General features: G+C 38.9%; 1 protein-coding gene and 1 pseudogene across 3 annotated transcripts; one reads left to right on the plus strand and one right to left on the minus strand.

Annotated features, from left to right (window-relative positions):
* Positions 1 to 6,535: 6,535 nt before the first annotated feature.
* On the plus strand, positions 6,536 to 28,714 carry LOC110287760 (vomeronasal type-2 receptor 1-like). Of its 3 annotated transcripts, none has more exons than XM_085835847.1 (6): positions 6,536 to 6,886; positions 8,697 to 8,988; positions 10,619 to 11,488; positions 19,009 to 19,152; positions 23,778 to 23,901; positions 25,248 to 28,713. In XM_085835847.1, the coding sequence occupies exons 1-6, from the start codon at positions 6,651 to 6,653 to the stop codon at positions 26,228 to 26,230; spliced, it is 2,649 nt and encodes an 882-aa protein (XP_085691973.1). In that variant the 5' UTR covers positions 6,536 to 6,650; the 3' UTR covers positions 26,231 to 28,713. The 3 variants fall into 3 exon arrangements, with proteins under 3 accessions (XP_085691973.1, XP_085691974.1, XP_021009959.2); XM_021154300.2 differs by having other exon boundaries at positions 6,537 to 6,886; positions 19,009 to 19,239; positions 25,248 to 28,711; XM_085835848.1 differs by lacking the exon at positions 19,009 to 19,152 and having other exon boundaries at positions 25,248 to 28,714.
* Positions 28,715 to 34,308: 5,594 nt separating this feature from the next.
* Positions 34,309 to 35,665, minus strand: LOC110287758 (vomeronasal type-2 receptor 1-like; annotated as a pseudogene).
* Positions 35,666 to 72,089: the final 36,424 nt, after the last annotated feature.

A 72,089-nucleotide genomic window follows, 5' to 3' on the forward strand; every position in this document is an offset into this window, starting at 1 on the left:
TCTGGAATATTTTTTAATGCCTTTTGGCTGAGCATGACACACATGTTAGAAGTCACATCTGGGACACAGACTAGACACCGGTTTCTCCTACATTGTGCTCTGAACAGCAAATATCCACAACCCTAAAGACAAATTGGATGGGAAATATTGTCCACTATCTCCACCTTCACATTAGAAATTCCCTCTGTGCCTTAGATTCTTATCAGCCAGCAATTTCTGGTCATGTTTTCACCTGAAATGCATCTAAGGACACACAAAACTATTACTATGTGAGAGATTCTATTATGATATATACAGTAGCTCAAGCCCTGCAAAAGTTTGAACAAGGAACGTATATATACAATCTTCAGGCATGTAAAAACACAAGAAAGTCATTGAAAAACTGTTGAAGGATCCATCCATCTTGGGTTATGTTCAGAGAATTTAGAAAGAAATCATTCCCCTTGAGTTCTTACAACACCCAATCCTTTCTGTGTGCAGATGTTTCATTACTTAGCTTCTTTTGTTGCCATTTCTAACATTGCTATAAAAATAATATATCCTTTGGGTCATTAAACATTCTATTAAAAATAGTTTTAAAGTATTTCCACATATACTTTACTGATGTGACAATAAGCTACATATTATTTTCATAATACCTTTTAAATAAAAGGTAAGTTACCTTTATTTCCAACACTCAGAAAGCAGAAGTGGGAGGATATTGGTGAATTTGTATACTGTAAAAGACAGAGTGAGACAGACAGCAGACAGACACACACACACATACACACACACAGCAGAGAGAGAGAGAGAGAGAGAGAGAGAGAGAGAGAGAGAGAGAGAGAGAGAGAGAAGGAGAGAGAGAGTTTTCAATGCCAGCCTGAGCCACAGAATGAGTTCCTGGACAGCCTAGGCTACACAGAGAAAACCTGTCTCAAAAGATCAAACCAAACCAAACCAAAGGAAAAGAAACAAAAAGGAAAGAAAATGTTAGAAGAGAGTTTGATCAGCAATCAATTCCTTCAGACATTTATACTTATTCCCTACTTTAGAATTTCTAGGTTTTTTTCAGGCCTATACTAGAATTTTAGTTCGATGCCATTCATCACGGTCTTACTGTTTGCCACTATAAAAACCTTTCTATTTACTTTCTTTCTACTTACTCTGAATTGGGTCTGAAAACCATTAGTGTAACGGCTCCACAGAGTTAAGGCCAAAGTGCTAGATAAGTTGTTTGATAGAGGCTTGAGGAGTCAATTTGTTGGTTTAACTTAGTGGCTGCATCAGCCACCACAAACCAGTGCTGTTCATTTAGGTTATCTGCTGTGAAGTAGCCCTCTCTGTGGCTCTCTATAAAGACACTTGTGAAGTTACAACTGTGCTTTCCAAAATGATCAAGTCATTCTTTTCCTGGTGTCTTCCATCTCCACTAGCTCCTACAATTTTTTGGCCTTATAGTTCACATACTTCCCATATCACAAAGGGGAGAGATTTTATGGAAACATCCCACTTAGGACTGAGTGTTCCAAAGTCTCTCACTTTCCAGACATTTTCCAGTTGTGGATCATTGTCTGATTTCCCTTGAACTTTCAGGAGGAAGATTCTCTTAGTCAGATATTGATCTATGGGTACAGTAGAGTCTAATTAGACACCATTTTACAACTACTTTCCTTTAACAGAATAGTTTGCCTTCCCCTATCTACTCTTAGGTTCTTGACCACACAAGCAGTGTCTGCATTGGTTCCACCCCATGGAATAGACCCTAACAACCATAGAGTGCTTGGTTACTCCCAAATGTTGGGGACACTGTTGCACTGGAATATCATGCAAGCAGGTCACCAATGTAGATAGAAGTTTTTGAAACTGGATTGGTGTTTCCCCGTTTTCCCCTGTTTAGTATGCAGAGTACATTATAATACCAGTAGGAGTAAAAGCTCTAGATAGGCACCAGCTTGACTTTTTCATACTCAATGATATATGTATGACTTACCTGACTTTCAGACTTGGAGTGGGTACTGAATTTCCAGGAAAAGAATGACTTAGGTATTGGCATTAAAACAAAGAGACAGAAATGGGCTATGAGAAGAGGCTGAGGGTGTCTGCTGAAAAGGAAGAAATATAGATCCACTGGAAAATTAGCCAAGGACTACATTCACTCCACCATACCCTGTTCTGTTGCAGTTTGGTTTTTATTGTAGTAGTAAACACTATGACAAAGGGCAAATGAAAAAAAAAAAAAAAGGTTTATTTGGCTTACATGTTACAGGTTGTCACTGAGATAAGCCAATGTAGCAATATTAAGATACAGAATAAATCAGAGACCACGAGGAATGCCCCTTACTGGTTTGTTATCCCTGAATTACTCAGCTACCAATTCAGTTGATCCACACCCACTTGTATATATATGACTGTCATCTTTCATGGTAGGCTGGGTTCTCCTATATCAATTAAATATCAAGATATTTAATTGACCAAAGACAATCTGATGGAGGTAATTTCTTGATTGTTATTCCCTCCTCCCAGGTGCAATAGTTTCTGTCAAGTTAGCAAAAAATTACCCAGAATACAGCCTGTCTATGATGGCCATCAGTCTTTTACTGAAAGTATTTCCCGTAATGAAGTTCCTCCCTTGCCTTCAAAGGAAGAGTCTCTTTCACTGTAAGTCCTCAACATGATGTCTCAAGTATGACATTCACCCTGTGTACTGTTATTTTCCCCTCAAGGCCTGTTTTGCTTCTAAATGATGCAAGACACACTGTCCCAAGGAAGTGAATTTCTAAAGAGTAAATTCATGTTACCTATATTTCCAAACACACCAATGGCATAACCTCTTCTCTTGCAATTTTGACCCAAGCACACAGTCATGTTCCACTATAAAATAAAAGTAAAGGCTGTCACTAAAAGGAAGTACCATGGGGCAAAACAAGGTCTGAAAAAATTGTTTTCCAGAATATGGAGTGACTTAGAGCATAAGGAAACCTGATCTCAACGTCTTTATAAATAAAAAGAGCACCTGGGAAACGTGAAACTAATTACGGTGTTGATTTACCTACTGATTCAGAGAGTCCTGCATAGAAAAAGATGATGATTACTGTGTCCATGCATATACTGTCATGGCAAACATTAACTGGGATTCAAACTGTTCAAAAGCCTAAATAAAGATGTTGGAAAATGTAATAGGTTTGTAACATCTGATAAGCTGTGTCGGCCCAAAGCCTGTGATCCCCTGTGTGTTCCCCATAGTGGATATGAATCTCTGTCTTCTCAGAATACCCAACAGAGAATGCAAGCAGTATACCTGTGTGTCATGTAGTTTCCCTAAAATGAAACAATCTTTCAATATTCTTTATCTGTGTTGAGGAGTGTACTGGCTGGTTTTGTGTGTGAACTTGACACAGGTTGGAGTTCTCACAGAGAAAGGAGCTTCAGTTGAGAAAATGCCTCTATGAGATCCAGCTGTAAGGCTTTTTCTCAACGATCAATACTGGAGGGCTCATTGTATGTGGTACGATCTTTGGGCTGGTAGTCTTGGGTTCTATACGAAATCAAGCTGAGCAAGCCAAGAGAAGGAAGCCAGTAAGTGACATCCCTCCATGACCTCTGCATCAGCTTCTTCTTCCTGACCTGCTTGAGTTCCAGTCCTGACATCCTTTGGTGATCAACAGCAATGTGGAAATGTAAGCTGAATCAACCCTTTCTTCCCCAACTTGCTTCTTGGTCATGATGTTTGTGCAGGAATACAAACCCTGACTAGGACAAGGAGAGTATGGTGGACTCAGGTGTTCTCCTTGCTTAAAGGCAAATACAAGTCTGGACAGAATCTGTCCCTATTCCTACAGGACAGCCTGACTATTACCAGTGTCCTTGGAGATCTACAAGGATGAAACACAGCAAGGGACAATAGAGGAACATACAGTCACATCTCAGACCCAGGAGACTGTTTGTGTCCACTTACAATTAAACACTGTGGTTACTTGTATCAACACCCATATGGCATCATTTGCCTGAGTCAGGGATTCTTAAACCTAAGTTCAAAATACTTTGAGAGAAACAATTTCACCTTGATAGGCAATCACACAAGTTTCCCACTGCTAACTCTGGCAACCTTCGTGTGGGTATGGTATTTAGTTTGACTCTGGAATATATGCACCCACAACCAGAGAATTTAAGGCACTCAGAGTAAAAAAAAAAGGGAGGGCAGGGCCCCAAAGAAAGGAAGAAAAAGCCAACTAGTGAAGAGACTAGTGCTAGAATGTAAGCTCCCAGATTTCATTCATGTCCTTTCTTTATATGGGATTAAAAAAGAACACAGGCTTTTGTGTCTGGATTCTCACTTGCAATTGCCCTGAGAACAGATGTCTACTCATTTATGAAAAGATAACCAAATCAGTCACCTGAGGTGGTGTGCTTGGAAATGAGGCATTGAGCTCCCATAGATGTGCATTTCACAAGACCCCTCCCAGTGAGAATACAGGGGAGGACTTTTGTGACCTTTACTTCATCTTTGTTGACCTCTATGGCATTTAGAAGATGAAATCACTTTTCCCCTGATAGCAATAGCTCAGTATTCTGAAGGGTCCCAAGCTGGATACCAAATGATGCTACACAAATCACAAGCCTCCTCAAACTTAGTATAACTTAGGTTGTGAGAAAGATTAAGTCATGAAGATACCATTTTAAAGTATAATAAACTGATTTTAAAATAACAATATAACTTAAATTAATATGTCTTAAAAATTTTATAGTCTCTACAATACCATTTCCTGTGAGGATTAGGACAAATCACTGTGGGTGATAAACATTTGCCAAGAGGTATCCTTGGCAACCAAATAGTAATTATCCTAAAACAGCTGCCATCTGGGAAGAAAGGGAGGCCAAGCTTGAGTGAAACATGATTACAAGGCACTCTGGATTGGTTGTGGACTAAGCTCAGAAGCTCAGTAGGGATTTTCCTATTATTAGCACTGAGGAGTGGTCCCTAACCAGGGAGACATTTTATTAGATGAAGCCAATCTCTGAAGTATATGTGTGGAGAGAGTCCCTGAGAATTAGAATGTTCACTGAGACTGGTCAGCAACACTTTGAAAATATAACAGATATTATATGAGGCATACACACTTTGGAAAATGAAAAGCCTGTAGAGACATTTTTATACCAATAGCACTTGTTCAGGGCAGGAGTTTCACTGTAGGGTGACTTAGGAATGTAGAGCCAGTTGTGGGGAAGTAAGCTTGGACTCCTAGTTCACTAGTGAGTTAGAAAATAGATCCTTTCTTTGGAATCAGTGGGAGATGGACAGTGCTTAACCAACAGCTTAGGAATCCTACAATGAGGTTGAGGTAAAGGTTGTCAATGTGCATCATAGTGAGGTGTAGCAGGGGTGACTGGTGATTCTAACCATATCATGTAAAAAAAAAATATGTACATTGGGAGTTACAGTTAAAAGAGTACTCGTGAAAGAATTTTTTTAATTGAGAGGGGATTTCTTTTAGTAGTATATATTTATTTATTAGAGAAATAGAAACCATGTTCTCATATTCAATTAGACAATATAGAGAAATATGAAAAAGTTAAAACTTACACAAGATAGAGCACTCTAGTGTGTTGTGAGAACATTACTTGTAACTGGAAATGAATACAGAAACACAGACAGGTGACAAGATTATAGCTGATTCCAAATTCCCTTAGCAGTGCTTCTACTATATTATAAATTTTAATGTTATAAGTAAAACTTATACAGCAATGCTGTTTTAGATATCTACGAGTTCCTTAAAATGTTCATGGAAGCAAAACCATGTTATCAAATGTTCTACACATTTTCCATGATCCAGAGACTTGTGCTGAATTTTATTCTGACTACATTTTATGAACTTTATTCTAAGGATGGGAAGGGGAATGTTTGATAATGAGCAATGGGGGATGACTGAGAGACTTGGAATCATGATAAATTAATTTGGAAACAAGAAATTTCTCTCTGAGGCCTAGCAAGCAAGGGAGCAGAAATGGCTGGAGATAGGCCTCGATAGTAAAGTACCTGTCTGGCATGCACAAAGTCCTGGGAATATACAAGAGTTTTCTATGGTAGTTAACCATTGAGAGATTAGTGTGGCACAGAAACTGTGTGACCATCTTACCAATATACTATTAAAAATGGCAGAACACAGATTTTAGGTGAAGTCTTCTGTTCCAGTTCCTACAGTTTCTCATTCAGTTGTTTCTGTGCCTGGAAGACAAAGCCTGGCCTGCGGTTGCTTCTTTTGATATTTTGGAGAAGCGTGATACCTTTACTCTTCCTTGAGTAAAGAAGACTGCAGAGTTGGCTGAAGTAACACTTGATAATCTTGACAATGACAAATAAGAGGGGACAGTCTCTACAACTTAAGGTAACTTTCAAACTGAATCCCATGTTTCGGTAATGAATAATGATTCATCACTGCAAAGTATACAGGATATCCAGGTGTCTCCTCTCAGAGGACTGTTCAGCTCCTATTCCAGATCCATAAATTGCAACTGATTGTGATATCTGTGTCTACAACATGAAATTATTTAGTCAGGAGTAGCAAACAGATCACTGTGTTAGACTCATACATACTCCAACACTCCATCAAGGTGCTTCCTTCAAACCTGTGTCACGTCAACACTTCCATTACCCTCAAGCTCACCACATAAACATGACTAGCAGAAACAAGTGCTTGATTCTGGGATTAACTGTATTTTTATGGGTTGGATTACATGCTCAAAGTTACATTGATACATGCAGGTTGCTGCGCAAGTTTAATTTGACTGGATATGTAGAAGCTGAAAACCATTCTATGATTATTGGAGGACTATTTCCTATTCACTCTAGAACCATCCCAATAAATACCTCTGACACGGAACTGGAATTCATATCAGCCATGTGTGAAGGGTAAGTCATGGAGAAATCATTTTTCTTCCTTCACATTACTCTGGGTGGCCTGAAAGGACTGGTTATCATGGGGCCTGTATTCCAGTTTAAGTTCTTCAAATCTGACTTTATCTGACTTTGTCAAAGTTTATAGAGGGAGAGGTTTTCTGTGGTTGGTTCTCAGAAAGTTACTCCTAAAAGGGTTCTCTGCTGATCACCAGCAGAAGAGTCTAAAAAGCTTGTTAGAAATAAAGAACCAGGGCTTGCATACCACATCTGCAGAAGAGAATCTACATGTTCAGAAGACCTCTGTTGGTGTGTGTGTGTGTGAGAACACTGAGGTTTTAGTAGCACAGGTGCTGCACCTTCACTGTTAATTTTTACAAGCTCAAGTTCAAATGTGCAGTCTGGGAACTCTGCTTTGTTTCTGAGAAAGTTTTCATAATAGGATTCTGACCTGCAGGAAAACTTCTTCCCCTACTGCTGGTTCCTACAAGATGTCATACCAAAAAAAAAAAAAAAAAAGGAATACCTAATACTCACATACAGCAGTTTTTTGTGAGAAAAACAAAATTGGGATAGAATAGATGTCCGTTAATATATGTATCTTATATATACAGAGAAAAATGTATGGGGAGTTTATATATGAATAGAATGCCAGAAATTAAAAGAAAACAAAACAATAGCCCATGAATTCCATTACCATCACCAAGCATTTTATTTTTATTTTATATCCAATTTTGGGTCATTTTGGAAAAAATTATGACTGTGTACATAGTATAGAATAGCAGAGACTGGAAGACAAGTAGGGCTTCCTGGCAGGCTGGATTAGCCAAGTCAAGTTCCAGGATCAATGAGGAACCCTGTCTCAGACAATAAGGTGGAGAGTGACTGAGGACTTGTCATTGGTATCTCTTCTCCACACATAACAGAATATGCACCCACACAGACAGGAAGGGAAATTCCAAATTGTGAATTAAGATCATTACATTTAGGTCTAGAATTTAAAGTACTTGTTAAACTGATGGTATAAAATTAAGTAGTCTAGCTAGATACAGAGGATATCAATAGAACAGTTACTTAAAAAACTGTTTTTCACAAGTTTTGTTAAAGTATGGTTAGAATTCAGGAGGAAAAGAGAACACAAAGAAGAGGTTTTGGTGTTTTTTTCACTTAGAAAGTCTTGAAAACAATATGGTGATGGACTACAGAGGAAATATGCCCATTTTTAATGAATACAGAAAAAATAAGAGGCTCACATTTATGTTTTATCATGAGAAGAGCAAGAAGAAAACCAGTTAAAGTTCTCTCAAAAGTAAGATGCATGGGGTAATTGAAACATAGGATACAAAAATTTACATGCTGACTTTAATAGCATCTGTCATAAGTATTTAATATATTAAAGTTCTTTTATTGTCATAATAAATATTCCATAGAAAATAAGCCAAGAATGAGAGAACAATCATGTCCCTAGGGACAAACAGTTAAGTGAGAAAGCCTGTTCTAAGGGATACTTAGGTGCATTTAGTGAAGATGAGTATGACTAGAAGAACAATTTTGAAAAGAAATAACCAGAAATTTCAAAACATTGTAGCATATAAGAGATATATAGATTATGAAAATGTAAACCAGACACATATAAAGACTGGATATGACTACTATTTGAATCTTTTATTGCACTATCATTTGTAAATTTGACACATACAGAAAACTGAGGTACCTTCAGCAAATGCTCTAATCACTCCCTTAACTGAAGCATCTTCCCTAAAAAGCTTACCATTTCCTAGCCCCCCTTAATGGCCACTGGCTCACAAATGCTTTTCCTTTCCAGGTTTAATTTCCGGGGTTTCCGCTGGATGAAAACCATGATCCACACCATCAAGGAGATTAATGAGAGGAAGGACATTTTGCCCAACCATACTCTGGGCTATCAGATCTTCGACACCTGTTTCTCCGTCTCCAAAGCAATGGAGACGGCTATGACACTTCTTACAGGACAGGAAGAAACGAAGCCCAATTATAGAAACAGCACGGGAAAATATCTCGTAGGAATTATTGGATCAGGAGGCTCATCCTTGTCAGTTACTGCTGCAAGAATTTTCGGGTTGTATTACATTCCTCAGGTAACTTGAAATAGTGTTCTATGTACTTAGAAAAATTTACAAATGCTGTGCCAGGAGGGGTGGCACAGGCCTTTAGTTACAGAACTTTGGAAGTAGAGGCAGGTGAATCTCTGTGGCTTCTAGGTCAGCCTGGTCTACAAAGTGAGTTCCAAGACAGTCAGGGCTATTACACACAGAAATCCTGTGTCAAAAAAAAAGAAAAAAGAAAAAAAGGAAAATAAAAAGGAAGGAAGAAGGAAGGAAGGAAGGAAGGAAGGAAGGAAGGAAGGAAGGAAGGAAGGAAGGAAGGAAGAAGGAAGGAAGGAAGGAAGGAGGAAGGAAGGAAGGAAGGAAGGAAGGAAGGAAGGAAGGAAGGAAGGAAGGAAGGAAGGAAGGAAGGAAGAGAAGAAAGTAGAGAAAAAATACAAACAGCATGTAGAAATTATTGCAAATAACAGTGTGGTCCAGAGAGGATGAATTAACCTACAGAGAAGTAGCAGCAGGTACCTAGAATTTCTAGATACATTTTTTCCATAGTTTTTAGTAAATCTGGAAAAATTCTTAAATCTTGTTTAATGCCTTTATATTAAAAACCAAAAAGTATAACTTATCATTATTTTAATTTTCTTGTGATGTAAAGAAAGACTCAGAAATTAAAAATAACAAGATTTTATTTGACAAATAGTTGGCCAAACCTCAGAAATCTGATATCATTTCTTCTTAAAGGAATACCTTCCATGATTCAGCTGTTTGTGTGATCAGAAAGGAGGATACAAATATTAGCCAGTGGAATAAGAACAGGAAAAGGGAGAGAGGAAAATATAACCCAGAAATAATGCAGTATTCATATAGAGGTAATAGCTAAAGAGTTATGGACCAAGACACTGGAAGTCAAGTCTTAGTGCATGAGATTGGATGGGAGAGAGAGTAACATGTTTTATGGGGAGGCAAGTTAGCAAATAGAGGATACACTACAGCAAAGATACAGAAAGAATGTCAGTAATACATGCTCACCTTATCTCCATGCCTAGGTTTCCCTAAATGCTAAGTACAAAACATTTCTACTGAGCAGGAGAGGAAGTCTTGCTTTTCTTCTATCTGCCTAAGTACTTTTCTGGTAACCTTGTAGGAGAATAATGTGTGGGCTTCTGGTTGTAGTAATCCATTCTATCTTCTTGCTCAAGTCAAGTTTTAGGACATACATACTCAGGAGTCCTGACAGCAGGAAACTAAGAGAAGAAAGAGCAGAATAGGAATAAGGGAGTAGAGGTGAGACCAGTAGAGCACATAAAAGACAAATTCATTCTACTGAGAAGATTGAGACTTGGACTAAGTCCATCATCTCTGCACATGAGATGCTAAAGCTGATGAAGAGACTGGATATCCTGACCCAGGGGAGTCAAAAATGTCCAGGATGGTGAAGGAAAATATCGGTTACTTTCCTGACAGTGTTATGGCCTCACCCATGAAAATTAATGATATTGAATGTCATCTTAACAGATGGCATCCCTGATCCAACAAGTAGAAACACCAGTAGAAAGTCATTGTCTACAGAAAGGACTGGTCACCTCCCTCCCTTTCAATATTCTAAAGATATAATTTAAAAGTTGGTTCCTGTTTCCTAATAACTATAAATATTTTTTGATTTTAGGTAGGCTATACTTCATCCAGTGCAATTCTTAGTGACAAATTCCAGTTTCCATCATTTTATCGCTCAATACCCAGTGATAAGATCCAGATTGAGGCCATGGTGACTCTTATCCTACACTTTGGTTGGGTCTGGGTAGGTGCTATTGCATCTGAGGATGATTATGGAAAATATGGAGTAAAATCCTTTAGGGAAAAAATGGAGACTGCCAACCTCTGTGTTGCTTTCTCTGAAACCATTCCAAAGGTCTACTCCAATGAGAAAATGCAAAAAGTTGTTAAGGCAATAAAGAGTTCCAGTGCCAAAGTCATTGTTCTATATACTTCTGACATTGACCTCAGCCCCTTTGTGCTGGAAGTGATTCATCACAACATAACTCACAGGACATGGATAGCCAGTGAAGCCTGGATTACCTCAGGTCTCATCGCAAAGCCTGAGTACTTTCCCTATTTTGGTGGAACTATTGGATTTGCAATCCCAAGAAGTGTTATACCAGGACTAAAAGAATTTCTTTATGATGTACACCCTAGCAAGGATCCAAATGATGTCTTGACCATTGAATTCTGGCAAACTGCTTTTAACTGTACCTGGCCCAACAGCAGTGTGCCTTACAATGTGGACCACAGAGTGAATATGACTGGTAAAGAAGACAGATTGTATGACATGTCTGATCAGCTCTGCACTGGAGAGGAGAAGCTGGAAGATCTGAAAAATACCTATCTGGATACATCACAGCTAAGAATCACAAACAATGTCAGACAAGCTGTGTATCTTATGGCTCATGCCCTGGATCGTTTAAGCACTTGTGACTTATTGGAAGAACAGAGGAATGATACAAAATGTTCACATATACCTGACTTTGAGCCCAAAGAGGTATGTTATTTGACCCTACGATAGAGCATGGGGTAAAACCAAAGTTTGCTGACAATTACATACCATTGAAATTGCTGATTTGCTTCCATATGATTTTAGAACATCAAAGTTTGTCTGGATGACTTGATTGTTCACTTTACATTCCCACTTTTTTTTTTTTTACCAAATTACTAGGTTTGTTGTCAATAATAAGAAATCTGTCTCACAAAAGAAAAAAAATGATGCCTTTTACAAAATATGCTTTTTCTTCACAGATATGAAACCTAAAAGTATCTAAGAGTTAAGCATGAGTAGTGACTCTAGTTACTTCCCGTGGTCTGTTTCCCATATCCAATATGCAACTTGTTATCTAAGTAACTATTTGGGTTTCATATACATCATGTTCGTGTTAGGAAAAGATTTGTATGTCCCTCCAGGTTAGGATAAGTCCTGGATATTATATATAATTTCCCTTAAACTCCAGAACTTTTTTTCATTTTTAAAAGTATCAATTTTTTTGATATTACATATATTACATATTTATCACATTTATATCCCATACTTGAAATTATACTTAAGCACTGTATTGGCATTATAAATAACCAAACATAAATCAGAGTTAAGTTTTGTCTTAACAATTGTTCATATTCATCTTGAAGAAACAACTAGAGGATGATTTCTTCATACAGTATAGTAGGAGGCACACAAAAGTATGGATGTCAAGGGAAAAAGATTATAGTGGTTATCCAGGATATTCACATCCACTGTACCTGTTGTTGATCTGCTGTCAAAGGATTCATGTTGTTGCCCAGTAGCCTGAGTGGTCTTTCCAAGAATATTCTCGTCCACAATTTCCTGATTGTTTCTGTTCATACCTCCCTCGTATAAGAAATATAAAACTTAAGCATCCCTGCCTTGGTCCTGCCAGCCACGTTCACTTAGCATCATTAATGTGGTACTTCTTCCCTGTGTATCATTATCTATTTACTCTTACATGACAACCTGTCATACCAGAGGCCACATTGGCTGGGAACCTTGCATTACCACTTAATCTTCTTTCTTTCTTTCTTTCTTTCTTTCTTTCTTTCTTTCTTTCTTTCTTTCTTTCTTTCTTTCTTTCTTTCTTTCTTTCTTTCTTTCTCTCTCTCTCTCTCTCTCTCTCTCTCTCTTTCTCTCTCTCTCTCTCTCTCTCTCCTTCCTTCCTTCCTTCCTCCCTCCCTCTCTCTCCCCTCTCTCTCTCTTTCTCTCTCTATCTCTCCTTCTGTCTCTTAAAAATTTTTTATTAGCTATTTTCTTCATTTACATTTCAAATGCTATCCAAAAGTCCCCTATACCCTCCCCCTGCCCTGCTCCCCTAGACACTCACTCCCACTTCTTGGCCCTGGTGTTCCCCTGTACTGGGGCATATAAAGTTTGCAAGACCAAGGTGTTGGCCCACACAACACTCAGTGCTGGCTCTTCTTAGTAACACAGGTAACATTCTTCATTCTGTTACCCCACCACCTTACCACACATTCTGACAACTCCTTTTATTTACTAATTTTGTTTTTTTTTTTTTTTTTTTTTGGTTTTTTCGAGACAGGGTTTTTCTGTATAGCCCTGGCTGTCCTGTAACTCACTTTGTAGACCTGGCTGGCCTCGAACTCAGAAATCCGCCTGCCTCTGCCTCCCGAGTGCTGGGATTTACTAATTTTTTAGTGTCTTCTTATCCTTGATATTTTTTTAAAGTTTTATTTTATTTTATCTTACTTAATATTTGTGAGTGATTCCTTTTGTGCATTTTTGTGCATCATAAGTATGAATATACCAACAGTGATCTAAAGAGGGAACTCAGATCCCCTGGAACTAGAGTTATAGATGGTTGGGAAGCACCACCTTGAGCATTTGGAATCAGACCTGAATTCTCTGCAAGAGCAGCAAATGCTCCTAATCAATGCTTCCTTCCTCCAGTATTTTTAGACTGATTTTTTATTTAGGTTTATCTATTTTTTATTATGACTAAGCTATGCATATACATTATTTGGTGATGATGTTGTATCTCTTTCTAGATGTATTTCTTTTATGCATAGAAATGTTTTGCCTAAAATTACTTATTTGGGCCACATGCATGCCTGACGCCAATGGAGATTGGAAAAGGGCATTAAATCCTCTGAAACTGTAGTTCTAGGCAATAATGAATTTCCTATCAGTCCTGGGTATCAAGTCTTTTCAACTACAAAATAAAAAAAAAATGCTATAAATATCTGAGCAATTTCTCCAACCTTAATTGTGTCCCTTTTAAATATTCCATATCAGGGGTTAAATGATATAATTACCTTTCATTATTATTGTTAAGTAATGCCACCATTTTTCTCACCAGAAAGTATTATATTTCCCTACAGAACTAATAGTTACCTTGTGGTAGTCACTCATGCCTCTACCCACTCTTTGCCACCACTCATGTGACTCATGACTTCTTCCTAGCTGAGACATTATTGCCAGGGATTCATAGCTAACTTCACTACATTGTGAGTTCCAGGCCCACCAGAGATACAGGGTAAAGCCTTCTCTATAAACTCAAATCAAAATGTAAACAGCAATTATCCTTCTAGACAATATTGTGCAGCTGTAACACTATCTTGCTTTCATTATCCTTTGCCCCTCCAATTTTAGTGACCATTGAAAATTAATCTTGTGCTAAATACATATGATACCTTTGCTGTTTGAAAAATGATTCTTTTGCCATTTTCTCATTCCAGTCACATGTTATCTGGACTTCTGCTTTTCCTCTACTAATTCTGGCTATCAAGATAGAATCCAGGACCGTTTTTCTTCTTCTATGAGTGTTAATCCATTATTTATTTATTTATTATTTATTTATTTATTTTGCTCCCCAAAACTTCCTAAGTGTTATAAGCCATTTTGAGTAGGGGCAAGGTCCTTTTTACTGAATTTCTCTCTGTTGTTTCTAAGGACTACCTATTTTGAAACATCTCAACAATACAGATTCATTCTGTACTTTCTCTGGTACAGATTTAAAGTCAACTATTTATGTAAAATATGTTGTTTCCAGTCACTAACATGGAACTTAGAAATGATGCAAAGTCTGAATGCTAAGGATGCTAATTAGAGTTTTATTAGCAACTTTATCCAACCTAGAATCACCTGAAAAGAGGAAATCTCAATTGAAGCATTTCTTAGATCAGATTGCCTTATGTCTGTAAGAGCTTGTCATTGATCATGATTGATGTGAGAGGGCTTAATCTGTTTGTGTACCACCTTCTCTAGGCAAATGTGACTGGACTTTATAAGAAAGATAGCTCATCATATTTATTTTGAGAGATTTATTGTGATAGATTAGTAAACAGAAATTCTCTGTGGTTATGTCTATTGATTCTTAGCCTGATTTCCATCAACGATGGTCTGTGACCTTGACGTGTAAACCAAACAACTCTTTCTTCCCCCAGATTGCTTTTTGTCAAGGTACTTATCACAGAAACAGAACAGAACTAGAACAGATATGTTCACTGGTACTAAGAAAGTTCTAATACCTACACAATGATAAATTAAACTTATTAGTTGTCAAAGATATACTTTTACTAGAAGTCCTTTGAATGTTTCTGTCATAATAAAGAACACTTTTGAATACTTAACAATGATCCTATAGCTAAACACTAAAATGGTCCTATAGATGAACACTAAAATGTTACATTTAAATTTTCAAAAAGAAGCAGTTATTGCATGTGCAAAAGTTTCAAAGATGGGGTAGGGACTACATATTATCAAGATTAAAGTTAGTCATTGTCCACATCAAGGGTAGTTGTTCTTCATATAGCACCTATGTCAACACTTTAAAAAAATTAACTCCTTACATTGAAGAATAGCATATAAACAGATAAGCCTGGTAAATTTATCAATGTAAAGCATTTGTTTAACAGAAATCAAAATAAATACACAGCCTTTACTTATGTTTCAAGCTTATCATACCGATAGACAGGCTAAAAATCTTTTCAAATTCTGTTACTTACTTGAGCATTTCTAAATTACCCTACTTTTTTTTCTTCTTTTTATATTGCTTTGCCTGTTTCTTCTCCTTCTTCTCCCACTGAGGCAAATTTACGATGTGTACCTTGTATCAATCTATGGGATTAGGGTCGTGCCCAATACTCACCTGGCATTTCTAAATTCTTGAGATGTTAGAAAAATGTGTCCTATCATCTAAAACTTTCAAGCAAGTGAAACTTTAGGAAGACTGATCTATGGAACAGACAAATTGTAGAAGTTTTGACCATTTATTTGCTTGACTATTAATAAGGAGTGGGGAGAACATTTCATGGACTTAGCACAAAATATAAGTTTTCATGATTTCTGACATACATTTCATTATAATAGAGAAGAATAGACAGGAAAATCATCAGAAGAAAAACAAGAGGCCAGGTTACACAAAGTATCCCCAGGGATAAATGATGACTAAAATACTATCTTAATATATTCACTTAGTAAATTCTTTTAAATGCATAGCCTTAATCCCTATGACAAATATTAGGAAGAACAATACAGTCTTGCTGATCTATAGAGTGATTGTGACCACACTAGGTCCTTTGGTTGAGATATCCAAGTGCAGCATGTACTGCAGATGAAGATCAAGGATGTGCCCTGTGTAATAGATTTCCTTTATGCTAAAGAAAGCATCCTTTTACCTATCTAAAGTTAATTAGGTGAGGAGTGAGTTAGATAAAGTTTGTTTTCTCATTGAGAATAAAGAATTCTTCTCAATGTCTCTGATCCTAGAGATTTAATTTCAATCCATGAACTATTATACCCCTGGGCTTGGCCATTTCTGCACAGTGGAAGCTTAGAATGCAGAGGCATACTCTCAAGGAAATCTCCTGGTAATGCTAAAAGTTGAGCTAAAGTGGACTGTCTCTGAGTGTGGTGGATTGTTTATTGTTGGGTCCACGAAGTAGAATTATTAGGTGGTGTGAACTTTTTGGATCAGGTGTGGCATTGTTGGAGAAATTGTCTTTCTGTAGGGGTGGTATATGAGAACCTCCTTCTAGTCAAGTGGGAGCCATGCTGTTCCTGATTTCCTTTGGATGAAGATGTAGAACTCTCAGCTCACCCAGCACCATGCCTGCATGGGCACAGCCATGCTTCCTACCTTGATTTTTAATGGACTGAACTTCAAAACCTGTAAACATTCCCAACTACACATTGTTCTTTATAAGGCTGCTTAAAAATGGTGTTTCTTCACCACAGTAAAATCCTAAATAAGATACTGTGAAATGAAGAATTTCCAGTTTCCTAAGTCAGTCACCCATTACCTCAACTATGCCCTTTTTAACATCTTTCTCCAATAACAACTGTGATGTGACAAACATTTTCCTGTGGAGATGCAACAGACACATCTACTTCACCCTAGATAGGGAGCCCTAAACATACCTCATTCAAACAGTATGAAAGACGAACTCAGTAAACCAATAATTGTATTGTGGTTACATAAAGGAATATGGGTGAGGGTTAGTTACAGAAGTAGAAACACCAGCAGGAGATGCAACACCAAGGACACTTAAGCTGGGTGAAATCTCCCAAAAACTGGGAACTTGGAACATGACCTTCAGGTAGCTCGAAGGAGAATCCTTCCTAAGTTGGTGTAAATAACTTCCAGGCAGCTCAGCTGATTTCTGTTTCCCCCCAGCAGACAGACTGGTCTCAAGAGACGTCTTTGCACCTTGTCTTGTCTGATTCTTCTTTGCACTTTTAACACATTCTGAGAAGCACTCTCAACTTTCCTTCCTTACTCTGGCAGGGCTTTATCTAGTAAATCTGCTCAGTTTCATGGACTTCCTAAAGCTAATTTGAAATACTTAAATTACTACTTAAAGATCTTCCCAGAAAAGATGAACTGTTTGAATATGGGAGGAAACTGTAACAGAGCAGCAACATAAACTTGTTGAATTTATGTTTTACCATCTGATTGTCCAGTCTCTCTACTATACTGAGGTCTTCACAAGAAGGAAATAATTGTCGACATTTCTATCCTTACACGGGGAAAGTGGGTGAGACAAATGAAAATATAAACATCTCCTGTTTCTTGATAAGGAGCTATTCTACTGATAAACCTTAGTATAAACTTATACTATGGTAAGAAAAACATACAATTCGAGTATATATCAAAAGTAAATTAATGTCCCAATTTTCCTGGATGTTTTATTTTAGAAACAGTTTAGCTTTAGCATTTTCTTTGACCAATGTATCAATATTTTTTATGGTATCTTCTACACCTGAGATTTTCCATTCCATCTTTTGTATTCTGTTGGCAATGCTCATGTCTACTTCCTTTTTTCATTCCTAGGTTTTCCATCTCCAGAATTGTTTCAGATTTTGTTTTCTTAGTTGCTTCTCTTTCTACTTTCAGGTCTTGAACAGTTTCATTTATTTCTTTCCCTTGTTTGATTGTATTCTCTGTATTTTTTATACTTAAAGAAGGAGGCCCCAAGAAGTCCATGGAGTTGACTTTACACTCCTAGAAGTGCAGGGAATATGGAACCCAGAGTTGCTACCTCCTATAGTCAGGCAGCACTCACAGTACAGGGATAAGCACAACAAGCTACCCACAAAACTTTTCACCTAAACTGTGTCCTGTCTACAAGAAGTGCAGGAAAAAGATGGAGCAGAGACTGAGGGAATAATCAACCAATAACTGGCTCAAATTGAAACCCATCCCATGCACAAGAACCAGTACCTGACACTATTAATACTCTGTTACAGTGTCAACTTTCCTCTGAAAGACTCCACCCAACAACTAATAGAAACAGACCCAGAGACGCACAGTCAAACAATAGATGGTGTTCAAGAATCTTGTAGAAATGTTGGGAGATAGACTGAGACTGAAAAGAGATAGAGACTCCATAGGAAGACCATGAGTCAACCAATCTAGTACCTTGGATATTCCCAGGGACTTAACCACCAACCAAAGAGCAAGCATGGACTGGATTTAGCCTCTCCCAATACCTGCACATATTTATCAGATGTACAGCTTAGTCTTCATGCTGGTACCCCAACAACTTGAATAAGGGCTGTCCCTGAATCTGTTTCCTGCCTGTGGATCCCATTCCCTTAACTGGGCTCCCTTGTCTGGCCTCAGTGAGAGAGGTTGCACAGTAAATTGATGTGCCAGGTATGATTTCCAAGGGGGTTGGAGACTCCCCCTTCTCAGAGAAAAAGGGGAGGGTGAGTCAGGGTGGAACAGTATTAAGAGAGAACTGGAAATAGACAGGAGCTGACATTGGGTTGTAAGTGAATGAATGAAGGAATGAATGAATGAATAAATAAATAAATAAATAAATAATAAATAGGGGAAAATGTAAATTGAGATTGTCCACTGCCAAAAGTTAAGGAAAATATGTAAACTTAGATTGCACTAATTATTTAATCCAGTATGTCCATAATGCTACTTACTGGGTTGCCATAATTTAGTATTTTCTCATGATATTAAAATAATAATGTGATTTTATTAATGAGATATCTTCGTTTAATTTTTTCTTCTGCTTCCTTATTAGCTACTGCCTTACTTTAAGAAACTGAAAATTACTACTCATGATGGAAAAGAAATAGAACTTAATGGCAATGGAGATGTAGACAGTGGATATTATGATATCCTCAATTGGCACATGGGTGATGCTGGAGAAATCACCTTTGTCAAGGTTGGAGAATACAAATTTAATTCTACAAAATATGAATTTGTTCTTCCAAAGAACTCATCGTTGTTTTGGAACACTGAATCTTCAAGGGTTAGTTGGTCTGACATATTTTGTTTATATGTAGACAGAAAAACACTATTTTTTCAGGCACTAAATAAATGCAAAACACCTAACATTTTTGCCATGTTCCAAATGAAATTCCTTAGTGTAGCATATGTTTTTCATGTTGTTCTTTGTTCTAGTTATAATTTAAAGAATCCATGCTTTACTAAAATATTTTACTGAAATTTTAATATATATATGGCCACTCCCATAATTTCTGTGTAACTATTAACCCAGCACATCTTGAAGGCAGGACAGATTTTGTAATAGAAATATTATGTGGCTGTGTTGGTACCTAATCCCTTCAATTGCCTGGTTAAAGGAAATAGCCATTTAAGGCTTCACATCCTCCACTGCTAGGAGCCTTAGCTAGAATCATTCTCTTAGATTCCTGGGAGTTTCCATTACACTGGGTTACTAGTTTGTCCAGTAGATGTTTTCCAATTCCAGTTAGCTGTCTCAGAATTCTCTCTCTCCATCCTCCCCCATTTGTTCCCTCCTGTTCCTATTTTTCCCACCATCCTACACCCAGGATGTCTATTTTATTTCTCCTTCACAGAGAGATCCATGCATCCTCCCTTGGGCTCTCCTTGTTACTTAGCCTCTCTGGGTATGTTGATAGTAATAGGGTTATCATTTACTTTACAGCTAATGTCCACTCATAAGTAAATACACATGATGTTTGACTTCTGGGTCAGGGTTACAACACTTGATTTTTTTTTTCTAGTTCCATCTATTTGCCTCTAATTTTCATAATATATTTGTTTTTGACAGCTGAGTAATACTCATATTATGTAAATGTGCCAATTTTCCCCTTTTTTATTGGGTATTTTTTTCATTTCCATTTCTAATGCTATCCCAAAAGTCCCACACACACTCCCCCACCCACCCAATCCCACTTCTTGGCCCTGTTATTCCCCTGTACTGAGGCTTATAAAGTTTGCACGACTAATGGGCCTCTCTTTCCACAGATGGCCGATTAGGCCATTTTCTGATTCATATGCAGCTAGAGACATGAGCTCCAGGGGGGTACTGGTTAGTTCATATTGTTGTTCCACCTATAGGATTGCAAATCCCTTTAGCTCCTTGGGTATTTTCTCTAGCTCCTCCATTGGGGGCCCTGTGGACCAACCAATAGCTGACTGTGAGCATCCACTTCTGTGTTTGCTAGGTCCCGGCATAGTCTCACAAGAAACAGTTCTATCTGGGTCCTTTCAGCAAAATCTTGCTAGTGTATGCGATGGTGTCAGTGTTTGGAAGCTGATTATGGGATAGATCCCCGGATATGGCAGTCTCTAGATGGTCCATCCTTTTGTCACAGCTCCAAACTTTGTCTCTGTAAATCCTTCCATGTTTTGTTCCCAATTCTAAGAAGGGGCAAATTGTCCACACTTTGGTCTTTGTTCTTCTTGAGTTTCATGCGTTTAGCAAATTATATCTTATATCTTGGGTATCCTAAGTTTCTGGGCTAATATCCACTTATCAATGAGTACATGTTGTGTGAGTTCCTTTGTGATTGGGTTACCTCACTCAGGATGATGCCCTCCAGGTCCATCCATTTGCCTAGGAATTTCATAAATTCATTTTTTTAATAGCTGAGTAGTACTCCATTGTGTAAATGTACCACATTTTCTGTATCCATTCCTCTGTTGAGGGGAATCTGGGTTCTTTCCAGCTTCTGGCTATTATAAATAAGGCTGCTATGAACATAGTGGATCATGTGTCCTTCTTACCGGTTGGAACATCTTCTGGATATATGCCCAGGAGAGGTATTGTGGGATCCTCCGGTAGTACTATGTCCAATTTTCTGAGGAACTGCCAGACTGACTTCCAGAGTGGTTGTACAAGCTTGAAATCCCACCAACAATGGAGGAGTGCTCCTCTTTCTCCACATCCTCACCAGCATCTTCTGTCACCTGAATTTTTGATCTTAACCATTCTGAATGGTGTGAGGTGGAATCTCAGGGTTGTTTTGATTTGCATTTCCCTGATGATTAAGGATGTTGAACATTTTTTCAGGTGCTTCTCAGCCATTCGGTATTCCTCAGGTGAGAATTCTTTGTTCAGCTCTGAGCCCTATTTTTTAATGGGGTTATTAGTTTTTCCTGGAGTCCACCTTCTTGAGTTCTTTATATATATTGGATATTAGTCCCCTATCTGATTTAGGATAGGTAAAGATCCTTTCCCAATCTGTTGGTGGTCTTTTTGTCTTATTGACGGTGTCTTTTGACTTGCAGAAGCTTTGCAACTTTATGAGGTCACATTTGTTGGTTCTCGATCTTACAGCACAAGCCATTGCTGTTCTATTCAGGAATTTTTTCCCCTGTACCCATATCTTCAAGGCTTTTCCCTACTTTCTCCTCTATAAGTTTCAGTATCTCTGGTTTTATGTGGAGTTCCTTAATCCACTTAGATTTGACCTTAGTACAAGGAGGTAGGAATGGATCAATTCGCATTCTTCTACATGATAACTGCCAGTTGTGCCAGCACCATTTGTTGAAAATGCTGTCCTTTTTCCACTGGATGGTTTTATACATTCTATAGTAGAGGGATATGTAGGTTGTTTCCTGCTTCATGTTATTATGATTATGCTACTATGAACATAATTGAGCAAGTGTCCTTGTGGTATAATGAAGTGTCCTTTTGGTACATGCCCAGGATTGTTACAGCTGAGTCTTCAGGTAGGTTGTTTTCCAAATTTCTTGTAAACTGCCATATTGATTTTCAATGTGGCTGTTCAAATTTTCACTCTTGCCAGCAATGGAGGAACATTCCCTTTGTTCCACACCATTGCCAATGTGAGCTGTCACTTGTGGTTTTGACCTTATCCATTATAAAATTGTAAGATGGAATCTCAAAGTCGTTTTGATTTGCAGTTCATGATGGCTAAAGAAGTTGAACATTTAAGTGTTCATGAACATAAAGAAGTTCAACATTAAGTTTATTGACATTTGAGATTCCTCTTTTGAGAACTCTCTGTTAAATCTCTACCCCAGTTTTAATGGGTATTTAATGGGTATGCTATGAAAAATCGTGGACATGTTGGAGGATCTTCTGGGTGTATGCCCAGGAGTTGTATACCTTGTTCCTCAGGTAGTACAATGTTCAATTTTCTGAGGAAACGCCAAACTGATTTCCATAATGGTTGTACCAGCTTGCAATCTCTCCAGCAATGGAGGAGAGTTCCTCTTTCTTCACATCCCCCCAGCACCTGCTGTCACCTGAGTTTTTGATCTTAGCTATTCTGACAGGTATAAGGTGGAATCCTAGTGTCATTTTGATTTGCATTTCCCTGATGACTAAGGATGTTGAACATTCCTTTAGGTGCTTCTTGATCATTCAAGTTTACTCTGTTGAGAATGCTCTCTTTAGCTCTGCACCCCATTTTAATAGGGTTATGTGGTTCTCTGGAGTCTAACTTGTTAATTTCTTTTTATATATTGGATATTAGCCCTCTACCAGATGTAGGATTGGTAAAGAACTTTCCCAGTTCTTTTGTTGTCGTTTTGTCCTATTGACAGTGTCCTTTGTCTTATCGAAACTTTGCAATATTATGAGGTCCCATTTGTCAATTTTTGATCTTATAGCATAAGCTTTTGATGTTCTCTTCAGGAATATTTCCCCTGTACTCATGTGTTCAAGGTTTTTCCCAACTTTCTCTTCTATAAGATGCAGTCAGTGTATCTGGTTTTATTAGAATCACTATATCAGATTTGTTTGTGGATCCATTTGCTTAGAAAATCTTTTCCCAACACTTTACTATGAAGTAATGCCTATTGTTGATGATGGGGTATGTTTCTTGTATGCAGCAGAAGAATGGATCCTGTTTTTAACATCCATTCTCTTAATCTGTATCTTTTTTATTGGAGAATTGAGTCCATTGACACTGAGAGACATTAATGGCAAATGTTTGTTAATTCCTGTTATTTTGATGGTGGTGGTGGGTGTGTGAAAATGAGTGTATGTGTGTGTGTGTGTGTTTGTGTGTGCATTTCCCTTATTTTGATTTTGTTAATGCAATAGTATTTATTTCCTGTGTTTTCATGGGTATATTTAATCTCCTTAGATTGGAGTTTTCCTCCTAGTACCTGTTGTAAGATTTAATTTAAAGAGATATACTGTTTCAATTTTACTTTGTCATGAAATATCTTGGTTTCTATATTTATGGTGATTGAAGTTTTGCTGAATACAGTAGTCTAGGCATTTGTGGCCTCTTAGAGTCTATCAGACATACATCCAGACCCCTTTGCTTTTTAGAGTCACCACTGAAATGTTGGATGTAATTTCTTTCTCTTTTATTTTGTATAATTGGTTTTGTTTTGTTTTGTTTTGTTTTTTTGCTTTTTGGGGGGAGGGGGGTTCAAGACAGGGTTTCTCTGTGTAGCCCTGCCTGTCCTGAAACTCTTTCTGTAGAATAGGCTGGCCGTGAACTCAGAAATCTGCCTGCCTCTGTCTCCCAAGTGCTGGAATTAAAGATGTGTGCCACCACTGCCCAGAGTGTATAATTCTAATACGGTCTTTGCTAGCTTCCAGATTCAGTCTGCAGAAAACTGTGTGCTCCAGGAACCCGAAAGGGGATTCGACCAGGACAACCCCTATGCTGCTTTGCTTGTATCCCATGTGCTGATGGATATGTGTCAGAGAAACCAGGTAATGATAGGGATTTTTGCATTGGTAATAATATTGTTAAATTAACCAAGGGAGGTCAGGGAACTTCTTATAAGTCTGTATAAAAAGATATAAGCAGCCTATAACAAAACTCAAGAAACCAATACAATTTAACACTGTGCAGTTTGACCAAAGGAAAATATTGGTTTTTACTTCTGATATAAGACAAGATCTACCACAATAAAGTTTGTAAAGAAACACCAAAGAAAATAAATAAAATGTGACATACAAGTAAATTCATAAAATCTTCAAATAACTTGCTTTTTTGGTCATATTCAGAACCTATTGAAGTTGGAGAAAAGTCACCAATTGTCTTAAGGTTCTAAGCACTGAAAGCACATGCTTTGCACACTTGCTGCAGAAAGAACTCCTATGAGAGCCTGCTCAGTTGCTGATCTCTGGAGGTAACTTAAGCAGGCTTGGTTTTGTGTACAGTGTTGGACCAGGTTTATTTATATTTCCATTTTATTTTTGATTGAAAAACCAAAGATTAGCTTTTCATTTGACAGATGGTTTCCAGAGTAATTGTGTAAAATATAATAAAATGGTCTGGGATGGAAAACAAGCACAGTGAAAACTACACAACTCCCTGGCACCAGCTCCCCAAGACTCCACACAGAATTGTACACAGAGATGTCAAGACCAGGAGTCAGAGTGATTGAAAGCAAATACCACTCTTTACCTGAATTTAAATTAACAATGAATGGACCCATTCCATCATCTACCATAACCTCATGTCAACTAGCTTTTCTTTGTTCACCAATGATTCTTCTTAGAGCCTATCATGAGAATTAGCCTTCTTAGCCTAGGGCCATGATTGTGGTTTGGTTTTCCCTCATTGGAATGAGCATGTAGAGTTGGGGACATTAGAATGGGCATATGTATGATTCTCCTCCATGAGGGGAACTGGATGAGAGAATGAAAACACAAGGGTTTTGACCAGGCGTGTCTCAGTCATTTTGGTTGTTTCATATCAGAAGCTATAATTTTCTCATTCCTGGGTTGTGCTGGAGTTAATAAAGAAACATACCTCTTTGTTCAATAGAGAGATAAGGAGAAAAATACAGTTCATCACTGGAAAAGACCAATTCAAGAAAGGCTCAAATTGAAAAGAAATGTTCAAATTCTGAACTTGAACACAGCCCTCAATCTATTACTGCACCTGTAGACACCAAGAATATTTCCCACTATTAAATATAAGATATTATATCTATTTTATAACAGATTTCCAGTGAACATTGTCCAGGTCTTTAACTTTCCTAGACTGTTCACAGTTAAAGGTGACAACTGGGTTCCATTGAAGTCAATTCTCTGTTTTTTGTCACTAGGACAAAGAGAATGTGATCCATGCGGTGAAGATGACTGGTCCAATGCAGATAAGAGCAAGTGTGTGCCAAAGCTTGTGGAATTCCTCGCTTATGAAGAGGCACTGGGGTTTACTCTTGTCATCCTGTCCATCTTTGGGGCACTTGTGGTCTTGGCAGTAACTGTTGTGTATGTAATCCACAGACACACTCCATTGGTGAAAGCCAATGACCGGGAGCTGAGCTTCCTCATTCAGATGTCTCTGGTTATCACTGTGCTGTCATCCATGCTGTTCATAGGCAAGCCATGCAACTGGTCCTGCATGGCCCGCCAGATCACTCTGGCACTGGGCTTTTGCCTTTGTTTGTCTTCCATTCTTGGAAAGACTATTTCACTCTTTTTTGCCTACAGGATTTCCATATCCAAAACCCGCCTTATATCTATGCATCCCATTTTTCGAAAATTAATTGTACTGATCTGTGTTGTGGGGGAGATTTGTGTATGTGCAGTATACTTGGTGTTGGAGCCTCCAAGGATGTTCAAGAACATTGAATTTCAAAATGTAAAGATCATCTTTGAATGCAATGAAGGTTCTACACAGTTTCTGTGCTCCATATTTGGGTTTGATATTCTTCTGGCTCTGCTGTGTTTTCTTACAACCTTTGTGGCACGCCAGCTGCCAGATAACTATTATGAAGGGAAATGTATCACTTTTGGAATTCTGGTTTTTTTCATTGTCTGGATCTCTTTTGTCCCTGCTTACTTGAGCACCAAAGGCAAATTCAAAGTGGCTGTGGAAATATTTGCCATTTTGGCATCCAGCTATGGCTTGTTAGGCTGTGTATTTCTTCCCAAGTGCTTCATTATCTTGCTGAGGCCAAAGAGGAACACTGATGAAACTGTTGGTGGAAGAGTCCCCACTGTTGACAGGAGCATCCAGTTGACCTCAGCTTCTGTGAGCAGTGAGCTTAACAACAGTACAGTGTCCACTGTTTTGAATGATTAGAGCTGTGAGATCCATGTGACATGCAAGGATGTCACCGTAGATGAAATCCTGGCTCAATCTTCCCTTTTATGTTTAAACTGAGGTAGCTTCTGTTGTTGTAGTGTAATATTGGTTGTGGTTGTGTTGATGTAAGTTTAACATGGTGAATGATATCTTGTTCTGTGACATGTCATTCAGCATTGAATGGAGTATCACTTATGATTTAAATTAGAAAGCATATCATTGGGATTTTAAAGTAGAAGGTATAACTAAAACTAATAAAAAAGAAAGTGGGGAAGAGACTTAAGCACATTGGCACAGGGGGAAATTTCCTGACAGAACACCAATAGCTTATGCTCCAAGATCAAGAATTGGCAAGTGAGACCTTGTAAAATTTCAAAGCAATTTTAAGGCAAAGGACACTGTCAGTAGGACAAAACTGCAACCAACAGATTGGTAAAAGATCTTTACCAACTCTATATCTGTTAGATGGCTAATATCCAATTCATACAAAGTACTCAACAAGTTAGACTCTGGAGAACAAAATAACCCTATTAATATGGGTTATAGAACTAAACAAAGAATTCTCACCTGAGAAATACCAAGTGGTGAGACACACCTAAAGAAATGTCCAACATCCTTAGTCATCAGAGAAATGCAAGTCAAAACAACTCTGAGATTCTACCTCATACCAGTCAGAATGGCTAAGATAAAAAACTCAAGTGACAGCAGATGCTGGTGAGGATGTGGAGAAAGAGGAACACTCTTCCATTGCTGGTGAGATTGCAAGCTGGTACAACTATTCTGGAAATCAGTTTAACAGTTCCTCAGAAATTTGGCCATATACTACCTGAGGACCCAGCAATATCACTCCTCTGTATATACCCTGAAAATGCTCCAACATGTAATAAGGACACATCCTCCTCTATGATATTAGCAGCCTTATATGTAATAGCCAGAAGCTTGTAAAAAAAACCCAGATTCCATCAACAGAAAACTGGATACAGAAATTGTGCATTTACATTATGGAGTACTGCTCAGCTATTAATAACAATGAATTTATGAAATCCTGAGGCAAATGGATGGAACAAGAAAATATTATTCTCAGTGAGGTAACCAAATCACGAAAGAACACCCATGGTATGTGCTCATTGATATGTGGATATTAGCCCAGAATCTTGTAATACCCATGATACAATTCACAGGCCACATGAAGCTCAAGAAGAAGGAAGACCAAATTGTGGAAACTTCAGTCCTTCTTAGAATGGGGAAAAATATCCATGGGAATAGATGAAGAGACAAAGTGTGGAACAGAGACTGAAGGAAATGCCATCCTGAGACTGTTTTACTTGGGCATCAATCTCATATAAAGTCATCAAACACAGACACTATTGTGGATGCGAACAAGTGCTTGCTGACAGGAGCCTGAATACCTGTCTCCTTAGAGGCTCTCCCAGTGACTGAAAAATATGGAGGTAGATGCTCTCAGTCAACCATTAGACTGAGCACAGGGTCCCCAAAAGAGGAGCTAGAGAAAGTACCCAAGGAGATGAAGGGATTAACATCCCATAGAGGGAACAACAATATGAACCAACCAGTACTCCCAAAGCTCCCAGGGACTAAACCACCAACCAAAGATTACACGTGGAGGGACCCATGGCTCCAGCTGCATATATAGCAGAGGGTGGCCTAGTTGGACATCAATGGGAGGAGAGGCCCTTTGTTCTGTGAAGCGTTGATGTCCCATGGTAGAGGAATGCTAAGATCAGGAAGTAGGGGTGGGTGTAGTGGTGAGGAAAGGTTGTGGGGAGAGCAAGGGAGATTTCTGGAGTGGAAACCAGGAAAGGGGATAACACTTGAAATGTTAATAAAGAAAATATCTGAAATGAAAAATTATAAATAAATAAATAGATAAATAAATAAAGTAGAGGGTATAAATACTCATAATTCATCAGAATATTTCAGTGTTCATTTCTTTTCTGAAAGGTTGATAATTGTACTTATGATGTATAAACAAAGCATTCCATAAGTCTATCAGTTTAATATCAGAGACTCCTTTACCACTTCATACCACAGTGCAGCAAAACTCTCTTGTCTGACACAAGTTCTTCACACTTCTATTTTTATTAACAATGGACTCTACAACAAAATGTCAATTATACTCCAACATATAATGGAATTTTTCTTGTGCAAATTTATAGTTTTTTGGTTTTGTTTTTGATTTTTTTCTTTTTTTTTTTTTGGTTGTTGTTGTTGTTTTGGTCTTTTGAGATAGGGTTTCTCTGTATAGTTCTGGCTGTCCTGGAACTCACTTTGTAGACCAGGCTGACCTCAAACTCAGAAATCTACCTGCCTCTGCCTCCCGAGTGCTGGGATTAAAGGCGTGTGCCACCACACCCAGCACAACTTTATAGTTTTAAAATACAATTTTATCTAAATTTTTAGCTACCCTTTGTTGATTAAGCTCATATGCATTTTTATAAAAGAAGCTTATTACAGCTAAACATATCTTCTTGTGAAAATGATAGCCTAATTTATAATATTATTTTATCCTTTAGAGTCAATGGTTTATCAAATATTAAATATGTCTTGAATCATTGAAAGATAATCTTCTCTTTGGCAAAGCATCCTATCTAAATATTTTCTCATAAAAGTATCTCAGAATTTGGGATGAAATTTTTTTGCTATGGGTGAGCACTTGGGCATTGCATTGGGGAATACTGTAGTATTAATTTCAGCATGTTGCATCAAAATTATGTGGTTCTTGTCTGAGAAGTTGTAGGAAGATTAATTGTATGACAAATGAAGCACAAAACATCTTCATTAGAGCTGACCAAATATATGCAGGATAGGGTTTAACTGTTTGTTTGTTTGTGTGTGTGTGTGTGTGTGTGTGTGTGTGTGTGTGTGTGTGTGTTTGAGCTACTTAAACACAGATAAGGCTAATTTCATGTTAATTAATCTTCTAGGCTAATTTTTGGTAGTTATTTCTTGCATGAAAATTCCCAATAGGAAACAAATATACTAAGAGAAGGGGTGATTCATCTCAGATGAACCTCCTTGAAACTTCCCTAGTCTCATCTCTTCTCTGCTTCTCAACTCCTAGAGGGTCTCCAACATAAATAGAGATATCAGAATGCAGCTGACATAAGTGAACAGTTAAACACCCTCCAAACTGCTTCCATGGTTTAGCAGTTAACCCCTTCAAACCCACAATCATGTAGCACAACTCAGCCCCACTTCTGAAACTCCAGACTCTCCTAACATTTACTTATTTCCTAGTTTGCTTCTCTGTTGCAGTTACAGAACAGTGGCCAAAACTAACTTTGGGTGGACAGGGTGGGTGTTTTGTTTTGTTTTGTTTTGTTTTGTTGTTTTGTTTTTCATCTAACAACTCCCAGGTCACACTCCATCATGGAAGAAAATCGGAACAGGAACTCACAACAGGAATCTAGGGTCAAGAAGTGATACAGAAGCCATGAAAAAAAAAAAATCTGCTTACTGGCTTCCTTCAAAACCTTGCTCAGCTTGCTCTCATATACAACCTGAGACCACATGTTCAGGGTACCACCACCCACAGTAGGCTAGGCTCTCCCATATTAATCAAGAAAATGCCCCCACAGATATGACCAATTTGATTGAAGCAATTCCTTTGGCGAAGTGCCCTCTTTCAAGTGACTCAATTTTGTGTTCACGTTGGTAAGGAGCTCAGGACGTGAAATCACAATCATATGGACTCTGAAAATCTCTACCCTGAAAAGGACTGCCTGCTAAGACATGTTATGTAAATGCAGCCCTTTGTCCAATTCCCTGCCATACACTCCAGAGAGTAGAAGACATCCATCCCTGGATGTGTATCTCCAAACCCTGGCCCCTCCAATAAATCTCTCTCATGAGATTTTCTGCCTGGTGTGACTCTCTCATCTGAAGAAGGAAAGAAGTCATAAAGAGAAGGAGCAAAGCAGGAGCATGGCTGAGGCTCCTGAGCACCTCAACTCGGCTGGGGATATACTACCTTGGGAGCCTCAATGCCTCTGCTGAGGAGTTTTCCTCTCAGCAGTGTGGTTCCTGAGCTCCTTCTCATGATGATCTTCACTGGGACACTGTCCCATCCCAGAGCTGTGTGGTTCCTGGGCACCAGTGTCTCAGGATGCCTTCCACTTTTCCTTCAGAGGTTGCCTGAGCTTCTGAGTCCCAGGACACTCTTCCACTTGAGCAAAAAGCACATTAAGGTTTTTAATTAGGATATTATTAACACAAATTAAATAGTCACACATTAATTAACAATATTAATGAGCAAGGAAAGTTTTGTGCAATAAATAGGTGAGTAGATGCCCATATAGAAAATACTGGTATGCAGCGTCCCTCAAGCAAATGTGATCACTTTGAATTTCACCAAGGCTTTATATAAAGTTCTCATTTAAATTATGGGAAGGTCATTACCTATATCTGGTCTACAATAATCTTTCCTGTTAAATCAGTAAATAATTCCTGACTTTCTATGCTTAGCTAGTCATCATGGTTTCACTTTCTGTTGTGACACACCTGCAGAAGAAATCTCTGCAAAGATCGAAAAACTGAAAATCACAAATATTCAGCTCTTTTGAAAACATATCACACTCTGATCTTCTCATACTTCTGTAGCCAAATGTACACTTGCAGTTTATACTGTCCACAGTTCTATAAATTCTGTTTGCCACATATTTGACTCACATGCTTATAAAAATATATAGGTCATTTTTATGTTTCATGTCAAGGAGACTGAATACATATCTATAACATTTACTTATGGGAAGTAAAGTTACAGTAATGGTATGGTCAGAGGCAGTTATCTCTCATTGTATGACATTAAAAACTATTTTTAAGAAGTCTTGCATACTGAGGTGGGAAAGATGGTTCGGAGTTTATGAGCACTGCCGGCTCTTCCAGTGATTCTGAGTTCAATTCTCAGCAACTACATGGTGGCTCACAACCATCTGTAATGAGATGCCATGCCCTCTTCTGGTGTGTCTGAAGACAGTGACAGTGTACTCACGTGTATAAAATATATAAGTCTTTAAGAAGAATAGTCTTGCATTCTAAGCCTTGTTCTAGGTAAATATTTGCCATAGATCTTTAACATAAAATCTAATTAAGACTGGGCTGGCATCACAACTCCTTTTCCACTTATTTTTCAGAGGAATTTTTGAAACTCAGACACTTTAGCACATATTCTCACCCAGGAAAGCCTGGAGCAGGATCATACCTTGCTTCAGAGACACTTATTTATCATCATTGATAGCTTAAGAGGAAATTCGATTCTACCGGTATTTCAAACCCCTCAGTGTCATGTCTTTGAAAGCACAGATTATCTTCCAAGAACTCTTAAAGATTCTGATCCAAGGGAAGGCTTCATAATAGTAATTTTTCATTTATTTTACATGTACTAGTGTTCTGCCTGTAAAGCATTATTGTGAACCATGTGCATGCCTGGCACCCAGAAAAGAGAATTGGTGCCCCTGGAACAAGTTACAAACAATTGTAAAGCACCATGTAGGAGAGAGAGTACTAACCTGTGTCTACTAGAAAAGCTGCCTTTAAGAACTCAGCTATTTCCTCAGGTTTCAGAGCCATAATGTTAAAAAAATAGAACTATTTCAGAGAGCTATCAACAGCATAAGAAAAGGACTCTATGAAACCTGCATATATTTCTATTTAATGTAAGATTATAAAAAAGAAACTCAGAAAAATTAATTCATGATCCATTTTAAAACAATATCTAATGAATTGTGTTTATTTATTGCGTTTGTTTTAAATCCTTTCTTTCATTTTTTATTAGCAGTTTTCTTCATTTACATTTCAAATGTTATCCTGAAAGTCCCCTATACCCTCCCCACCATCCTGTTCCCCAAACAACCCACTCCTGCTTTGTGGCCCTGTCATTCCCCTGTACTGGAGCATTTGATCTTTGCAAGACCAAGGGCCTCTCCTCCCACTGATGGTTGACTAGACCATCCTCTGCTACATATGCAACTAGAGACATAGTTCTATGGGGTACTGGTTAGTTCATATTGTTGTTCCACCTATAGGGTTGCAGACCTCTTCAGCTCCTTGGGTACTTTCTCTAGCTCCTCCATTGGGGGCCCTGTGTTCCATCCAATAGATGACTGTGAGCATTCACTTCTGTATTTGCCAGGCACTGGCATAGCCTCACAAGAGATAGCTATATCAGGGTCCTGTTAGCAAAAATCATGCTAGCATATGCAATAGTATCTGGGTTTGGTGGTTGTATATGGGATAGATCCCTGGATGGGGAAGTCTCTGGATGGTCCATTCTTCTGTCTCAGCTCTGAACTTGGTCTCTGTAACTCCTTCCATAGGTAGTTTGTTCCCCACTCTAAAAATAACAAAGTATCGACATTTTGTTCTTTCTTCTTCTTGATTTTTATGTTTTACAAATTGTATCTTGGATAGTCTAAGTTTCTGGTTTAATATCCACTTATTGGTGAGTGCATTTCATATGTGTTCTTTTGTTATTGGGTTACTTCACTCAGGATGATATCCTCCATATCCATCCATTTGCCTAAGCATTTCATAAATTCATTGTTTTAAATAGCTGAGTAGTACTCCATTGTGTAAATGTACCACATTTTCTGTATCCATTCCTCTGTTGAGAGGCATCTGGGTTCTTTCCACCTTCTGGCGATTATAAATAAGGCTGCTATGAAAATAGTAGAGCATGCGTCCTTATTACAAGTTGGAACATCTTCTGGGTATATGCCTAGGAGAGGTATTGCTGGATCCTCCTGTAGAACTATGTCCAATTTACTGAGGAACTGCCAGACTGATTTCCAGGGTGGTTGTACCAGTTTGCAATCCCACCAACAATGGAGGAGTGTTCCTCTTCCTCCACATCCTTGCCAGCATCTGCTGTCACCTGAATTCTTTATCTTAGCCATTCTGACTGGTGTGAAGTTTTGATTTGCATTTCCCTGATGATAAGGAATGATGTTGATGGAAAGATCTCCCATGCTCATGGATTGGTAGGATTAACATCGTCAAAATGGCTATCTTGTGGAAAGCAATCTACAGATTCAATGCAATCCCCATCAAAATTTCATCTCAATTCTTCACCGACTTAGAAAGAGAAATTTGCAACAAAAAACTATTCTCAATAATAAAAGAACCTATGGTGGAATCACCATGCTTGACCTCAAGCTGTACTACAAAGCAATGATGATAAAAACTGTATGGTACTTGTACTGTGATAGACAGATAAATCCATGGAGTAGAATTGAATACTCAGAAATGAACCCACACACCTATATTTACTTGATATTTGTCAAGGGAGCTAAAACCATCCAGTGGGAAAAAAAGACAGCATTTTCAACAAATGGTGCTAGCACAACTAGTGGTTATCATGTAGAAGAATGCAAATTGATATATTCTTATCTCCTTGTACAAAGCTCAAGTCCAAGTGGATCAAGGAACTCCACATAAAGCCAGAGACACTGAATCTTATAGAGGAGAAAGTGGGGAAAAGCCGAGAAGGTATGGGCACAGGGGAAAAAATTCTGAACAGAACAGCAATGGCTTGTGCTGTAAGATTGAGAATCAACAAATGGGATCTCATAAAATTCCAAAGCTTTTGTAAGGGAAAAGCCACTGTCAATAAGACAAAAAGGCCACTAACAGATTGGGAAAGGATTTTTACCAATTCTAAATCAGATAGGGGACTAATATCCAATATATATATAAAACTCAAGAAGATGGACCCCAGAAAATCAAATATACCCATCAAAAAATGGGGTACAGAGCTAAACACGTAATTTTCAACTGATGAACACTGAATGGCTGAGATGCACCTAAAAAAAAAAATGTTCTGTCTTAAATCCTAATGAAATGGTTTCCAATTTCAATCAAAAGAGACATTCTAATCTATGCTGAATGGCATAACACAGAACAAGGTATCATTCACCAGGTTAACATTGCATCAACATATCTACAACCAATATTAGCCTACAACATCAGCAGCTACTTCAGATGAAACATAAAAGGGAAGGTTGAGCCAGAATGTCCTCCAAGGTGACATCCTTGCCTGTCACATGGAGTTCACAGCTCTACTCATCCAGAAAATTGGACTCTTTGATTTTGTTACACTCACTGTTCACTGATGCTGAAGTCAGCTGGATATTCCTGTCAACAGTGGGGGGACTCTTTCACCAACAGTTTCATCAGTGTTCCTCTTTGTCCTCAGCAATATAATGAAGCACTTGGGAAGAAATAGACAGCCTAACAAGTCATAGCTGGATGCCAAAATCGCAAATATTTCCACAGCCACTTTGAATTTGCCTTTGGTGCTGAAGTAGGCAGGGACAAAAGAGATCCAGACAATGAAAAAGACCAGTATTCCAAAAGTGATACATTTCCCTTCATAATAGTTATCTGGCAGCTGGCGAGCCACAAAGGTTGTAAGAAAACACAACAGAGCCAGAAGAACATCAAACCCAAATATGGAGCACAGAAACTCTATAGAACCTTCATTGCATTCAAAGATGATCTTTACATTTTGAATTTCAATGTTCTTGAACATCCTTGGAAGGTCCGACACCAAGTATACTGCACATACATTAAATCTCCCCTACAACACAGATCAGTACAATTAATTTTTGAAAAATGGGGTGCATAGATACAATACAGGTTTTGGATACAGAAATCCTATAGGCAAAATGAGTAAAATAGTCTTTACAAGAATGGAAGACAAACAATGCAAAATCCCAGTGCCAGAGTGATCTGGAGGGCCATGCTGGACCAGTTGCATGGCTTGCCTATGAACAGCATGGATGACAGTACTGTGATATCTTCACTGCATGTATCATAATTCCTTTGGCCTATTGAGGAAAAAAGTAACAAAAAGCAAAAAACAACAACAACAACCACAAAAAAAAAAAAACAGAGAATTGACTTCAGGGGTACCAAGTCATCACCTTTAACGGTCTACAGTCTAGGGAACTTAAAAACTTGAACAAAATTTTCTGGAAATATGTTATACAATAGGTATAATATCTTATATTTAATAGTGGGAACATATTCTTGGTGTCTATAGATGTAGTGACAGTTTGAGGGTTGTTTTCAACTTCAGGACTTGAACATTTCTTTTCAACACACTCTTTCTTGAACTGGTCTTTTCTATTGATAAGCTCCTTTTATTCTCCTCCAACAGTTTATTGAAGAAAGATGTCTGTGTCTTTATCAACTCCAGCACAGCACAGGAATGAGAAAATCACAGCTTCTGATCTGAAACAATCAAAATGACTGGGACACAGCTGGACAAACTCTGTGTGTTCGGTCTCTCATACAATATCCCTTCATGGAGGAGAATCATGCAAGTGCCCAACCAAATGTCCCCAACTCTCGATGCCCATTTGAATGAGTGATGAGGATGATGATGGGAAGGAAAACAAAACCACCAGTCATGGTCCCTGGCACTAAGAAGGTTAAAACTGGAGGAAGGCTCTAAGAGCAAGCATTGGTGAATAAGGAAAAACTAGTTGAATTGAGGTTATGGTAGATGATGGAATGGTTCCATTTAGTGATAATTTTAAAAATAAGGTCAATAGTTGTGTTTGCTTTCATCCACTCTAACCTGTGGTCTAAACACCTCTGAGTAGATATCTGTGTGGGGCCTGGGGGAACTGTTGCCGGGGAGGTGTGCAGGTTACAGGCTGCTTATACTATCACAGACCATTTTATCATTTTTACTTGATTACTCTTGGGGGGCTATGTAACAAAGGACAAGCACATTTTTAGTTCTTCAACCAAAAAACAAACAGAAATATAAATAAAACTGTCCAACACCTTACACAAAAGCAAGGCTGCCTAAGTCACTTCCACAGATTTGCAACTGAACAGGCTGTCATAGCAGCTCATTCCACAGCAACTGTGCAATGCTGAACTTTCAGTGCTTAGAACTTTAAGACAATTGGGTGATCTTTTCCCAACTACAATAAGTGCTGAATCTACTTAAAAAGCAAGTAATTTGAAGATTTTATGAATTGATTTATATTTCACATTTTATTTATTTTGTCTGGTGTTTATTTATGACATTCATAATGGTAGGCCTTGTCTTTATCAGAAGTGAAAACTCATATTTTCTTTTGGTCATACTGCACTCAGGAAATTTTTATGGGTTTCATGAATTTTTGTTATACTCAGCTTCTAAAGATTTATAAGTAGTTTTCCTGACACCCTCTTTTTAATTTAACTATATTACTCCCAATGCAAAAATGGCCATCTCTACCTGGTTTCTCTGACACATATCCATCAACACATGGGATGCAATCAAAGCAGTATATTCGTTGTCCCTGGTGAACCCCTTTCTGTGTACCTGGAGGACACACTTGTGTTCAGAATTAATCTGGATACTAGCAAATACAAAGGTAGTAGGTATTTTAAAAGCCTCAAAAATTGTCCACTTGTGAAATGTTGAAAGTTTTCGTTTGCATTTACATGGAGACACATGTCCTATTAATAAAAGATATCAGCCCAGGAGTCTGAGCAAAGATAGCAAACAAAGCCTGACAATATGGAGAGCCTAGAAAGAACTTTGGCTAAAGGACAATCTTTTGACTGACTCTGGAATTGCTGAACTAAGTGTAGTGACAGTTCTTTGTCATCTTGATGATCAAGAGTAAACTAATACCATATGAGATATTGCAGATGGGACACTTTGCTTAGTCTGTTCCTGTTTAAAATAATTTAACACTCTACACATCTTCCTGAAAACCTGAAATATATTTCCTCTCACATTAACCAACCCAACATAATATGAAATGTAAAGATGTTTCATGAATGGTAAAAATAAAATTAAGCAAGTTCTAAGGAGAAAATTTAAAAAACATAACAGAACTTCATTAAGAGTAATATTCCAGAAACATTTTCTTGCTAAGTCAATTTAAAAATTTTCGGCTTAAACACAAACCTCCTTTCATAGCATATAGATGTATACAAAGGTGTATACTTTGAAATACTGAATAAAGGTGATATTCACAAATAAATTTATATTGTATTCTAGGGATAAGAAACTATTTGTTTTTTACTTAAATTTTTCAAATAGTATATCTCGATGGTCTTTTTCTCCCTCTTTCTACCTAGATCTTCCCCTTCTCACTTCCCATGTACCCTCATGTTTTTTCTTCTCTCTGACTCTTTTCTTTTTTCCTTTCTTTCTTCCTTTCTTCCTTCCTTTCTTTCTTTCTTTCTTTCTTTCTTTCTTTCTTTCTTTCTTTCTTTCTTTCTTTCTTCCTTCCTTCCTTCCTTCCTTCCTCCCTCCCTCCCTCCCTCCCTCCCTTCCTCCCTCCCTCCCTCCCCCCCCCCTCTCTCTCTCTCTTTCTCTCTCTCTCTCTTTCTTTCTTTCTTTCTTTCTTTTTGTTTTTGGTTTTTCGAGACAGGGTTTCTCATTTTAGTCCCGGCTGTCCTGGAACTCACTCTGTAGACCAGGCTGGACTCGAACTCAGAAATCTGCCTGCCTCTGCCTCCCAAGTCCTCTCCTGGGATTAAAGGCGTGTGCCACCACGCCCAGCTTTCATCTCTCTGTTTCTTAAGAAAGGAGAAATTAAAACATGAAAAAAAGCAAAATGCAAAACAAGCAAACAAAATATAGTAAGACAAAATAAATTCCAAAGCAAAACAACTATCTGAATGCACACACACACACACACACACACACACACACACACAAACACACACACAGGAATTCATTTACTATTAGTCAACTATTTCTGGGCATGGGATCTGCCCTGAAGTGTGGTTAATATGTCCAGTAACATTCAGTTGAAGAAAATTGATATTCCTTTTTTGCCAGCAACTGAAAATAGTATCTTCGTAAGTGGTAGACCTAGTAGCTAATTTCCTCTCCCAGTAATGGGATCACACCAGAGTTGAACCTGTAAAGCTCATGTCATTCGTACCCCTGCACACTCTTCATCACTACATAAACTAGAAAAATAAACAAAACAAAGGGGGTCAAAAATAACTACAGTCTGAGTACTTGAGAAAGTAACATACTGAAAATAATAGTTAATAAAAAAATCTAAGGAAATATTACAAATGCTAAAATATGAATCAGGTTATATTTTAAATAAGTTTTATACAGGAAAACTGATTTGAAATTATAATAATTTCTCATTTTCACATTTCATTGGTGGTGCATACCTTTAATCCCAGCACTTGGGAGGCAGAGGCAGGTGGATTTCTGAGTTCAAGGCCAGCCTGGTCTACAGAGCGAGTTCAGGACAGCCAGGGCTACACTGAGAAACCCTGTCTGAAAAAAAAAATAAGGATATCATAGTGTCCATATTTCCAATACCCATTATCTAATCTATCTATCATAATCAGGTTCCAGAACTACCCATTTTTCCTCATGTGATTTAAAATTATTTTCTTTCATATAGTACATTAGTTAGAAAGCAACAATAGAAGAAATCATTTTGTAAAAATTTCAATTGTCTTAAAAATAATTTTATATACAAATTCATTTCAAATACATATTTAATTCATGAAATTTCAGTGTGCTTTGTTGGTCTCTATTTTTTTAATGTACTATGACAATCTCTATCCACATGTATAAATGAAACTTCAAGCGTGGTTGGCAATATGATGTACTTTAAATGTAAATGCAGTATAAAGATTTTACTCAGAAGTTGCTTGCAAGGAGGTAGAAGCTGCTGTCATGTAAACTAGTCAGAGTCAGAATATGGGAAATGTAGGCATGATTCTGATGCTTTGATCTGGAATCTGTATGTGAAACACAATTGATAGTTCAATCAATAAAGATTCTAGCTGTCAATGGCTGGGCAGAAGAAGTGGGACTTCCATGTTCCAGCAGGCAGGCTAGGAGATGCAAGGAAAGAAAAATTTGCCATCCTTTGGAGGGAAAGAGAGCTACCAGCCATGTGAGATCTCTTGTGGAGTGACCATTGTCAGCTTTCCCGACTGGGCCTGGGATAGCATGTAGGAGATTAAAAAGGCAACTAACCTAAGGGCAGATTTAGGGTGCAAAGAGAATGAAATCAGCCATTTAAGTTAAGGGCAGACTTAGAGATGTTGAGCTAGTTCTAAAGCTGAAAGCATAACTAGAGGTGTTGAGTTGAGGATGAAGGTAAGGGCATGTTAGTGAAGGGAGGCTTAGAAGGGCCCGACCATTAAGCTAAAAAGTATATAAAAATACGTGTGTGTGTGTGTGTGTGTGTGTGTGTGTGTGTGTGTTTCATCTGCAGATCATCCACGGATCCAGGGTAGCTCCTGCGCAGTGGCTAGTAGCAAAGGTCTGTCCAGAGTTTAAAGTAGGTAGTAGAGACTTCAGGCTATAAGGAAATAGTAGATTTCAAACCAAAAACTAAAGGGAAGGAAGAGCTCAGAAATCCAGAGGGGAAAGGAAACCATATGTAAAAGGTGAAAAACAAAACAAAACAAAACAAAACAAAACAAAACAAAACAAAACAAAAAGAAAAAGGTCTTCCAGTTGGTGCCAGCACCAGGTCACCTTGGGCGCAGAGTTGGAGAACACCCCCAAGGTCCCTTAGAGGACTCTCCACATGATCTTAGGACCACCAGTGAGTGGAACACAATTTCTGTTCCAATCCAGTCATGCGGGACCTGAGACAGCATTAGGAAAGCAGGAAACCTGGCCTGACCAGGGTCACAAGTCCCTCTGGTCGACTCCAGCACTGGGTCACCTGGGGACAGAGTCGGCGGACACCCCCAAGGTCCCTAGAGGACAGGTTCTGAGACAGACACCATTTTGGGCTCCAGACATCCGTGCACCTTCCCTGCCAGAGGACAGGTGTCCACCCTGCCCGGGAGGGCTTTGCCTGAGCATCTGGGGGAGCCATGTTGGTTCCCAGATCCCTTCCAGACTAGTCTGTGCAGGAGAAAGTGTGGACTACAGAAGTTAACAGCTTCTGTGACGGGCTGAAGCAACACAGCTTCTGGGACAGGTCCTGTTTCAGGGCTTCATCTTCTGCCAGTAGGGGAGTCCGAACTCCAGATATCTGTGCACCTTCCCTGGAAGAGGAGAGCTTGCCTGCAGAGAGTGCTCTGACGACTAAAACTCAGAGGAGCGAGCTGGTCTCCCAGGTCTGCTGATAGAGGCTAAGAGAATCATGAGAGGAACAATCTCTAACCAGAGACAACTATAACAACTAACTCCAGAGATTACCAGATGGCGAAAGGCAAACAAAAGCTAGAACTGGATTTAAAAGCATATCTCATGATGATGGTAGAGGACACCAAGAAGGACTTTAATAACTCACTTAAAGAAATGCAGGAGAACACTGCTAAACAGGTAGAAGACCTTAAAGAGGAAGCACAAAAATCTCTTAAAGAATTGCAGAAAAACATGACCAAACAGGTGATGGAAATGAATAAAACCAGCCAAGACCTAAAAAGGGAAGTAGACAAAATAAAGAAAATCCAAAGTGAGGCAACACTGGAGCTAGGAACCCTAGGAAAGAAATCTGGAACCATAGATGTGAGCATCAGCAACAGAATACAAGAGATGGAAGAGAGAATCTCAGATGCAGAAGGTTCCATAGAGAACATTGGCACAACAATCAAAGAAAATGCAAAATGCAAAAAGATCCTAACTCAAAACATCCAGGAAATCCAGGACAAAATGAGAATACCAAACCTACAGATAATAGGAGTAGATGAGAATGAAGATTTTCAACTTAAAGGGCCAGCAAATATCTTCAACAAAATTATAGAAGAAAACTTGCCAAACCTAAACAAAGACATGCCCATGAACATACAAGAAGCCTACAGAACTCCAAATAGACTGGACCAGAAAAGAAATCCCTCCCGACACATAATAATCAGAACAACAAATGCATTACATAAAGATAGAATATTGAAAGCAGTAAGGGAAAAAGGTCAAGTAACATATAAAAGCAGGCCTATCAGAATTACCACAGACTTTTCACCAGAGACTATGAAAGCCAGAAGATCCTGGATAGATGTTATACAGACACTAGGAGAACACAAATGCAAGCCCAGGCTACTATACCCAGCCAAAGTTTCAATTACCATAGATGGAGAAACCAAAGTATTTCACGACAAAACCAAATTCACATATTATCTTTCCATGAATCGTGCCCTTCAAAGGATAATAAACAAATTATCAAAAAATCCTGCCCTTCAAAGAAAAAAAACAATACAAGGACAGAAAACACGCCCTAGAAAAAGCAAGAAAGTAATCCTATAACAAACAAAAAAGAAGACAGCCACAAGAACAGAATGCCAACTCTAACAATAAAAATAATAGGAAACAACAATTACTTTTCCTTAATATCTCTTAATATCAATGGACTCAATTCCCCAATAAAAAGACATAGACTAACAGACTGGCTACACAAACAGGACCCACCATTTTGCTGCTTATAGGAAACCCATCTCAGGGAAAAAGACAGACACTACCTCAGAATGAAAGGCTGGAAAACAATTTTCCAAGCAAACTCTCTGAAGAAACAAGCTGGAATAGCCATTCTAATATCTAATAAAATTGACTTCCAACCCAAATTTATCAAAAAAGACAAGGAGGGGAACTGCATACTCATCAAATGTAAAATCTTCCAAGAGGAACTCTCAATTCTGAATATCTATGCTCCAAATGCAAGGGCAGCCACATTCATTAAAGAAACTTCAGTAAAGTGCAAAGCACACATTGCACCTCACACAATAATAGTGGGAGACTTCAACACACCACTTTCATCAATGGACAAATCATGGAAACAGAAACTAAACAGGGACACAGTGTAACTAGCAGAAGTTATGAAACAAATGGATTTAACAGATATCTACAGAAAATTTTATCCTAAAACAGAAGGATATACCTTCTTCTCAGCACTTCATGGTACCGTCTCCAAAACTGACCATATAATTGATCACAAAACAGGCCTCAACAGATACAAAAATATTGAAATTGTCCCATGCATCCTATCAGATCACCATGGACTAAGGCTGATCTTCAATAACAACATAAATAATGGAAAGCCAACATTCACGTGGAAACTGAACAACACTTTTCTCAATGATATCTTGGTCAAGGAAGGAATAAAGAAAGAAATTAACTTTTTAGAGTTTAATGAAAATGAAGCCACAACATACCCAAACTTATGGGAAACAATGAAAGCATTTCAAAGAGAAAAACTCATAGCTCTGAGTGCCTCCAAACAGAAGCTAGAGAGAGCACACACTAGCAGCTTGACAACACACCTAAATTCTCTAGAACAAAAGGAAGCAAATTCACCCAAGAGGAGTAGATGGCAGGAAATAATCAAACTCAGGGGCAAAATCAACCAAGTGGAAACAAGAAGAACTATGTGTTGAGGGCCTCATATAAACTGTCTGTTTGGTGGTCTGCCTAAATTTTTTTAGGATTTTTTTTAAAAACTTTTTATACATCATTCTGCATACATATATGCTTGGCAGCCAGAAAGAGCAACATATCTCACTATAAATAGTTCTGAGATACCACGTGGTTGCTGGAAATTGAACTCAGGAAGTTTGGTAGAACAGTCAGTGCAATTAACCTCTGAACTATCTCTCCTGGCCCCTGCCTACTTCATATATCATATCCTTTTAAAATTTTCACAGCTATGCTAAATATTACTTTTGCCTTATACCATACTTCTTAGTAGCTTTTCTGATTTTAGTTTAATGGGCAATGATGATTCATAACTGGACAGCAATTGCTGTCATGCATAATTTCTAGACCTATCATGAGTTTATTTTATTGCTGTTACAACAGGATGAATTCTCCTTACTGAGTTGTACTGAGGACAAAGCTTCATTAGAAGTTTTGACAATGAAAGGATTCTGAAATGCAATCAGAAGACACATTCAAAAACAACACAAAACCTATGAGAAGGGTCTCTAAGAACTGGTATGGAATGCTTACTTCCACTCTCAAATTAGCTAATTAGGAGGTATCCGCCCGGCCTGAGAGGCTTCTGCCTCTCATTCTTCCGGAGCCAGCTTGGTCCCCGGACTCCGTGCAGGGCAGTCTGCACAGGTGAGAGTGTGGAATACAGAGGCCAGCAGTCTCTGGGACCAGCGAGAGCCACAGAGCCTCTGAGGCGGCACCATTTTCGACTCCAGACAACCGGCCAGCTTCCTGATCAGGGCACAGGTGTCCACCCGGCCTGAGAGGCTTCTGCCTCAGGTTCCGAGGGAGCCAGCTTGGTTCTGGGACTCCGTAGAGGGCAGTCTGCACAGGCCAAAGCAACACAGCTTCTGGGAAAGATCCTGTTTTGGGCCTTCATCTTCAGCCAGGAGGAGGTCCAAACACCAGATAACTGTGCACCTTCCCTGAAAGAGGCGACCTTGCCTGCAGAGACTGCTCTGACTACTGAAACTCAGAGGAGAGAGCTAGTCTCCCAGGTCTGCTTATAGAGGGTAACAAAATCACCAGAGAAACAATCTCTAAACAGAGACAACTATAACAACTAACTCCAGAGATTACCAGATGGCGAAAAGTAAACATAAGAATCTTACTAACAGATATCAGGACCACTCACCATCATCAGAACCCAGCACTCCCACTTCGCCCAGTCCAGGGCACCCCAACACACCTGAAAAGCTAGACCTGGATTTAAAAGCATATCTCATGATGATAGTAGAGGACATCAAGAAGGACTTAAATAACTCACTTAAAGAAATACAGGAGAACACTGCTAAACAAGTAGAAGACATAAAGAAGAAACACAAAAATCCCTTAAAGAATTGCAGGAAAACATAACCAAACAGGTAGAAGACATTAAGGAGGAAACACAAAAATCCCTTAAAGAATTGCAGGAAAACATGATCAAACAGGTGATGGAATTGAATAAAACCATCCAAGACCCAAAAAGGGAAGTAGACACAATAAAGAAAACCCAAAGTGAGGCAATGCTGGAGATAGAAAACCTAGGAAAGAAATCTGGAACTATAGATGCGAGCATCAGCAACAGAATACAAGAGATGGAAGAGAGAATCTCAGGTGCAGAAGATTCCATAGAGAACATCAGCACAACAATCAAAGAAAATGCAAAATGCAAAAAGATCCTAACTCAAAACATCCAGGAAATCCAGGACACAATGAGAAGACCAAACCTACGGATAATAGGAGTGGATGAGAATGAAGATTTTCAACTCAAAGGACCAGCAAACATCTTCAACAAAATTATTGAAGAAAACTTCCCAAATCTAAAGAAAGACATGCCCATGATCATACAAGAAGCCTACAGAACTCCAAATAGACTGGACCAGAAAAAAAAAATCCTCCCAACACATGATAATCAGAACAACAAATGCACTAAATAAAGATAGAATACTAAAAGCAGTAAGGGAAAAAGGTCAAGTAACATATAAAGGCAAGCTTATCAGAATTACACCAGATTTTTCACCAGAGACTATGAAAGCCAGAAGAGCCTGGACAGATGTTATACAGACACTAAGAGAACACAAATGCCAGCCCAGGCTACTATACCCAGCCAAACTCTCAATTACCATAGATGGAGAAACCAAAGTATTCCACGACAAAACCAAATTCACCCATTATCTCGCCACGAATCCAGCCCTTCAAAGGATAATAAAAGAAAAAAACCAATACAAGGATGGGAACCACACCCTAGAAAAAAAAAGAAGATAATCCCTCAACAAACCTAAAAGAAGACAGCCACAAGAACAGAATGCCAACTTTAACAACAAAAATAACAGAAAGCAACAATTACTTTTCCTTAATATCTCTTAATATCAATGGACTCAACTCCCCAATAAAAAGACATAGACTAAGAAACTGGCTACACAAACAAGACCCAACATTTTGCTGCTTACAGGAAACTCATCTCAGAGAAAAAGATAGACACTACCTCAGAATGAAAGGCTCGAAAACAATTTTCCAAGCAAATGGTATGAAGAAACAAGCTGGAGTAGCCATTCTAATATCTAACAAAATCGACTTCCAACCCAAAATAATCAAAAAAGACAAGGAGGGGCACTTCATACTCATCAAAGGTAAAATCTTCCAAGAGTAACTCTCAATTCTGAATATATATGCTCCAAATACAAGGGCAGCCACATTCAATAAAGAAACTTTAGTAAAGCTCAAAGCACACATTGCACCTCACACAATAATAGTGGGAGACTTCAACACACCACTTTCACCAATGGAAAGATCATGGAAACAGAAACTAAACAGGGACACAGTGAAACTAACAGAAGTGACTAAACAAATGGACTTAATAGATATCTACAGAACATTTAACCTAAAATAAAAGGATATAACTTCTTCTCAGCACCCCATGGTACCTTCTCCAAAATTGACCACATAATTGGTCACAAAACAAGCCTCAACATATACAAAAATATTGAAATTGTCCCATGCATCTTATCAGATTACCATGGACTAAGGTTGATCTTCAATAACAAAATAACTAATAGAAAGCCAACATTCACGTGGAAACTGAACAATACTCTTCTCAATGATAACTTGGTCAAGGAAGGAATAAAGAAAGAAATTTAGGACGTTTTGGAGTTTAATGAAAATGAAGCCACAACATACCCAAACTTATGGGACACAATGAAAGGATTCCTAGAGGAAAACTCATAGCTCTGAGTGCCTACAAAAAGAAACTAGACAGCACACACATTAGAAGCTTGACAATACAATTAAAAGCTCTAGAACAAAAGGAAGCAAATTCACCCAAGAGGGTTAGAAGGCAGGAAATAATCAAACTCAGGGATGAAATCAACCAAGTGGAAACAAGAAGAACTATTCAAAGAATCAACCAATCAAGGAGCTGGTTCTTTAAGAAAATCAACCAGATAGATAAACCCTTAGCCAGACTCACTAGAGGACACAGGGAAAGCATCCTAATTAACAAAATCAGAAATGAAAAGGAAAACATAACAACAGATACTGGAGAAATCCAAAACCCCATCAGATCCTTCTACAAAAGGCTCTACTCGACAAAACTGGAAAACCTGGATGAAATGGACAAGTTTCTAGACAGATACAGGGACTATAGATAAATCAAGATCAGGTTAATGATCTAAACAGTCCTATATCCCCTAAAGAAATATAAGCAGTCATTAATAGTCTCCCAACCAAAAAAGTCCAGGACCAGATGGGTTTAGTGCATAGTTCTATCAGACCTTCAAAGAAGACCTAATTCCAGTTCTTCACGAACTATTCCACAAAATAGATATGGAAGGTACTCTACCCAACTCATTCTATGAAGCCACAATTACTCTGATACCTAAACCACAAAAAGACCCAACAAAGATAGAAAACTTCAGACGAATTTCCCTTATGAATATCGATGCAAAAATCCTCAATAAAGTTCTTGCTAACCGAATCCAAGAACACATCAAAACAATCATCCATCCTGACCAAGTAGGTTTCAACCCAGGGATGCAAGGACGGTTCAATATACGAAAATCCATCAACATTATCCAGTATATAAACAAACTCAAAGACAAAAACCACATGATCATCTCGTTAGATGCTGAGAAAGCATTTGACAAAATCCAACACCCATTCATGATAAAAGTCTTGGAAATATCAGGAATTCAAGGCCCATACCTAAACATGATAAAAGCAATCTACAGCAAACCAGTAGCCAACATCAAAGTAAATGGTGAGAAGCTGGAAGCAATCCCACTAAAATCAGGGACTAGACAAGGCTGTCCACTCTCTCTCTACCTATTCAACATTGTACTTGAAGTCCTAGCCAGAGCAATTAGACAACAAAAGGAGATCAAGGGAATACAAATTGGAAAGGAAGAAGTCAAAATATCACTTTTTGCAGATGATATGATAGTATACATAAGTGACCCTAAAAATTCCACCAGAGAACTCCTAAGCCTGATAAACAGCTTCAATCAAGTAGCTGGATATAAAATTAACTCAAACAAGTCAATGGCCTTTCACTATACAAAGGATAAACAGACTGAGAAAGAAATTAGGGAAACAACACCCTTCTCAATAGTCACAAATAATATAAAATACTTTGGCGTGACTCTAACTAAGGAAGTGAAAGATCTGTATGATAAGAACTTCAAGTCTCTGAAGAAAGAAATTAAAGAAGATCTCAGAAGATGGAAAGATCTCCCATGCTCATGGATTGGCGGGATCAATATTGCAAAAATGGCTATCTTGCCAAAAGCAATCTACAGATTCAATGCAATCCCCATCAAAATTCCAACTCAATTCTTCAATGAATTAGAAAGGACAATCAGCAGATTCATCTGGAATAACAAAAAACCTAGGATAGCAAAAACTCTTCTCAATGATAAAAGAACTTCTGGTGGAATCACCATGCCGGACCTAAAGCTGTACTACAGAGCAATTGTGATAAAAACTGCATGGTATTGGTATAGTGACAGACAAGTAGACCAATGGAACAGAATTGAAGACCCAGAGATGAACCCACACACCTATGGTCACTTGATCTTTGACAAGGGAGCTAAAACCACCCAGTGGAAAAAAGACAGCATTTTCAACAAATGGTGCTGGCACAACTGGCAGTTATCATGTAGGAAAATGCAAATTGATCCATTTCTATCTCTTTGTACTAAGATCAAATCTAAGTGGATTAAGGAACTCCACATAAAACCAGAGACACTGAAACTTATAGAGGAGAAAGTAGGGAAAAGCCTCGAAGATATGGGTACAGGGGAAAAATTCCTGAATAGCACAGCAATGGCTTGTGCTGTAAGATCTAGAACCAACAAATGGGACCTCATAAAATTGCAAAGCTTCTGCAAGGCAAAAGATACTCTCAATAAGACAAAAAGGCCACCAACAGATTGGGAAAGGATCTTCACCTATCCCAAATTGGATAGGGGACTAATATCCAATATATATAAAGAACTCAAGAAGGTGGACTCCAGTAAATCACATAACCCCATTAAAAACTGGGGCTCAGAGCTGAACAAAGGATTCTCACCTGAGGAATACCGAATGGCTGAGAAGCACCTGAAAAAATGTTCAACATCCTTAATCATCAGGGAAATGCAACTCAAAACAACTCTGAGATTCCACTTCACTCCACTCAGAATGGCTAAGATCAAAAATTCAGGTGACAGCAGATGCTGGCGAGGATGTGGAGAAAGAGGAACACTCCTCCATTTTTGGTGGGATTGCAACTTGTAAAACCACTCTGGAAATCAGTCTGACGGTTCCTCAGAAAATTGGACATAGTACTACCAGAGGATCCCGCAATACCTCTCCTGGGCATATATCTAGAAGATGTCCCAACCGGTAAGAAGGACACATGATCCACTATGTTCATAGCAGCCTTATTTATAATAGCCAGAAGCTGGAAAGAACCCAGATGTCCCTAAACAGAGGAATGAATACAGAAAATGTGGTACATTTACACAATGGAGTACTACTCAGCTATTAAAAAAATGAATTTATGAAATTCCTAGGCAAATGGATGGACCTGGAGGGCATCATCTTGAGTGAGGTAACCCAATCACAAAGGAACTCGCACAATATGTACTCACTGATAAGTGGATATTAGCCCAGAAACTGAGGATACCCAACATATAAGATACAATTTTCTAAAGGCATGAAATTCAAGAAGAACAAAGACCAAAGTGTGGACACTTTGCCCCTTCTTAGAAAGGGGAACAAAACACCCATGGAAGGAGTTACAGAGACAAAATTTGGAACTGTGCCGAAAGGATGGACCATCTAGTGATTGCCATATGCAGGGATCCATCCCATAATCAGCTTCCAAACGCTGACACCATTGCATACACTAGCAAGGTTTTGCTGAAAAGACCCAGATATAGCTGTCTCTTGTGAGACTATACCAGGGCCTAACAAACACAGAAGTGGATGATCATAGTCAGCTATTGGATGGATCACACAGCCCCCATGGAGGAGCTAGAGAAATTACCCAAGGAGCTAAAGGGAACTGCAACCCTATAGGTGGAACAACAATATGAACTAACCAGTACCCCGGAGCTCTTGTCTCTAGCTGCATATGTATCAAAAGATGGACTAGTCGACCATCACTGCAAAGAGAGGCCCATTGGACTTGCAAACTTTATATGCCCCAGTACAGGGGAACCCCAGGGCCAAAAAGGGGCAGTTGGTGGGTAGGGGATTGGGAGGGTGGGTATGGGGGACTTTTGGGATAGCATTGAAAATGTAAATGAGGAAAATACCTAATAAAAAAAATAAATTAGACAAGCCTCTTCCAGTCAGAAAAGCACCTGAGCAGCTGGGGCGCAGGGTCTGCTGACACTCGCCAACTGCCCACAACACCCGCCACAGGATCTTAAGACTTCTGGTGAGGGGAGCACAGCTTCTGCTCCAATCCAATTGCGCGGGACCTGAGACTGCATTAGTTAGGGAAGCAGAAACCGGCCTGAGTAGGGCCACAGGCCTCACCCGGCCGGATCAGCGCCAGGGTAGCGGGAGCGCAGGGTTGCCTGACACCCGCCAGCTACCCACGACCCCCGCCGCAGGATTTTGGGACTGCTGGTGAGTGGAACACAGCTTCTGCTCCAATCCAATTGCGCGGGACCTGAGACTGCATTAGTTAGGGAAGCAGAAACCGGCCTGAGTAGGGCCACAGGCCTCACCCGGCCGGATCAGCGCCAGGGTAGCGGGAGCGCAGGGTTGCCTGACACCCGCCAGCTACCCACGACCCCCGCCGCAGGATTTTGGGACTGCTGGTGAGTGGAACACAGCTTCTGCTCCAGTCCAATCACGCGGGACCTGAGACTGCTCTGGTTGGGGAGAGAGAAATCCGGCCCACACAGGGCCACAAGCCTCTTCCGGTCAGAAAAGCACCTGAGCAGCTGGGGCGCAGGGTCTGCTGACACTCGCCAACTGCCCACAACACCCGCCACAGGATCTTAAGACTTCTGGTGAGGGGAGCACAGCTTCTGCTCCAATCCAATTGCGCGGGACCTGAGACTGCATTAGGTAGGGAAGCAGAAACCAGCCTGAGTAGGGCCACAGGCCTCACCCGGCCGGATCAGCGCCAGGGTAGCGGGAGCGCAGGGTTGCCTGACACCCGCCAGCTACCCACGACCCCCGCCGCAGGATTTTGGGACTGCTGGTGAGTGGAACACAGCTTCTGCTCCAGTCCAATCACGCGGGACCTGAGACTGCTCTGGTTGGGGAGAGAGAAATCCGGCCCACACAGGGCCACAAGCCTCTTCCGGTCAGAAAAGCACCTGAGCAGCTGGGGCGCAGGGTCTGCTGACACTCGCCAACTGCCCACAACACCCGCCACAGGATCTTAAGAATTCTGGTGAGGGGAGCACAGCTTCTGCTCCAATCCAATTGCGCGGGACCTGAGACTGCATTAGGTAGGGAAGCAGAAACCAGCCTGAGTAGGGCCACAGGCCTCACCCGGCCGGATCAGCGCCAGGGTAGCGGGAGCGCAGGGTTGCCTGACACCCGCCAGCTACCCACGACCCCCGCCACAGGATTTTGGGACTGCTGGTGAGTGGAACACAGCTTCTGCTCCAATCTTTAAATAGTGACAACGATAACAACTAACCCCAGAGATTACCAGATGGCGAAAGGTAAACGTAATAATCTTACTAACAGAAACCAAGACCACTCACCATCATCAGAACCCAGCACCCCCACTTCACCCAGTCCAGGGCACCCCAACACACCGGAAAAGCTAGACACGGATTTAAAAGCATATCTCCTGATGATGATAGAGGACTTCAAGAAGGACGTTAATAACACACTTAAAGAAATGCAGGAGAACACTGCTAAAAAGGAAGAAGACAATAAAGAGGAAGCACAAAAATCCCTTAAAGAATTGCAGGAGAACACTGCTAAAGAGTTACAAATCCTTAAAGAAAAACATGATAACATAATCAAACAGGTAGAAGTCCTTACAGAAAAACAGGAAAACACATCCAAACAGATGATGGAAATGAACAAAACCATACTAGACCTAAAAAGGGAAGTAGACACAATAAAGAAAACCCAAAATGAGGCAACACTGGAGATAGAAACCCTAGGAAAGAAATCTGGAACCATAGATGCAAGCATCAGCAACAGAATACAAGAGATGGAAGAGAGAATCTCAGGTGCAGAAGATTCCATAGAGAACATCGGCACAACAATCAAGGAAAATGTAAAATGCAAAAAGATCCTAACTCAAAACATCCAAGAAATCCAGGACGCAATGAGAAGACCAAACCTACGGATAATAGGAGTGGATGAGAATGAAGATTTTCAACTCAAAGGACCAGCGAACATCTTCAACAAAATTATAGAAGAAAACTTCCCAAATCTAAAGAAAGAGATGCCCATGAACATACAAGAAGCCTACAGAACTCCAAATAGACTGGATCAGAAAAGAAATACCTCCCGACACATAATAATCAGAGCAACAAATGCTCTAAATAAAGATAGAATACTAAAAGCAGTAAGAGAAAAAGGCCAAGTAACATATAAAGGCAAGCCTATCAGAATTACACCAGATTTTTCACCAGAGACTATGAAAGCCAGAAGATCCTGGACAGATGTTATACAGACACTAAAAGAACACAAATTCCAGCCCAGGCTACTATACCCAGCCAAACTCTCAATTAACATAGATGGAGAAACCAAAGTATTCCACGACAAAACCAAATTCACACATTATCTCTCCACGAATCCAGCCCTTCAAAGGATAATAACAGAAAAAAACCAATACAAGGACAGGAACCACGCCCTAGAAACAACAAGAAGGTAATCCCTCAACAAACCTAAAAGAAGACAGCCACAAGAACAAAATGCCAACTTTAACATCAAAAATAACAGGAAACACCAATTTCTTTTCCTTAATATCTCTTAATATCAATGGACTCAACTCCCCGATAAAAAGACATAGACTAACAAACTGGCTACACAAACAAGACCCAACATTTTGCTGCTTACAGGAAACTCATCTCAGAGAAAAGGATAGACACTACCTCAGAATGAAAGGCTGGAAAACAATTCTCCAAGCAAATGGCATGAAGAAACAAGCTGGAGTAGCCATTCTAATATCTGATAAGATTGACTTCCAACCCAAAGTCATTAAAAAAGACAGGGAGGGACACTTCATACTCATCAAAGGTAAAATCCTCCAAGAGGAACTATCAATCCTGAATATCTATGCTCCAAATACAAAGGCAGCCACATTCATTAAAGAAACTTTAGTAAATCTCAAAGCACACATTGCACCTCATACAATAATAGTGGGAGACTTCAACACACCACTTTCACCAATGGACAGATCATGGAAACAGAAACTAAACAGGGACACAGTGAAACTAAGAGAAATTATGAATCAAATGGATCTGGCAGATATCTACAGAACATTCTATCCTAAAACAAAAGGATATACCTTCTTCTCAGCACCTCATGGTACCTTCTCCAAAATTGACCACATAATTGGTCACAAAACAGGCCTCAACAGATATAAAAATATTGAAATTGTCCCATGCATCCTATCAGATCACCATGGACTAAGGCTGATCTTCAATAACAAAATAAATAATAGAAAGCCCACCTTCACGTGGAAACTGAACAACACTCTTCTCAATGATACCTTGGTCAAGGAAGGAATAAAGAAAGAAATTAAGGACTTTTTAGAGTTCAATGAAAATGAAGCCACAACATACCCAAACTTATGGGACGCAATGAAAGCATTTTTAAGAGGAAAACTCATAGCTCTGAGTGCCTCCAAAAGGAAACTAGAGAGAGCACACATTAGCAGCTTGACAACACACCTAAAAGCACTAGAACAAAAGGAAGCAAATTCACCCAAGAGGAGTAGACGGCAGGAAATAATCAAACTCAGGGGTGAAATCAACCAAGTGGAAACAAGAAAAACTATTCAAAGAATCAACCAATCAAGGAGCTGGTTCTTTGAGAAAATCAACAAGATAGATAAACCCTTAGCCAGACTCACTAGAGGGCACAGGGAAAGCATCCTAATTAACAAAATCAGAAATGAAAAAGGAGACATAACAACAGATCCTGAAGACATCCAAAACACCATCAGATCCTTCTACCAAAGGCTATACTCAACAAAACTGGAGAACCTGGATGAAATGGACAAGTTCCTAGACAGATACCAGGTACCAAAGCTGAATCAAGATCAGGTTAATGATCTAAACAGCCCTATATCCCCCAAAGAAATAGAAGCAGTCATTAATAGTCTCCCAACTAAAAAAAGCCCAGGACCAGATGGGTTTAGTGCAGAGTTCTATCAGACCTTCAAAGAAGATCTAATCCCAGTTCTTCACAAACTATTCCACAAAATAGAAACAGAAGGTACTCTACCCAACTCATTCTATGAAGCCACAATTACTCTGATACCTAAACCACAAAAAGACCCAACAAAGATAGAAAACTTCAGACCAATATCCCTTATGAATATTGATGCAAAAATCCTCAATAAAGTTCTTGCTAACCGAATCCAAGAACACATCAAAACAATCATCCATCCTGACCAAGTAGGTTTCATCCCAGGGATGCAGGGATGGTTCAATATACGGAAATCCATCAATGTAATCCAGTATATAAACAAACTCAAAGACAAAAACCACATGGTCATCTCGTTAGATGCGGAAAAAGCATTTGACAAGATCCAACACCCATTCATGATAAAAGTCTTGGAAAGATCAGGAATTCAAGGCCCATACCTAAACATGATAAAAGCAATCTACAGCAAACCAGTAGCCAACATCAAAGTAAATGGTGAGAAGCTTGAAGCAATCCCTCTAAAATCAGGGACTAGACAAGGCTGTCCACTTTCTCCATACCTATTCAACATTGTACTTGAAGTCCTAGCCAGAGCAATTCGACAACAAAAGGAGATCAAAGGGATACAAATTGGAAAAGATGAAGTCAAAATATCACTTTTTGCAGATGATATGATAGTATATATAAGTGACCCTAAAAATTCCACCAGAGAACTCCTAAGCCTGATAAACAGCTTCGGTGAAGTAGCTGGATATAAAATTAACTCAAACAAATCAATGGCCTTTCTCTACACAAAGAATAAACAGGCTGAGAAAGAAATTAGGGAAACAACACCCTTCTCAATAGTCACAAATAATATAAAATATCTTGGCGTGACTCTAACTAAGGAAGTGAAAGATCTGTATAATAAAAACTTCAAGTCTCTGAAGAAAGAAATTCTAGAAGATCTCAGAAGATGGAAAGATCTCCCATGCTCATGGATTGGCAGGATCAACATTGTAAAAATGGCTATCTTGCCAAAAGCAATCTACAGATTCAATGCAATCCCCATCAAAATTCCAAATCAATTCTTCAACGAATTAGAAAGTGCAATCTGCAAATTCATCTGGAATAACAAAAAACCTAGGATAGCAAAAACTCTTCTCAAGGATAAAAGAACCTCTGGTGGAATCACCATGCCGGACCTAAAGCTCTACTACAGAGCAATTGTGATAAAAACTGCATGGTACTGGTATAGTGACAGACAAATAGACCAATGGAATAGAATTGAAGACCCAGAAATGAACCCACACACCTATGGTCACTTGATCTTCGACAAGGGAGCTAAAAACATCCAGTGGAAGAAAGACAGCATTTTCAACAAATGGTGCTGGCACAACTGGTTGTTAACATGTAGAAGAATGCGAATTGATCCATTCCTATCTCCTTGTACTAAGGTCAAGTCTAAGTGGATCAAGGAACTTCACATAAAACCAGAGACACTGAAACTTATAGAGGAGAAAGTGGGGAAAAGCCTTGAAGATATGGGCACAGGGGAAAAATTCCTGAATAGAACAGTAATGGCTTGTGCTGTAAGATCGAGAATTGACAAGTGGGACCTCATGAAACTACAAAGCTTCTGCAAGGCTAAAGACACCATCAATAAGACAAAAAAACCACCAACAGATTGGGAAAGGATCTTCACCTATCCTAAATCAGATAAGGGACTAATATCCAATATATATAAAGAACTCAAGAAGGTGGACTCCAGAAAGTCAAATAACCCCATTAAAAAATGGGGCTCAGAACTGAACAAAGAATTCTCACCTGAGGAATACCGAATGGCAGAGAAGCACCTGAAAAAATGTTCAACATCCTTAATCATCAGGGAAATGCAAATCAAAACAACCCTGAGATTCCACCTCACACCAGTCAGAATGGCTAAGATCAAAAATTCAGGTGACAGCAGATGCTGGCGAGGATGTGGAGAAAGAGGAACACTCCTCCATTGTTGGTGGGATTGCAAGCTTGTACAACCACTCTGGAAATCAGTCTGGCGGTTCCTCAGAAAATTGGACATAGTACTACCGGAGGATCCAGCAATACCTCTCCTGGGCATATATCCAGAAGATGTCCCAACCGGTAAAAAGGACACATGCTCCACTATGTTCATAGCAGCCCTATTTATAATAGCCAGAAGCTGGAAAGAACCCAGATGTCCCTCAACAGAGGAATGGATACAGAAATTATGGTACATTTACACAATGGAGTACTACTCAGCTATTAAAAAGAATGAATTTATGAAATTCCTAGCCAAATGGATGGACCTGGAGGGCATCATCTTGAGTGAAGTAACACAATCACAAAAGAACTCACACAATATGTATTCATTGATAAGTGGATATTAGCCCAAAACTTAGGATACCCAAGATATAAGATACAATTTGCTAAACGCATGAAACTCAAGAAGAATGAATACCAAAGTGTGGACACTGTGCACCTTCTTAGAATTGGGAACAAAACACCCAGGGAAGGAGCTACAGAGACAAAGTTCGTAGCTGTGATGAAAGGATGGACCATTTAGAGACTGCTGTATCCAGGGATCCGTCCCATAATCAGCTTCTAAACGCTGACACCATTGCATACACTAGCAAGATCTTGCTGAAAGGACCCAAATATAGCTGTCTCTTGTGAGACGATGCCGGGGCCTAGCAAACACAGGAGTGGATGTTCACAGTCAGCTATTGGATGTATCACAGGGCTCCCAATGGAGAAGCTAGAGAAAGTACCCAAGGAGCTAAAGGGATCTGCAACCCTATTGTTGGAACAACATGATGTACTAACCGGAACCCTGGAGCTCTTGTCTCTAGCTGCATATGTATCGAAAGATGGCCTAGTCGGCCATCAATGGAAAGAGAGGCCCATTGGACTTGCAAACTTTATATGCCCCAATATAGGGGAATGCCAGGGCCAAAAGAATGGGAATGGGTGGGTAGGGAAGTGGGGGGCGCTATGGGGGACTTTTGGGATAGTATTGGAAATGTAATTGAGGAAATTATGTAATAAAAATATTAAAAAAAAAAAAATAAATTAAAAAAAATTAGCTAATTAGACTTATTAATTCACATATTATTTGCACACACACAAACACACCATAACATGCATACATATGTGGCCACTTGCACACAGTTGGATGCATACATTCATAAACAAAAAAGTATTAAAAAATAATTTTAAATTCATTTAAGAGAAGAAATAATAATTTCCAATGCATACTAATTTTTAAAAATATTCAAAATCCTTAGCCATCAGGTAAATAAAAGAGTTACAAGATCTTGTATCCTGGGTCTCTCAGAGACCAGTCTACAAAGGAGAGTGCAGGACTTCATCTTCAGCCAGGAGGCTGAGCTGAGCTCTAGATTTTTGTGCACCTTCCCGGCAATAGGAAAGTGCTCTGACCACTGAGACTCAGGAGAGAGTTGGACTCCCAGGAGTGCTGACAGAGGCTAAAGAATCACAGGAGGAACAAGCTCCAGACAGAGACAGCTAGAACATCTAATACCAGAGATTACCAGATGGGGAAAGGCAAACTTAAGAATCTTACTAACAGAAACCAAGACCACCTGGCATCATCAGAACCCAGTATTCCCACCACAGCGAGTTGTGGATACCCCAACTGCTATGCCCCCTCCAGTGAAGTCTGCTTGACAGGCCAAGAGGCTTGGAAGCACTCACGAGGAAAAGAGTTTCAAGGAAACTATGCCTCCTGGAAACTTGGCATTCTCATAGCCCGTATACTCAAACCCTGTCCCTGCATTAGTCTGTCGTATGAATCTGTGTGCTTTCTTGTATTATAAGTGCCTTTAAGGACTAATTCTTTTGACATAGGTAAGCCTCCACCAGTGAGTGTTCCAATGTCTTAGAAAATCCTTGAAGCCCACAGTGAGCTTGTAATTCAGTAAGAATGTTACCTATTCAGTAACATTTAAATTCACTTCTAGTAGAGACAGTGAAACTAATTAGGCATTACAAAGAACAGAGCTAAAAATGCTCAGGGCTAGTCTGCATAGTGATTACTTGGGACAATAGCCGAGTCTCACCCAACAAGGGAATACAAAATAGCCTAGCTAATAGGTGGCGAACCATGAAAGAGTTGGTGGAAGGGAATTACCCTGGGACAGGTTTCTTCACTAGGCACAAAGGAATAGCATAATCAGGTATTTACTGAAGAACCCCTGGTGGTGGGTTTAACAATAGGCTAGCATTACATTAGAGCACTCACCTGGCTCCATTTTAAGTGGTCTCCACCATCTTTTGATGTATGCATTTCTTTTGTTTTATGTCACATAACTTGGCGGATGTGTCCACCTGGCTTTCTGTATAAAAAAGTCGGATTTTCATTTGGACAATACATTCAGATCCAATACACTCTTTCCTGTCTGCAGCTGTCTGTCAATACTTGCTGACTCTATGCTCATGTCTGAGACTCTCATTCCCACGGATTGAGGGGGCCAACTGAGACCAGTTCATGGCACCCAACATACCCGAAAAGCAAGATTTGGATCTAAAATCATATCTCGTGATTCTTGTAGAGGATTTTAAGAAGGGCAATAATAACTCACTTAAAGAAATACAGAAGAACACTGCTAAACAGGTAGAAGTTCTTAAAGAGGAAGCACGAAACAAAACAAATCAAAACACCAAACCCTTAAATAATTACAGCAAAACACTCCTAAACAGGTAGAAGTACTTAAAGAGGAAACACAAAAACCCCTTAAAGAATTACAGAAAAAAAAAAAACACAACAAACAGGTGATGGAATTGAACAAAACCATCCAAAATCAAAAACTGGAAGTAGAAACAATAAAGAAAATGCAAAGGGAGACAACTCTGGAGATAGAAACCCTAGGAAAGAAATCAGGAACCATAGATGTAAGCATCAGAATACAAGAGATGGAAGAGAGGGAAAAAAAAAAAAAAAAAACTCAGGTGCAGAAGATTCCATAGAAAACATGAACACAACAATCAAAAAAATGCAAATTGCAAAAAGTCTATTCTCAACAATAAAAGAACCTCTGGTCTAATCACCATGCTTGATCTCACGCTGTACTACACAGCTATTGTGGTTAAAACTGCATGATAATTGTACATAGACAGACAGGTAGATCAATGGAATAGAATTGAAGACCCAGAAATGAACCCACACACCTATGGTGAGTTGATCTTTGACAAAGTAGCTAAAACCATCCAGTGGAAAAAAGACAGCATTTTCAACAAATGGTGCAGGAACAACTGGTAGTTATCATGTAGAAGAATGCAAATAGATCCATTCTTATCTCCTTGTACAAAGCTCAAGTCTAAATGGATCAAGGAACTCCACATAAAACCTGAGAGACTGAAACTTATAAAGGAGAAAGTGGGGAAAAGACTCAAATATATGCTTCACAGCAGAAAAATTCCTAAACAGAACAGCAATGGCTTGTGATGTAAGATCAAGAATCAAAAAATGGAACCTCATAAGATGGCAAAGCTTCTGTAAGGCAAAAGACATGTCAATAAGACAAAAAGACCACCAAAAGATTGGGAAAGGATCTTTACCAATCCTAAATCTGATAGGGGATGAATATCTAACTTATACAAAGAACTCTAGAAGCTGGACTCCAGAAAATCAAATAACCCCATTAAAAAATGGGGCTCAGAGCTAAACAAAGAATTCTCAACTGAGGAATACCAAAGGGCTTAGAAGCACCTGAAAACATGTTCAACATCCTTAATCATCAGGGAAATGCAAATCAAAACAACCCTGAGATTCCACCTCACACCAGTCAGAATGGCTAAGATCAAAAATTCAAGTGACAGCAGATGTTGGTGAGGATGCAGAGAAAGAGGTACATTCCTCCATTGCTGGTGGGATCAAAAGCTGATACAACCACTCTGGAAATCATTTTGGCTATTCCTCAGTAAATTGGATATACTGGAAGATACAGCAATACCTCTCCTGGGCATATATCCAGAAGATATTCCAACTTGTAATAAGGACACATGCTCCAATATGGTCATAGCAGCCTGATTTATAATAGCCAGAAGCTGGAAAAAACCCAGATGTCCCTCAAGAGAAGAATGGATACACAAAATGTGGCACATTTACACAATGGAATACTACTCAGCTATTAAAAACAATTAATTTATGAAATTCTTAGACAAATGGACAGATCTAGAGGATATTATCCTGAATGAGTTAACCCAATCATGAAGAACACACAAACTATGCACTCACTGATAAGTGGATATTAGCACAGAAACGTAGAATACTCAAGATAAAATTTGTGAAACACACTAAACTCAAGAAGAAGGAAGACTAAAATGTGGATACTTCATTTCTTCTTTGAATGGGAAACAAAATGCCCATGGAAGAAGTTACAGAGACAAAGTTCAGAGCTGAGACAGAAGGAAGGACCATCCAGAGACTTTCCCACCTGGGTATCCATATCATGAACAACCACTAAATCCAAACACTATTACATATGCCAGGAATATTATGCTGACTGGACCGTGATGTAGCTGTCTCTTGTGAGTTCATGCCAGTGCCAGGCAAATACAGAAGTGGATACTCATGGTCATCTATTGGGTGGAACACAGGGCCCCCAATGAACGAGTTAGAGAAAGTACCCAAGGAGCTAAATAGGTCTGCAACCTATAGGAGTAACAACAATATGAACTAGATCTTGGTTGTGGGATTCCAACTAGACTAGTCTGTGCAGGGGAGAGTGTGGACTACAGAAGCTAACAGCTTCTGGGTCAGGTGGAAGCCACAGAGCTTCTAGGGGCAGACCGCATTTCAGGCTCCAGACATCTGGGTACTTTCCCTGCCAGAGGAGGTGTCTGCCCCACCTGGGAGGGCTTTACCACAGCATCTACAAGAGCCAAATTGGGTTCCCGGAGTCTGCCAAGACTGGTCTGTGCAGGTGAGTGTGGACTGCAGAAGCTAACAACTTCAGGGACAAGCAAAAGCCACATAGCTTCTGGGGTAGACCTTGTTTCAGGCTCCAGACACCTGTACACCTTCCTTGCCAGAGGAGAGGTGTCCAGCCCACCCCAGAGGGTTTTGCCACAGCATCTGGGGGAGACATTTTGGTTCCCTGATCCCGACGAGACTATTCTGAGCAGGTGTGAGTGTGGATTACAGAAGCTACACAAATTCTGGGACAAGCCCTGTTTCAGGCCTTCATCTTATGCCAGGAGGCAGGTCCAAATGCCAGATATCTGTCCACCTTCCCTGCAAGAGGAAAGCTTGCCTGCAGAGAGTGCTCTGACAACTGAAACTCAGAAGAGAGCTAGTCTTCCAGGTCTGCTAATAGAGGCTAACAGAATCACAAGAGGAACAACCTCTAGCCAGAGAAAACTATAACAACTAACTCCAGAGATTACCAGATGGTGAAAAGCAAACATAAGAATCCTACTAACAGAAACCAAGACCACTCACCATCATCGGAATCCAGCACTCCCACCTCAGCCAGACCTGGGTACCCCAACACACCTGAAAAGCCAAACCCGGATATAAAAGCATATCTCATGATGATGGTAGAGGACATAAAGAAGAACTTTAATAACTCACTTGAAGAAATACAGGAGAACACTGCTAAACAGGTAGAAGACCTTAAAGAAAAACAGGAAAACACAACCAAAGATGTGGAAGTCCTTAAGGAAAAACAGGAAAACATATCCAAACAGTTGATAGAAATGAACAAAAGAATAGTATACCTAAAAAGGGAAGTAGACACAATAAAGAAAATCCAAAGTGAGGCAATGCTGGAGAGAGAAACTCTAGGAAAGACATCTGGAACCATAGATGTGAGCATCAGCAACAGAATACAAGAGATGGAAGAGAGAATCTCAGATGCAGAGGATTCCATCGAGAATATCTGTACAACAATCAAAGAAAATGCAAAATGCAAAAAGATCCTAACTCAAAACATCCAGGAAATCCAGGACACAATGAGAAGACCAAACCTACAGATAATAGGAGTTGATGAGAATGAAGATTTTCAACTTAAAGGGCCAGCAAATATCTTCAACAAATTATAGAAGAAAACTTCCCAAATCTAAAGAAAGAGATGCCCATGAAGATACAAGAAGCCTACAGAACTCCAAATAGACTGGATCAGAAAAGAAATCCCTCCCGACACATAATAATCAGAACAACAAATGCATTACATAAAGATAGAATGTTAAAAGCAGTAAGGGAAAAAGGTCAAGTAACATATAAAGGCAGGCCTATCAGAATTACCCCAGACTTTTCACCAGAGACTATGAAAGCCAGAAGATCCTGGACAGATGTTATACATACACTAAAAGAACACAAATGCCAGCCAAGGCTACTATACCCAGCCAAAGTTTCATTTACCATAGATGGAGAAACCAAAGTATTCCACAACAAAACCAAATTCACACATTATCTTTCCATGAATCCAGCCCTTCAAAGGATAATAACAGAAAAATCCAATACAAGGACAGAAACCACATCCTAGAAAAAGGAAGAAAGTAATCCTTCAACAAACCTAAAAGAAGACAGCCAAAAGAACAGAATGCCAACTTTAACAACAAAAATAATAGGAAGCAACACTTACTTTTCCTTAATATCTTTTCATATCAATGGACTCAATTCCACAATAAAAACATAGACTAACAGACTGGCTACACAAACAGGACCCAACATTTTGCTACTTACAGGAAACCCATCTCAGGGAAAAAGACAGATACTTCCTCAGCGTGAAAGCTAGAAAACAATTTTTGAAGCAATGGTTTGAAGAAACAAGATGGAGTAGCCATTCTAATATCAAATAAAATCGAATTCCAACCCAAATTTATCAAAAAGACAAGGAGGGACACTTCATACTCATCAAACGTAAAATCTTCCAAGAGGAACTCTCAATTCTGAATATCTATGCTCCAAATGCAAGGGCAGCCACATTCATTAAAGAAACTTTAGTAAAGCTCAAAGCACACATTGCACCTCACACAATAATAGTGGGAGACTTCAACACACCACTCTCATCAATTGACAGATCGTGGAAACAGAAACTAAACAGGGACACAGTGAAACTAACAGAAGTTATGAAACAAATGGATTTAACAGATATCTACAGAACATTTTATCCTAAAACAAAAGGATATACCTTCTTCTCAGCACCTCATGGTACCTCCTCCAAAACTGACCATATAATTGGTCACAAAACAGGCCTCACAGATACAAAAATATTGAAAATGTCCCATGCATCCTATCAGATCACTATGGACTACAGCTGATTTTCAATGACAACATAAATAATAGAAAGCCAACATTCACATGGAAACTGTACAACACTCTTCTCAATGATACATTGGTCAAGAAGGGATAAAAAAAGAAATTAAAGACTTTTTAGGGTTTAATGAAAATGAAGCCACAACATACCCAAACTTATGGGACACAATGAAAGAATTTCTAAGAGGAAACTCATAGCTCTGAGTGCCTCCAAAAAGAAACTAGACAGAGCGCAAACTAGCAGCTTGACAACACACTTAAAAACTCTAGAAGAAAAGGAAGCGAATTCACCCAAGAGGTGTAGGAGGCAGGAAATAATAAACAATATGGGTGAAATCAACCAAGTGGAAACAAGAAGAACTATTCAAAGAATGAAACAAAGGAGGAGCTGGTTCTTTGAGAAAATCAACAAGATAGATAAACCCTTAGCCAGACTCACTAGAGGGCACAGGGACAGCATCCTAATTAACAAAATCAGGACTGAAAAGGGATACATAACAACAGATCTTGAAGAAATGCAAAACACCATCAAATCCTTCTACAAAAGGCTATACTCAACAAAACTGGAAAATCTGAATGAAATAGACAAATTTCTGGACAGATACAAGGTACCAAAGTTAAATCAGGATCAGGTTAATGATCTAAACAGTCCTATATCCCCTAAAGAAATAGAAGCAGTCATTAATAGTCTCCCAACCAAAAAAAGCCCAGGACCAGATGGGTTTAGTGCAGAGTTCTATCAGACCTTCAAAGAAGATCTAATTCCAGTTCTTCACAAACTAGTCCACAAAATAGAAGCAGAACGTACCCTACCCAATTCATTCTATGAAGCCACAATTACACCTAAACCACAGAAAGACCCAACAAAGATAGAGAACTTCAGACCAATTTCCTATATCAATATCGATGCAAATATACTCAATAAAATTCTTGCTAACCAAATCCAAGAACACATCAAAACAATCATCCATCCTGACCAAGTAGGTTTCATTCCAGGAATGCAGGTATGGTTTAATATATGGAAATCCATCAATGTAATCCATTATATAAGCAAACTCAAAGACAAAACCACATGATCGTCTCGTTAGATGCTGAGAAAGCATTTGACAAAATCCAACACCCATTCATGATAAAAGTCTTGGAAAGATCAGGAATTCAAAGCCCATACCTAAACATGATAAAAGCAATCTACAGCAAACCAGTAGCCAACATCAAAGTAAATGGTGAGAAGCTGGATGCAATCCCACAAAATCAGGGACTAGACAAGGCTGCCCACTTTCTCCCTATCTATGCAACACTGTACTTGAAGTCCTAGCCAGAGCAATTAGACAACAAAAGGAGATCAAGGGGATACAAATTGGAAAGGAAGAAGTCAAAATATCACTTTTTGCAGATGATATGATAGTATATATAAATGACTCTAAAAATTCCACCAGAGAATTCCTAAACCTGATAAACAGCTTCAGTGAAGTACCTGGATATAAAATTAACTCCATCAAGTCAATGGCCTTTCTCTACACAAAGGATAAACAGGCTGAGAGAGAAATTAGGGAAATAAAACCCTTCTCAATAGTCACAAATAATATAAAATACTTTGGTGTGACTCTAACTAAGGAAGTGAAAGATCTGTATGATAAAAAACTTCAAGCCTCTAAAGAAAGAAATTAAAGAAGATCTCAAAAGATGGAAAGATCTCCCATGCTCATGGATGGGGGAGGATCAATATAATAAAAATGGTTATCTTGCCAAAAGCAATCTACAGATTCAATGCAATCCCCATCAAATTTCCAACTGAATTCTTCAACGAATTAGAAAGGGCAATCTGCAAATTCATCTGGAATAACAAGAAACCTAGGATAGCAAAAAGTCTTATCAAGGATAAAAGAACCTCTGGTGGAATCACCATGCCTGAACTAAAGCTGTACTATATAGCAATAGTGTGAAAAAAAACTGCATGGTACTGGTATAGCAACAGACAGACAAGTAGACCAATGGAACGGAATTGAAGACCCAGAGATGAACCCACACACCTGTGGTCACTTGATCATTGACAAGGGAGCTAAAACCATCCAGTGGAAAAAAGACAGCATTTTCAACAAATGGTGCTGGCACAACTGGTGGTTATCGTGTAGAAGAATGAGAATTGATCCATTCCTATCTCCTTGTACTAAGGTCAAATCTAAATGGACCAAGGAACTCCACATAAAACTAGAGACACTGAAACTTATAGAGGAGAAAGTGGGGAAAAGCCTTGAAAATATGGGCACAGGGGAAAAATTCCTGAATAGAACAGCAATGGCTTGTGCTGTAAGATCGAGAATTGACAAATGGGACCTCATGAAACTGCCAAGTTTTTGCAAGGCAAAAGACACCGTCAATAAGACAAAAAGACCACCAACAGAATGGGAAAGGATCTTTACCTATCCTAAGTCAGATAGGGGATTAATATCCAATATATATAAAGAACTCAAGAAGGTGGACTCCAGAAAATCAAATAACCCCATTAAAAAATGGGGCTCATAGCTAAACAAAGAATTCTCACCTGAGGAATACCGAATGGCTGAGAAGCACCTGAAAAAATGTTCAGCATCCTTAATCATCAGGGAAATGCAAATCTAAACAACCCTGAGATTCCATCTCACACCAGCCAGAATGGATAAGATCAAAAATTCAGGTGACAGCAGATGCTGTTGAGGATGTTGAGAAAGAGGAACACTTCTCCATTGTTGGTGGAATTGCAAGCTTGTACAACCACCCTTGAAATTAGTCTGGCGATTCTTCAGAAAATTGGACATAGTACTACAGGAGTATCCCGCAATACCTCTCCTGGGCATATATCCAGAAGATGTTCCAACCGATAAGAAGGACAAATGCTCAACTATGTTCATAGCAGCCTTATTTATAATAGCCAGAAGTTGGAAAGAACCCAGATGACCCTCAACAGAGGAATGGATACAGAAAATGTGGTACATTTACACAATGTAGTATTACTCCGATATTAAAAAGAATGAATTTATGAAATTCCTAGGCAAGTGGGTGGACCTGGAGGGCATCATCCTGAGTGAGGTAACCCAATCACAAAAGAACTCACATGATATGTACTCACTGATAAGTGGATATTAGCCCAGAAACTTAGAATATCTAAGCACAAAATACAATTTGCAAAACACATGAAACTCAAGAAGAATGAAGACAAAAGTGTAGACACTTTGCTCCTTCTTAGAATTGGGAACAAAGCAACCATGGAAGGAGTTACGGAGACAAAGATTGGAGCTGAGATGAAAAGATGGACCATCTAGAGACTGCCATACCTGGGGATCCATCCCATAATCAGGGCCCCTAATGGAGGAGCTAGAGAATGTACCCAAGGAGCTAAAGTGGTCTCTAACTGTATAGGTGGAACAACAATATGAACTAATCAGTATCCCCCAGAGCTCGTGTCTCTAGCTGCATATGTATCAGAAGTTGACCTAGACGGCCATCAGTGGAAAGAAAGGCCTATTGGTCTTGCAAACTTTATATGCCTCAGTCCAGTGGAACGCCAGGTCCAAGAAGTGGGGGGGGGGGATTGGGGGGAATTTCGGGTAGCATTGGAAATGTAAATGAAGAAAATACCTAATTAAAATAATACGAACTAACCCATTCCCCCCAGAGCTTGTGTCTCTAGTTGCATGTGTAGCAGAGGATGGTCTAGTTGGCCATCAATGGGAGGAGAGACCCTTGGTCTTGCAAAGATTATATGTCCCAGTAAAGGGGAATGCCAGGGCCAGGAAGCAGGAATGAGTGGGTTGGGGAGCAGGGTGGGGGGAGTGTATAGGAGACTTTCAGAGAGGAAACTAGGAAAGGGGCTAGCATTTGAAATGAAAATGAAGAAAATATCTAATTTTAAAATGTCAAAAAAAATAAGAAAGAAAAAAAAAAACACTAGGGACTTGATCAAACACCATTTGTGCTACACCATTCATATTTCCTTTGAGCTTGTCCTGGAAGAGCTTCTGTGATGGACTAGACACTGTAATTTCCTTAGCCACAAATCCACCATTTCATTCTACTATTACATGGAGTACCTCTATTTGAATATATATACTTTTAAGCATCATTGGTTCCTCTGCATAAGCCAACCTTCAATTTTTCCTTAAGCTCAGTGAAGGGAGAAATAAATAGATCCATACACAATCTTTAGGAATATTGTCTGTGATGAATTAACTGAGGAAAATTGAGAACCTCGAGGAGTGACCTTCCTTTGATTTGTCTTAGAGTAACTTTGTTTATGTGGTATTCATACCTCACTAATTTAAACCCTAACAGTCAAAACAATAAAAAAATATTATTTTCTCTATTTGTGTGTAGTATTTGGACAGAGAGAGAGAGAGAGAGAGAGAGAGAGAGAGAGAGAGAGAGAGAGAGAGAGAGAGAGAGAGAGAGAGAAAAGAAAGAGAGAAAGAATGAGAGTCAATGTCACTGCAGTCAGAATTGTTGCCATCAATGATAGATCTCTCCATATAAGTTATCCAACAGCTTACGAAGTTACCTCAATGAACTTGAGATACAATACCTCTTTGGGCAAGTCTTATCCAAAAACCTATCCTCTTTTATTCTCCCCTAAAATAGTAGGCTACTTCAGTGTGTAGAGGATTTATTAATCTTTCTGTAGCCCAGACAAATGTACTCTGTCTCAGAATATTATTCTAATTCTTCAAAACTTAGTGGCATATGGATAAAAAAATTCCCCATCAAATGCCCAAATTTCCCAACACAAAGGTCCAGCTTGTAGTACTTATATTAACCTGATGTTTGTGGAACCAGGCTAGTCAGGCTTCCAACTCAGTGACCAATACACATTTCAAGAACCACAAAAAGAACACTGGAGAATTTCTCTGAGTAACAACAAAACTAGTTAACAGGTAAATCAATATGCTTAGCTTCTACATCAGTCTGCCTTACTTCAAATTCCCACACTACCAATTCCTTACTACATCCCTCAGTGGACTTAATAGACTTTAAACCAGGAATTCACAGCACCATGGAGGAATGGTTGCACAGTCCAGAAAACAGCCTGTTACTCCCAGTATCCTCCCAATGGAAGAGTTTACAATACTTTGAAGTCCAAGGACACTAAAATATTAGTTGAGATTTTTATCCTGGTACAAGAGGTTCTAATGCTCCATTTCCAAAGCTTTTCCAAACTGTTGTCAGGGAAATCCTAAAGGACCCTTCAGACCACTTTCTTTTACAGCCTGTCCAACATAGTGGAGTATGCCAGAACAAGATTAAACAATACAGTTCATTCTTATCCTGTCATGCAAATGACTCCAATGCCTTTAGTTCTATTAAACAATTTCAATGGGTGGATAAATTCCCCACAAAAATCAAAACACTTGAATCATCCTTATAGAACACATTGTTCTTCATTTTGGACTGCTATATCCCCAACTTCAGATAATGAACATGTTTTCCATTCTAACTTGTGCTGCCATGACAACAGAAAGAATTCAACTGGAGAAACAAGCAGGACTACCTTCCCAAACTCTGCTTTGTGATCTTAGGACCACAAGGATCCTCCTCAGAGTCAATGTACAGAAAAATGTTTGCTCATTAATGGTCCTGAAAACGTGACTCTGAAGCTGTAGCTTTCTGTCATCCTACAGCCTGTGAGAAAAGCAAAGTTCCAGGCCTCTAAGTATACCTACTTATTCTGGAATACTAGAGAAGGAATCCAGTAGTCTGTTTAAAGATATATCCTGGTGATTCTGATATTTACCACACTTTGACTATTAATATTTCTGATAGGCATTCTGAATGCATTTGGCCAGATGGCCACAGGCTTAGAACACCAATTCATTGCTAGGGTCAAATGATATAACTATTCTATACCACTCCATCGAATAATTCTTTACCACAGCTGGTAATCCAAAAGACCCCACTGTTTGTTAATCCAAAGAATTCTCACTGGAGTATGGCTATACCCAGTAATTTTCACATCTATGGCAGTTTCTTGCCACATGGTGGCATTAGAGTATGCCAAGCTAGTTTCTAGCAATTTGTGCCTTCAGTAATGAAATAGAAAGAAATTTGACAGATTAAATTTAATCTCAAGATGCTAAGATTCTTCCAGTTTGACATGGTACCAATTGGCGTCAGACCACATGTTCTAGAAAGCTGAAAGTAAATATCAATCATAACTATTGATCCCTATGCTCTTCCCTTCATAGATATAACCTGCTTGGGATGAACTACATGACTCCTCACAAATGGAATTTCAGGACCAATTATAATTATTATAATAATCATAATGGGGAACTTGCCTGGTTTTTAGATATAAATGAAAGTGCTCTTGAAATTATCTTTCCTTACAGAAAGAAATATATAGAAGTATTTAGTACCCTAGGCATGTAAGTACAGCCTTAAATAGAAACATACATGTAGTTTGAAGTATAGAAGCAGTATGTCCCTGGCCAATTCAGGTCTGAGGCCTAGACAGCTAGTGAAAATTTTAGGTGCCTAGGAATAGAAAGACCAACATCTTAGGAGTTCAATAGTATGCCTTGCTAGTTTCTAACAATTTGTGTGTTCAGTAATGAAATAGGAAGAAAATTGACAGATTAAATTTAATGTCAAGATGCTAAGATTCTTCCAGATTGGCATGGTACCAATAAAAAAATTTAATTGATGCATAGATGGGGTGTATATATACAGGAGTGTAGTTGTCCAAGAAAACAGAAGCATTGAATTCACATGAAGGTGGAGCTAAAGGTTATTATGACCTGCAAAAACATGTGCTGAGAATCAAAATTGAGTTCTCTGCAATAGCAGTACACACTAGCCACAAAACTAATTTTTAATATCATTCCTAAATTATATTAGTTCAGATTCTTAAAGAGAGAGAGAATTTGAATCATGACACAAGTATCAGGAATCCTTTCAGGCTACCATATTCACCATGGAGATTCCTCATGCACAAACATGTCATTGTTCTCTGTAGCTACTCCCTTATTCCATGCACCTGTCATCATTTGAAATTACAGCCATCATTTGAAATTACCATGTGATGACACAGATATATTCTAAGAAATGTACTCTTAGGTGATTTGGACATTGATCAAACATCACAGAATCTGCTTGCATAAATGATATCAGGTACATTCTCACTTTATTTGCCGATGTATTTGGCATGACTATTGCTGCATTCTCAAGAACTGGTGACTGCCAAAGTAGTGTCAGATAGGCAGACAACTTGGATGAGGAAATGAGTCAAGCGAAATCACAATATTTTTAATGTGCTGGTTAGGATATGATTTTCACTGTAATATGATTTCAAACCAAACTAATTCGGTAGTGTCTTACTTCAGGAAGATTGTCCAGAGTCCCAGAGTTATTTTGTTTACTCATTTCAAAGTAATAAACCTTTTTTATTGAAAAGATTCATGAAATACAACACTAAAAGAGAATCATTTCTTGTTCTTAGTCTTTCAACAGGTCACATAGAAAGACATTTACTGTATGATTTTTTTAGATATTATCAACAACCAGGAACTATCTAATCTCTTTAAAAATAACAGTTTTAGCATGTATGACTGTATACATTAGCAAATAATTTTTATAACTGTGAACATGATTCTAGAATATTTTCTCATACTAAATGTTAAACCAAGTTGACTATTATTAAATATGACTCAGTCATGAAATATTATACTTTTCATATTTTGAGTATAATTTGGCACCAATATGACACTAGCCAGCCACCCTCCTCTTACATTGTACTTGTCCTTTCTACACTCAAGGTCATAGGACCTTGTAATATTATCTAAGATTGTTCTCCATTTTCTGGTGTCCACATTTCCTGGGGTATTTCATAGAATTCACTGCAAAATTTGATAGGCCTGGAGTTTCCTTATTCTCCCTGTGGTGAGTAAATCATAAGATGTTATTTGATATGATTATACAACTGAAGCAGCTTTTTCATGGTGCAGCATGCATCCAATTTGGCCTTCCTTCTATCATTTACCAAACCATAGTGAGGAGTTTATACAAACACAAGCATGCACACACACACACACACACACTTGAATCCAGTTATCAGATTATCCTAGGAAGTATGTCAAGCTTGCCATCAAGATGTTGACCTTCTTAAGAATCCACAGAACCCTAATCCTCCCCATCATAAAACAAAGCAAACGCTAATATCAAGATCAGCACTGAGTTCCAGCTTCTTTCAGACTTTGGTTCAATTAGTCTACAAAAAATTAACAGTTTTGAGGTCTTCAAGCATCATGACATTGATCTTCCCCAGTTCCTACACTACTGGGACACCTGTCTGAAGTTAAACCACTGTTACCAAACAGTGATTCCATTATTAATTTCTTTATTTAAAAAAAAACTTGATTCCATTAACCCAGGTATACCCTTACAAAGAATACTTTTGAGTGGTCCACATTCTACCATGAACCTTACTACTTGTGCTGAAAACTGTCTCACTTCTCATTGGCACTAGGTTTGGTTAAACAGCAAGTTGGACCTCTTATTCAAATAAACTGAAAGGGCATCCTTAAGTGTCTACTGTAAATGGCTTTGTACGTGGTATAAAGAATGGTCACAGAATTATTCACTATCTACTTCTGACAGAAATCTAGGCAGAAAAATCTACAAAGCAAAATGGGTCCCATGAGAGGTGAAGTTAGACTGTAGATACAGAAATTGACAGCATTAATCCTATCTAGAAGCATGGTTAATAGATTGTCTTTTAGTCTTGGCTCTCAGGGCTAAGTTGAAGTTTACCAATCAAAGAGAAAGATGGGGAAGAAGTGATATCACTCCAGCAAATGAAATAGTATATGGGGCAACATGGCAAGCAAGTGAGGAGGGCAGCCACCTAAAGTGGCCCAGGTCTCTGACTCTTTTTGGCAAGGTGTTCAGCCTTCCAAGGTTAAGAAGCTTCTACTGTGACATGGAGGTAGTAATATTTTCCAGCTCTTGACACAGCCAAAATGAGATGATGCCTCTAAATTGCATCACATAATATTGATTATCAGAATACCCTCAATGATTATATTTAAAATATGTTAATTTTTTTAGAAAAACAAAACATAAATTTATTTGAATTATTCAAAATTGGATGACATGAAAAGGAGATAAAAATGAGGTAATCACCCCCCCCAAAAAAAAGAGAGGGCCCAATTTAGGATCCATCAGTGTAAATTATAGATTTTGTATCCAGACACTCATACAGACTTCCTGGAATGTTGAAATACTCAGCTGGTGTACACAGAGTGCATAAACATACACACCTACAGCTGAAAACTCAAACAAGAGGTAAACTTGAATAAACTACTGAAGAGAGACAGGAAGGGACAAACATT

This window comes from Mus caroli, unplaced genomic scaffold (assembly GCF_978045245.1).
Source record: "Mus caroli unplaced genomic scaffold, Mus_caroli_1 scaffold_3, whole genome shotgun sequence".
NCBI lineage: Eukaryota > Metazoa > Chordata > Mammalia > Rodentia > Muridae > Mus > Mus caroli.

Bases quoted from the DNA above. Each gene is read 5' to 3' on its own strand.
- LOC110287760 (XM_021154300.2), top strand. From the start codon at position 6,651: ATGACTAGCAGAAACAAGTGCTTGATTCTGGGATTAACTGTATTTTTA. The intron at 11,489-19,008 runs GTATGTTATTTG...CTTCCTTATTAG, and splicing joins CTGACTTTGAGCCCAAAGAG to CTACTGCCTTACTTTAAGAA. The intron at 23,902-25,247 runs GTAATGATAGGG...TTTTGTCACTAG, and splicing joins ATATGTGTCAGAGAAACCAG to GACAAAGAGAATGTGATCCA.